At 43.8% G+C, this 60,948-nt stretch overlaps 2 protein-coding genes across 2 annotated transcripts; both read right to left on the bottom strand.

Annotated features, from left to right (window-relative positions):
• Positions 1-290: 290 nt before the first annotated feature.
• Positions 291-7,239, bottom strand: Fga (fibrinogen alpha chain). Its single transcript, XM_028857063.2, has 6 exons — positions 7,109-7,239; positions 5,217-5,346; positions 4,604-4,786; positions 3,539-3,684; positions 1,865-3,014; positions 291-1,126 (listed from the first exon to the last, which is right to left on the bottom strand). The coding sequence occupies exons 1-6, from the start codon at positions 7,160-7,162 to the stop codon at positions 420-422; spliced, it is 2,370 nt and encodes a 789-aa protein (XP_028712896.1). The 5' UTR covers positions 7,163-7,239; the 3' UTR covers positions 291-419.
• An 8,762-nt stretch (positions 7,240-16,001) lies between these two features.
• Positions 16,002-23,372, bottom strand: Fgg (fibrinogen gamma chain). Its single transcript, XM_028857066.2, has 10 exons — positions 23,106-23,372; positions 22,970-23,014; positions 22,608-22,791; positions 22,428-22,521; positions 20,972-21,102; positions 20,584-20,717; positions 19,494-19,678; positions 18,030-18,307; positions 16,750-16,919; positions 16,002-16,221 (listed from the first exon to the last, which is right to left on the bottom strand). The coding sequence occupies exons 1-10, from the start codon at positions 23,178-23,180 to the stop codon at positions 16,207-16,209; spliced, it is 1,311 nt and encodes a 436-aa protein (XP_028712899.1). The 5' UTR covers positions 23,181-23,372; the 3' UTR covers positions 16,002-16,206.
• Between the last annotated feature and the right edge of the window lie 37,576 nt (positions 23,373-60,948).

Genomic DNA, 60,948 nt, shown 5'->3' with positions numbered 1-60,948 from the left:
GGTAGCCCAGGCTGGCCTTGAACTTACAGAGATCTGCCTGGCTCTGCCTCCCGAGTGCTGGGATTAAAAGCGTGCGCTACCACTGCCCGGCATTTTTAAATCAGCACTCTTCGTTGTGGCCAAGAAGAGCTCCAGTCTGACTCCCTCGTCCTGATGTAATGGACATTCCCTTACAAAAGTTTTGAAACTCATAGAGGTATTTAAAGGTGAGAAAAAAAATGTATACTTTTATTTTTCAAAGGAGTAAAACATCTCAGTTGCATTTAGCTACAGTACAAAGAACAATAAAATAGCACCTGAAAATTTGTAAGAAGTTGACAAGATCCTTGACTCCATCTTCCTTATTTTCTTTTTCTTTGTTAAACAAACAAACAAACAAACAAAAAAAACGGAGCCCCCATTCCCTACTTCTTCAACTACTACTCCACCAGCGGTCTGATTTTCATCCGAACAGTTCTGAGGGAATAATCTGCTCCTCTGAAGGGAATCCAGACCACCCCGTTCTCTATCTCATAGGGGCTGTTGTTCCTGGGGTCATAGGTGCCCCCAGGGTAGTAAATGCCGTTGAGGTTGGCAGCCTGACAGCTGTTGTACCACCAGCCGCCCCCGTAGACCTCCGCACAGCTCTCTTCCCATTGGTCCGCATCCCTGTCAAAGGTACTGAACTGCATGTTGTTGTGTGAGGTGTATTCTGCCCCCTCCTCCACAGAACCTTCCATCAGAGCATCTCCAGCCGTGCCATGGTAGGAGGAGACCTGCAGAGCATAGCCCTGAGCCTCAGAGCCTACCCGGAAGTGGTACTCTGCATAAGCCTGTTTCCCAGCCCAGTCCTCTAATTCAATCCTGAGGACAGAGGCCCTCAGAGTGAGTAAGTGGAGGTAGTCATTGCCTAGCCAGAATTCCCCTTCCCCCTTGTCGTTCAGGCTGCCGAAACCTCTCTTGTAGTCTTGCCAGGTCCGGTTAAAATTCAGTGATCCATCCATTCTCTGCTGGATCAAAAGCCATCCTCCCAAACTGGTCTCTTGATCGCAATAAACAGAAAAAATCTTACTGGATCCAGGAAGCTTGATACTGAAAATGCCACTTTGGGCACCTGAAGGATGTGTTTGGAGGACATCATCACAGTCTAAAAAAAAAATTAAGCTGGTTGGAAGAAGTTACTCTCATTTAACTTTGCAAAGAAAAGCATTGCCCAGATTAAAGGAGACAGATACTGCCTGCCTGCCTGCTTAAACTTCTCCTTCCCTCCCTCCCACCCTCCTTCCCTTCCTCCCTCCCTCCCTCCCTTCCATCCCTCCTCCCGTGGGAAAATGAAGCAGCCGCATTGAGATGTAATTTTAAGCAGGTAAAGGAACTTAAGTCTTCAAAGTGCAAACTTTCTGCAAAGGGATTTGAAATCTTACTTGCATATATGAATAGCAAATGGTCATCAAAGGTAGCTAAGCCTCCATCCATCAATACTAAGAGAACAAATGTTTAACCTGATCTAAATGTCAACTGAGACTAAATTTAAGGTTAGTGAGTTGGATGTCACAATAGCACACATTTTGAATGAATTTGATTAAACAGACTCAGAATTGAGTTTCAGAAGAATTTGTCCATTTTTAAAAATATATTTATTGAGAAACGACTGCACTGTTAGGCATTTGGGAATTACAGAGATAGACATATGTCAAAGTCCCTGCCCCCATGGAACATCCAGTCTAGCATGAAAAACTGACCTCCCCACCAAAAAAAAGTATGATTTCAACAAGGCACAATAGAAGGTTAGGAAGGAAGTGCAGCGTGCCTGGGCACGTCGCAGGAATGGTTAACTTAATCTGGGGGGTTCAGGGGGAGCTTCCCAAAAGCTAAGTGTGGATACCTCTGGATGCACGCAATTTGGCACGGCCCCTCTTGGTGGTCCGAGTTTCTCCTTCATGGTGGGTTTCACTTCCTGCCTCATCTGCCATTTTGAAGGTCTTAGAGGTGACTTGTTTTCTGACAGTTGAGGTTTTACCACTGGAAGGAAGGTCGGGTACATGGAAACGTGAGTCTGCTATGTCTGAAGAATCAGGGCCTGTAACGTGGGTCTTACTGACATACTCTCTGTAGTCAGATGAGAGTGAATCCAAGTGATCGTCAAAAAAAGAAGCTTGGTGGGGGAATCTTTGGACAAAGCTATCAAACCTGTCCCCAAAACTCTGGGTCAAGCCTAACTCAACAGCATCACCACAGTCAGAGCCATCATCCGAGGTGACCACTTCCTTGACCACTTCTCGGCGACCATCAGAACCCGTAACCGTCTTGGTAATGGTTTTAGAGCATGAACGATGTACGGTACTTGTGCCAGTAGAGGTGACTTTCTCATTTCCAATCAGGAGCTCTTTATCTCCTTTAGAGGTGGTCACTTTGCCTGTGTGATATTCTTTCCTTATTGCTGGGCTGCTACTTCCTGTGAACTCTGAAAACTCACCCCAGTCAGGGTTGCTAGGCCTGGAGTTCCCAGATCCTGAGGGAGTTGGCCTAAACCCTCCAGGTCTAGAGCTTCCGGGACCCCCATGTCCACCAGACCCCGTGGTCCCGGGGTTCCGATTCCCATCACTTCCAGGCCCAGAGCTCCCAGAATGCCAATACCCAGATCCACCAGATCCAGGGCTCCTGGGGTTTTCTGCCTCTGTCCCTGTTTCATATGTTGCAGAGCCTCCTGGAGAATCCCCGCGCGAATCTCCTCGTGGATTCCCACCCTTCCTGGGCCTCTCCAGCTCCATTCTCATCTGCCGCATTTCTGTTAATGCCTTCCACTCTGGAGGGGCCTCCTGAAGCTGGCTCTTGTAATTTCCGGGAACCAAGTCGGGAACTGGAACCATTTTTATTGCTGGCAAGTACTGCCTGTCTTCTGAAGGAAGCAAGTCTTTAGCGATGACCTGTTCAAGCTGCTTCTGCTGACCTTCATAGTCCCGTAGATCTATCTCATGGGCCACACCCCTGCTGCAGGACCCTTTGCAAGAGCGGATCTTGATATCGATGTCCACCTAAAGAGGGGAAGACAGAGAAACGAATAATGTCTATTGACGTTATTGGTTCCTGGAAACTGGGTTACTCTTTGGACATGGGTTTCACTTCCTTTGGCTATCGGAAAACTCAGTCCCACCCTTTTTCTTTGACTTAACATGGCATTCTCACTGGAAGCTGTGTAGGGCCAGGGAAGTTGGGCAGTGGGAGCTACTTGGATCCATTTCCGAATTTGGATGGAGAAAGAGATATGTGCAAATGCTTGTGAATGGAAGCCCTCCCTAAAGAGCCTCTATGGTGCTGGAGCCAAGATGTCCACACGTGGTGGGCAGGCCGGACAGAGTGTGTTCTTTTGAAACACACTGTTTACCCTTCAAGAATTTCCTTCACATCTCTGGACTTCTGTCTTCATCTCTATGGTGGAGACACTTTTTTGGGTCTCTTTTGGGTCGATAATGGTTTTGGTGGACACTCAGAAGACCAGTGTCTTCCTTTTCCTTCTTAGTCAAACAGGAAGCAGTTGGGGCCAGGGCCTCCCACTTACCTCCAGGCGTTTCATGTCTATCAGCTGAGCCCTGACATTGTTCTGCAGAACTTGAATTTGTTGCGCTTTTTCTACGACTTTGCGCTTCAGGATCTCAATTCTGCGTCTCAGATCTTCTGACACTTGGCCATATGTGTTATCAAAGTCTGAAATAGAGAAAGTTTCAGGCTTAATTAGATTGTTCCACACAAAAGTCATCCAAGGATATTAGTTACTCATGACTAGAAATCTAGACATCCAGAAGAAAATACTTTGGAGTTTTAAAACTGGGGTTTGGTAAATAGTGAGCTTGATAACATCCAATTATTTGATTGTAACTTTACTCAAGGGACTTGAATCTATTATTTCTGCTGAGGAGATTTTCATTCTACTTGGAACTTTGAAATAGTTTCTAAACATTTTGGACAATACCAGGGCCCAGCCACCCACCAACTAGGGCTGCACCATTGACATTAAACTGTTCAGTGTTTCGTAAAGACAGAAGGAGGCAAACAGGCAAAGAAGGCCTCAAGAACTAGAGCTTCCACCGACTTGCTCTCCATGCCCAGAGTGACTACAGTGCTTCCTAGCCCTGGTGAGTCCTAGAGAGAAGACTGAGCATGGTCCTGTATTTCAAATTACACACACGCACACACACACACACACACACACACACACACACACACACACACACGCACATGTATGTATGTATGTATGTATGTATGTATGTATGTATGTATGTATGTAAGTATGTAATTGGCTCAACAGAATCTGGACCTGATACCTGATGTCTAACTTGTGTCTTTGAGAAGTTCTTTGACCTCTGAGACTCCTTGCCTGCAGACCACAAGCAGAATGGCTGCTTGAATGGTCTGCCTCTCCTTATTTTCAGTATATGGACTGTTAAAAAAATCTAAGCTAACTTCTCTAACTTTGTGGAAATGACATTCACCTCCTTAAATTTCAGTGGTTTCCACACCGAGTACTTTGGAATAAAATCACAGCAGCAGCAAGAAAACATTATCATTGGGGATTTTCACTGTTGTCTTTGCTAGAAACTCTGAGCACTAAATATGTCCTACTCACTGTTGGCATTGGCGAAGTCCCCTCTCAAATACTCCATAATATTCCTGGTCAGCGAATTAGAATCCTTGTTGTTCTTTTGAAAATCAAATAGTGAGTTTTTGAGCTTGTTTATTCTGCTGGTAAAATCTTGATTGACCTCGTCAATCAGCCCTTTCATCCTGCAGCCGGATGGGCACTTGTGGTCTGAAAATGAAGGAGTTTGGGTTATATGGAAGTTCTATCTCTTAGCTCCCAGTAAGCTTTGTTAAAACAGTCCCTGCAGCTTCCCTCCCCAGCTCCTCTAAGTATCCACTGACTTAAAAGTACCTCCGAGGACTAGTTCAGAGGCCAGAGGGAAGTTCCAGAATGAAGGTCCACTTAGCCTTTCATAAGGCTCTGGGAATTTTGAAGTCCTACTATTCAGGCATCCCATTGTTTATCCCACCAGCGACCCGTGATAACTAGTCCATGCCTTAGGACTAGTTTTCTTCCCATTTTCTCTCTCTAATTTGGCATATGCGGTGCTAGGTTCCCGTTAGAGTATCTCTGACAGGGAAAGGTTTCCAGGACCCACCCAGTGAGCCTGTAGATCTTTGTGTCTCAAGGAGGGACGTCCTCTTCACATGTCCCCTGCTTACCCAGTCATCATCAGAGCAGAAGGGCCAGTCTGCCTCTTTGCAGTGACTCTGCTGCTTCTCCATAACTCTTGGGCCACGCCCCTGTGCTCCTCCCGCTAAAAATTCGCCGTCGCCGGTGTCTGAGGTCTTCAAGGGTTCATCCAAACATCCAAAAAGGAGCAGAGGCAACACTGTTAGCCATTGTGATGCTGGTTATAAAGACATCATGATGCTCACAAGCCCCAAGGAAGAAAAGGTGGAAGTCAACACCTCCACAGCCAGCCTGTCAGTTTCTGACCGTCAAATGAAAATCCTACTTATTTTATGGAGTCATTATGAGAAGCAAAGGAGATAAAGGGTATAAAGGTTTTTTGTTGTTGTTGTTTGTGTGTGCGTGCGTGTGTGTGTGTGCGTGCGTGCGTGCGTGCGTGCGTGCGTGTGTGTGTGTGTGTGTGTGTGTGTGTGTGTTTTAAACTGTGTTTGATGTTCAATAAGCACTTGCTAAATGTCAGGGGTTTTAAATGAAAAATGATCTGGATTAACAAGATTAGTTAAATTTCATCCTTTTTTCCCCTTTTGTGACCATAGATGAAAAAATAGCTGAAAAATTGTAGTTCTTTCCCCTGTAAGTACTCTTTCTGTATGTGAAGACCTACGCCCTCTTGTGCTTGCTCTTCTTCTTCTTCGGGTTTCTATGGTAACCTTTGGAGATGGTCCATGATTTAGACAAGCATTTATCAAGGACACAAATGTAGGAAGTTAAAACTTGGCAGTGTTTTGTACTACAATCATGCAATTGTAGATTTTCATTCAAAATGAAAATAATAAACAGTTAAAGCAGTAGTCAGCAACTAGCAGTTTTTGAACACCTTATTATTAGAAATATGGAGTTAAAAGTTCTCGGCTCTAAACCAAATGAACTATAAAACATTTTGTCCAAGAAGACTTTATAGTTTAGTGGGTGGAGATGGCTTTTAGGTTTTCATTATTTCCACTCCGTATTACCAACTCACAAGGGTTTTACTGTCACTATTCTAGTTTGGGGAAGTTCATCCTTATAATTAGTTAACGCAGGCTCATTCTCACTTGTGAACATTCAAATAACCCTAATCATCATAATTAAAGAAACAAGTGGGATCCTTTTGTGTAAGAAATATAATGGTAAATTCGATTGCATTTCAGAATAAAACAATGCAACAATAAAGCAGGCAGAAATTGAATATAATAATAGATAAGGAAAATAACAGACCTATGAATTATCCAGAAATATCACCTTTGCTGGTGATTTTAGTTTTATTCCCACAAAAAAATGTTTTCTTCTTTACTCACTGATAATCAAGATTTATGAATGGTGAGCCAAGAAGGCAAGTGAAATAATATGCACCCTGGGTAACTAATTAGGATCCCACTGAGTTCCTTGGACATAGTTGACTTGTTTCATAAATTAGAATGCTTCAGAAGCCTTATTGATGTAGGTTTCTTTCTTTTATATGTCTTTGGAGATTATTACAGTATTTAGACGCAATCTAAAAAGAGCACAAATCATTCCAAAGAACACACTGTCTCACACCTTGAAAGTACATAACAAACAATATAACAAACTTCCAAACACTGCTGGTTTGGAAGACTGAATCTGAAAGATGAATCAGCCTGAATGACAGATGTCAGGATCCCATGAGAATGTGTTCACTATGACCCTATGGCCTTCCTCTTGACATCACATTACCCTGTGTACTTGTCAAGCCCATCTAGGAATTTGCCTCCATGGCCTGGTGTTCATAAAGCTAAGAAAATATTAGAACAAAGACCTGGTACAACAGTCTATCTAATATAATAGACCTGGTAGACTCCAAACTCAAAGCTCCTTGTAGGAGAAACACTAGAGAATGAGGGAAGAGAAACCACATACCCAGACTGTGCTGGCCACACTCAGGATGAGGCAAGCGACCTTCAGGGAAAGCATCTTCTCTTCATCTGAGGATGGCTCAGGAGGAGCACTGCAGCTGAAAGAGAGGAGGACTGACTCTGCTCACAGCTCCCATCCTACTTAAATCTGCAGGATGCTGAGTTAATCATCACCTTTGTCCTACCCAAAGGGCCAAAGCTCACACTGCATCCTTTGCTCTGACCACAATGTTGGTATCCCAGAAATTCTTGCTCAATTCTCCGTAGCTTGTTTGTTTCTGATAAGTTGTTGCAAAGTTGGGGGAAGAGTCCACATTCCAGGAAGTGGGGGACTTTGAGGATACAAAGATGAACCGTTTCCACACCTGAAGAGGGGGGGAGGGAGGGTTGCTAGGGCATCCTGGCTATCACTTCTGTGAAGTAGAGATTTAACCAATGATGTTTGACTTTGGGTAGGATTCAGAGTCCATCCAAGTTTCAAAATGACTTGAAAGCTTACAGAAAGCTTATGTTAAACAGAAGATTTTCTTCCACTCATGTGTCAAAGTAGCAGCCACTGGTGTCCAACACCTACATCCACAATCTTAGCTCCAGTTTCCTGGCTCTATGCTCTTACGAAGTTTACTTTTCATCCTTGTGAATCAGTGTCCTCAGTTAAAGAATGTGGGCAATGACAACCTACCATGGATGTTAATAAAAAGATGGGTGAATTAGTTCAAGGCTTTCAGAGTAGTGGTTGACACCACTGTCTGGTAGTAAGTGGTAGCCATTACTAGAGAACAGAAAGGCTGTGGAAAGTGTTTTCTTCCCTTATTGTGGTGTTGGGCATAGACTCTGTTTGTTCTTCATCTCCAAGTTCAGATCTCCTGGGCTCAGTGAAACTGCTGTATGACCTACCCACCCACTTCTATCCCACCCCCACCCTCCACTCCTCACCAAAGAGCAATAGCTGCATCGTGAACAGAATATTTCTGCATTATTCACAATTCCACACTAGGGAAACAGTAATACCCCTCAATGGATGAAAGGATAAAGAAAAGGGCAAATGCAAGAGATTATTGTTCAGCCTGTGAAAAGAAGAAAATCTTGCCTTTGGGGAAATATCCATTAGCCTGGAGGACATCGTGCTAAGTGAAAGAAACTAAACAGAAAGATACAATTTCACTTCCATGAGAAACCCAAAATGGGGACAGAGACACAGAACACTGTATTGGTTGCTGGGAGATGAAAACTGAGAGAAATAGGAAAAGAAGAAAAGAAAAAGATAATCAAATGAGGTGATCATATGCTAATTAGCTCAAAGAGGGTTATTTCACATCAAACATATACAACTTATACATATTAGTCGTGATTCAATAAAGTTAAAAGACACCTTTGACTTAAATTTGTTATATTTAGTAATTAAAAACTGAGAGTGACTAGTTAAATTTGAATCTCAGACAGACAACCAGTATATCTTAGTGTATTATGTCTTCTGCGATATTTGGAATATACCTATACTAGAATGTTGTTGTACATGTGAAATTCAAACTTAATGGGGTATCCCGTAAGCTGGCAACCAGCTCTACTTTGTCTGATCCTGCTTTCTCTGTGAAGCCACTGCTGGTAACAGCAGTCACTGAGGTTTAGTGAGTGCTTACTGAACACCCACACGTTTGCCATGTTCCACATGTTCCATGGGGTCCTGATTTAATACTCAAATGTGGTCCCTCGTCTGTTTTTTTTTTTTAGAACAGTCTTCACTAGTGGTCTGTATCATTGCAGGGATATTACCTGCCTCTTCTACTAGAGCATAAAATGAAAAATTGTACTATTTTGCTTGTCTTTATAGTCTCTTGAAAAGGTACAGATCCTCATTGAGCAAGCGAGCAAGCATAGATGCTTTCTTCTGTTGCAAACAGAGCAGCTCAGATGTGTGGTGCTTGCTACAGACAGAACAAATCTCTCATCAAGGCAATGTCCATCTACTCAGAGGCGAGTTCCTCAGCTTTGGAAAGTCAGCTTCAGAGCTCAGAGAAAGCCCTAGAGCCCATTGAGACTCCAGACAACAGCGGTAAACATTCATCCACAGACACTGTACCATCAGCCTGCCAGGGATGGATAGGAAACCCCCGACAAATGTGCCCCCCCCCACCTGCAGGAAGTTCTTTTTAGGTAAATGGACAGACCATAATCTTCTTGAAAGCAAACCAAGAGAGACAATGTTATCGAAAGCCACCATTGTGGAGCCCGTGGAAGCATTTCCAAGGATGTCCACCTGAGAACAGTGCCCTTGCTGTTCCATGGTCCTCTAGAATGTCTGTATACCTCACTTCCTAACTCTATCATTCTCCCCTTCTCCCTCACGCCCTCCCCTTTTCCCTCCTCACCCCTCCTTTTCCTCTTCCTTTTCTGAGCACATCACCTGAGGAGCAACCACCCTGAAGTGCTCTTGCACAGCCCAGCTTTGCTTTTCTCCATGGTACTTATCACACTAGAAAAATGGAGAGTGATACCAGACAATTACAACACAATCCTTAGAAATGGCACCTTTAATTGTTCTAAAAGGTCCGAGAGTCTGTCATCCAAAGCTCCCCATTTTCTCTCTAGTGAGAGGTTCTTCCAGTAAGCACTTGTGTGGGCATCCTTGACCTGGTTCTTTATTATTCGGGGTGGTTTTCTACCTCGTGACACTTCCTGTGCCATGCACCTCACGCAGGTTCACAGGGTACAAACAATACAACAGTCATCATTTTCAAAGAGTATGTGACAAGAAGGAGAATTTTCTAACTGCAGAAAAAAAAATCAGTAAAATTTAAAGAAATTTTCTGTGGCATAATTCTAATGGCTTTCCCCTAGGAATTCATAATGTTTTTCTTAGCCCCATGGGGATATTGTTAGATATCTTCTTACAGCTGACATCATTCTACCAGTTACAAATAACAAAAACAAAAATTTACAAGTTTGATGGGAATTCATATGCTGCATCATAAAAATCTATATGAACATGTGCATTTACTTTTCCCTAATAACAATAAGTACTGGCACTTAAGCAGGAGATACTTGATTAAAACAATAATTAAACACACAACTGGGAAGGACAAAACACTTCCTGTTGTCGGACTGACCATAAACAGGAGATTTTGGCTCTTGTGACCAAGTTTACACGACCTCTGCCTGCGTTTTACAACAGTGGTTGGGCTCTAGCAAGGATTTACTTAGGAGACATTGTCAGCCGTGCTTAGCTTTATGCCTTTGTTTGATGTGCCCTTCCTGGATTTCTCAGTTATTACAAAAGTTTGATCTTTGCCTAGCTATTTACCGAGAAAGGCCAATGAGTTACGACGATCCCTGTGGGAGTGATTAATGAGGAATTTGTTTTAGAACCTGTCAATGCTCCCATAGGATCTGAAGCCCTCTTAAGGCCTGGACGGGTACTGCAGGCATAGGGTGCACAGAAAGACATGAAGGGAAAATTCATACACTTGAAATATAAAAAGACCAAAGTAAAGTACAGCCATCCTATGAATATTCAGTTGACACATTAATTCAGACAACATGACTTCATTTTAAACATTCATTCTCAGTCTGTTATAGCAAGCAAACTCTTCTGGTTTTGCTGGGTAAAGATTAACACAGAAAGCCTACCAGTTGTGAACATATTACAGTGAAATGTGAAGAAACAGTATCTACAAGGCTCTTAGCAGTTTCCCAAGAAAGGAATTACATCGCAAAAGGAGGTAATGATAGTTGCCGAGGTCCATCATATTTGTTTGTAATGTGATGCTGGGGACAGCCTAGCGTATTCTAAACACACATCCTACCATGAAGGTGTGGCCTCAATTGGGGACCTAGTTTTAAAGGGTTGTTTGATCTGGTCTCACCAATTTGTAAAAGTGCTCTATCTGGATAAAAATTCAGCAGCAACAACAAAAATACTGAGAAATACCACAGAGAGACCTACATGGAAGACATTTTCCAGCATTCCTGGCCAGGACACAAAACTAGATTCCTCTAAATTGAAAAAAAAATGTAAAACCTGCAGAACAAAAATAAGAAAGGAAATGTGGTACCCTGGGGCATCTGTCACGTATGGTGGCACACACAGGTAATTCCAGCACTCATGAGGTGGAGGTCGGAGGATTAGATTATCCTTGGCATACATAGTAAGTGTGAAGCCAGCCTAGGCTGCATGAGACCCTGCCTCAAAAAATTGTTTTAAATTTGTATTTCCAAACTTAGTATCAGATTCAAAGCCATGTGGTAATGCTAATCTTTTCAGTGAGAAGCAACTCAGTTTCCTCCGTTTATTGGGACAATTTCCTATCTTCTCTCATGTGACCCTAACCCCAGCTTTGCAATGTAAAGAAAACAAATGAGGAGGAAAAACATCTCCAGTCCAAAGTCTACTCAATGTTAGTGTTTTCTTTTCCTTTTGTAACATTTTAACTGTGTGTCCTGGTTAACTCCAGAGTGGAATCTGCCCTACCATGTTTACTTAAGGAGAGTCAGCACTCAGACTTAGGATGAGTTTCCTCCGCTTGCCAGTAAGAGAAAAATCAAGCGATGACCTGGCTGGTAGGAGCCAGTGCCAAAGACCTGGTGTCTAGATTTGAAGGACACAGTTGTGACCCAGCTAGTAGATTCGAGTGAATGCCACAATCCTGAAACTCACCGCACCTTCTGCCTCCAGTGTTTCCCAGGTGGAGCCGAGTTCCGCCCTGTGCCAGCAGCCTTCCCAGAAGGCTGTCCCGATGGTTCAAATGGGTGGACCTGTGACACTTCACAATACTCCAATCATGGCTGTGGTGCCATGGACCAAAGCTCATGCTTGCAAAGCCAGTAAGTGTTCATTTACATTTGGCCTGAGTTTTTTGTTGTTGTTTATTTGTTTCCTTCTTAAAGGAAATAACAATCAACAGGCCTCTGCTACATAACTCATACTAGAGAGTGATTATGAGTTGTGTTCATTTTGTGCGGTGGACTAATTCAGCAACAATCCCCTTCCCCAAAATAATTGGCAAAACTTTGCCTGCCCCCAATCAAGATCATCAAGGCCATGTCCTTGGATCATAGTGTGGCATTTATATAGTATTTTAAAAATATTTGAAAAATTACAAGTTTGGAAATAAATAATATTTACTTTATAACTCCTGGACTCAAAAGGAAGCTGAAGGAAACTATAAAGCTTTCAACTTGGAGAAGGATCTTAAGAGAACAATAAAGTTACTGGGCAAGGGGTGCAGCTGCAGGCTTGAACTCTATTGGGCTATGCAAGACCCTGGGTTGGATTGGATGTTCACAGCACCAAAAAGAAAAAAAAAAAAGAAAAGGAAAGAAAGAGAAGGGGGTGAGGGAGGAAAGGGAAAAGTAGACCAATGAAGATGTTAGAGATTCTCAAACTGCTTGTGATAAAGAAACATTTCTTATAGAAATTCTATTCAATTATAGATGTATTAGTTTACAAAATGCAGTGGAAACAAATTACCAGATAAGTAAAAAAAAAAAAAAAAATTAAAGCTACATAAAACAGCTGGCACACACCTTTTTTTTAAGAGTTTAAAAAATTTATTCTTTGTGTCTTTCACATCATACATCCTGCTACCACCCTTCTCCTGTATCGCCACATCCACCCTCTGCCCCTGCAACCTCCCCCCACAAAATAAAACAAAATAAAGTTTAGATTAAAAAAATGAAAATAAAAGAAAGGAAGAAAGGGAAAATCTTGTCATAGATGCTGCAACGTGACACAGTGAGCCACACAGAAAACCCGTTTATCCGTACATCTTTACATGCAGGCGTTCATGCAGGCGTTCGTCGCAAATAATCATTGGTCTGGTTCCAGGCCCTGGTCTCTTCTACACTATAGACACTGGGCCCTCACTGGGACTTTTCCTGGGCATCCAGTTGCTTTCCCTGCGTCCTGAAGAGGTTGTAGTCCTGGGTCCTCAGACCCCACCCCAGCCTGTGCTCCAGCAGATCACAGATGGGGCCGGTGTTGGGCTGAGCCAACACTTAACCCTGGTTCTAGGCCTGGGCAGGTGCAGGGTTGGTCAGCCCTCCGGCTCTCCCCTGTCTTCACCTCCAGGGGGTGCTCTCCAGCATTGCCCTGGCTAGTTCACCTTTGCATGGATGACCAAGGGGTGAGGGTCAGCTCTCCCACACCTACACCTCCAGGACCAGCTCTACTGAGTTGCCCGGTCCACACTCTCCTGAGTGTGGCAGCTAATAAGCACATGGACAGCTCTCCTACTCTGCCCTTATAACCTCAGGGTCAGCTCTCCCACCTGAGGGGGGGAGTCGGGGTGGAGCGATATCCCCCCCCAATACCACCATATGACAGATGGGTAATGGGGACAGTTCTCCATCTGCCGCAGGTCTTGATGGGTGCGTGGGTGGGGATACCTCTTCCTTGCCCATGCCGTGGCACACATCTTTAATCCCCAGCACTTGAGAGGCAGAGGCAGGCAGATCTCTGACTACGAGGCCAGCCTGGTCTACAGAGTGAGTTCCAGGAAAGCCAGGCTCCACAGAGAAACCCTGTCTCAAAAAAAACAACAGCAACAAAAAACCAAACCAAAACAAAAGAACAGCAAAAAAAAAAAAAAAAAAAAAAAAAAAAAAAGCTACATAACCCCCCCCCTTTTTTTTTTTGCTGGATCCAAAAGGTGAAAACACTTCAATAAATACAAGCTAAGCAAACAAAGTATGGACAAAATTTTCTTCTACATGAAAATCCTAGATTTTTGTATTTAATGCAGACTAGTGACAGATAAGTTGAGGCTCAGTCTCAATAACACTGATTTATAGAAAAACATCATTTAACTTAAGACAGTATACACATACATTCTATGATAAGCAAAAAAGCAAGTAGGTAAAGTCGCATTTGTTAGACTCACTACACTGACTGCTCAGTAAGGGGAAGATGGGAAGGAAAGGAAATCTGAATAAATAATAATTAATACATATGGAGACTGATTCAGCATAGACCAGAAGGAATGGTGTGCTAGGAATACGAGTCTCTCAGATCCTGCCTCCCATGGTGAGCACATTGCAAAGAGGCACACGGAGTATAGTCCCTTGGCACTCAGTATTCTTCATTCACTTTAACTATCTTACTATCTTTGACATTTAATTTTAATATTTGCACCTCACTCTATTTCTTAACACTGCCCCCCATGTGTGTATATGGTCATATGAGTGAGGGTAGTGTACATATGATGGGGTGTATGTGTGGAGGTCAGAGGATGACAGCCTTTGGTGACGGTCTTAACCTCCTACATTACATGAGACAGGCTCTCATACTCTAGGCTGGCTGGCCCAGGAGCAGCCTGAACTGCACTTCTGCCTCTTACCTCCCCACAGCCCCAATTACAGCTAGGTACCTGTGAGTCTGCCTTCATATTTGTTCTGGAGACGCAGACAGTGAGTGAATGCTTTACCCACCAAGCCATCAATCAACCTCCCTCATTCTTCCCAAGCTTCATCAAACAGACAAGGAATTATTAGCTAGACATCCTTCCTAGAGCTTAATATGCCCTTAAGTTTTTCACATCTACATCTGAATAAACCAAAGAATCATACTGCAGAAATACCTTGGGTAATTCACACTGCACACGAAGCAGCGCTGCAGGAAAAGGACTGGGGACCATGGTGTTTGGCCAATGAGTAATTATTCTTGCCTGTAAACAGAAGACCTCTTCCTTACAGTTGTATGGATTGAAGCCATGGAAACAAGACTTTCTTTTTTCAGGAGGAGGGGGCAGATTCTGGGGATGGAACCCAGGATGTCACACATGCTAGCAAAAACTCAACCACTGTCCTGGGCCGCTAGTCCATCTGGAGATAAGGGGTGGGACCTTGGAACCTGGCATGTAGCCTCCCCGTTTTGAGGCTTCCTGGTGCTCAGAGGAGTAAAGGAGAGAGATGAGCAATAGTTATCAGTGATTCTGAGCTGCAGAGCGAGGCTCCATATCTGTACAAGGCTCCAAACTCTTAGTTGCACCTAAGTTTCAATGTTGTTGATTTATCAAGACAATTGCTTAACTCTTCCATTACTCGCAGCGACATGGTCTAATTGAGTCTAGAAATATTTCTCATGTCTTGTTTCTAAAACTGTAACCCTCAGGATTCACCAGTAGATATTAATAACCAAATAAGCATAAAATTGAAATCAATCCATTTTCTGTGACTCATTGGATTTCAAAATGAACCGTAAAATTAGGATGAGCTTATTCTAGCAAGTCAAGCAATGTAGTGATACCATTACCAAATATTTTTCAATGGGGAGTCACAAGAATCAGGAAATGAACAAATTTGGAAACTGTGGAAAGTAAGACTATCCAAAGCTAAGACTGAGGATTTCAGCACAAGCTAATCTTTTCATGATACGACAAGTTAAGCACTCAGCATAGTAACTTGTTGCAAGTTTCCCAGCCTTGACTGATCCCTAAAAGCTCCCAGGATCTCAATATCCCTCACTCATAACATGTAAATGGCGCTCTTTCTGTTCATCTTCTTGCACACCTGTGAGACGGGCAGTTTGCCCCCTCAACTTTCTGCTGTGGATGGCAGTTCTGAGATATTGGCTACATGTGCTTGGAACAAAGGTTCTTCTGGAAGAATCCCCCAATAGCTTGCTCTAGTAGTGTGTATTTGGCCTACGATGTACCTTTGCTCTATGCCTGGGACTCTGTGACTTCTGCTTATGTTCCCCTATCACGTTGCTGCATCTGTCACCCTGAACTGCTGTATGCTGGGCAGCTCACACCCCTTGGAGGGCAGGAGCCTTGGCTTTTGTTTCCCCTCCTTTCCCCTTGGCTCGGATCCTCTGTGTAGCATTACCATGTAAACTCAGCAACCAACACAGATGGAGGGAAAGGGATGCTTTCCAAGGTCAATAAAAGGCACCAAGTATCTCAGCTTAGGAAACAAAATGTTTATTGAAATGCATGTAGAAAAATTATCGCCAGCATAAAACTGCTAATGGAGTTTTCAACATGGATTCCGTTAACTCTTAAAATGAAGTGAGGCTTTGAAAGTCCATTGTCCCATAAGAAAAATATTATATTTCTCTGCCTGGATAAAGTCCTTTAAAAAGGCAAATCAGCTTTGAAATGTTCTTTAAACGTCTCCAGCCTATGAATATATAATAAAACAAAAGATATATTAAAAAACATAACTTTCTGTTTAATAAAGAATTAAATATGATGTAGAGGCAAGAGGAAAATCATACATGTGAAGTTCTAAAATGTTCTCTTATTTCATTAGTATAAACTAAAATACTTAAGAAATAATAAAAATAACAAAAACAGTAATTACAGTTGATCATAAAATAAAACAGTAGTTTTACTTTTAATATTTAGAGCAAAGATCATACAAAATGTTGTCTCCTCAAATAAATAATTTTTTAATAACTCTGATTCCAGTAAGTTAGAAATACAGTCCAAAGTGGATTTTCATTTCCATTTAGGGCTATTAGTGTCGTTTTAAGAAAAACTAAATGTAATAAACAGAATAAGAGTATGTGGAAGAAAACTTGAGGAAATCATTGGAACTTTGTACAGACCAATAGAAGCTAATAGTTAACACTTCATATATATGTTTTAAGCCTTCTAGGCAGATGACTTATTGGTATTCAATGTCAACTTCGTGCTCCACGCTGACCTGTTTGGACGCCCCCATGTGCTGCTGCTGTCCTTCTCCAATGGCAAGTCTGTTGAAGGGGATTATCTTCATGGTGGTTTCCTTCATGGAATACCAGCGGGTTTTCCATGTGGCCCAAATAATGCCATTGTCATAGCCATTAGGAGTAGATGACTTTGAGTAAGTACCACCTGCAATGAGTCAGAGTTGCATGTATCTTTATCCTTACATCTCCTTACATCAGAGTCCATTAGAATCATTATGACCATTTTCACATTTCCTCCCAACCAAAAACATCCCTAGAGATCTGAAAAGCAATAAGCTGTTTTTGTGATCGCATACATACTTCAAGTTTATCCATTATCATCAGGGCTGGAACTCCTCTATCTGTTTCTCTCTCTCTCTCTCTCTCTCTCTCTCTCTCTCTCTCTCTCTCTCTCTCTCTCTCTCTCTCTCTCTCTCCCAGCTATTGGAGACAATCCTTCTGCATTCAGGTTACTATGGTAGGAGCCACAAATTCCTGATCAGGTGGTCTGACATTGTATGAGAGCATAATCTTTTGGTTAATAGAAGATGCTATCAGAAGGGCTTTAGAAAGTATCCCTAGAAAGTTGTTCTATATCACCGTGCAGTTTCTGGTCAGTAGATGGGTCTGTGTTCTAATTTTGTAAAAGATCTTTTAATCTCCCTGGTGTTTCTTCATTCAAAACTGCTAGGTGGTCAGTGAAATCAGTGCTCTAAACCCTTCCAGCCTTACAGAAACCATTGCCTCCCCATGTTCAAACAGATGTCTACAATCCCCAAGCAAGACCCTTCTACTCAAGCTTTTATGAACCTTTGCTCTTACTAGTACTTTGCCTTTTATTTGATTTCTCCTAACATATATCCATTGCCCATTGCTTGTATCTGACACACAGTTCATGAACAGCTGAGTCAGGTTAATGTGTTCACAAGAATAGATATGGTAATGCTAGTTCATCTATGTAATATACATGGTAGGTCTAAAGGAGACACCACTACCCTAAATCCCAACTCAGACAATGAGATTTCAGCAAATAACAAAACACTGATATCTCCTAGGAGTGGGAAGGACTATAAAGGTGACCACTGTAGGCAAAAGCTTAATATTATTTAAGATAATGCTAGTTGGATAATTACTGCTATCCCATTCTGATTTCAAATAAAGAGCTATGAAATAAAAACCACATTGTGTTTATTATAATTCTTCATCTCTCTGCTTCCGTTTATCACCTTCCATTAAATGTCTATTACACACTGCTCATAACTGAAGAAAAAAATACCTTGGTAATAAATTCCATTGAGGTGGCCAGCATGACACTTGTTCATCCACCAACCAGATCCATCCTGTTCAGCACAGTTGCCTTCAAATTTATCGTTATCATTGTCCCAGGTACTGAACTGCATGCCATTGTGGGATGTGAAAAACTTGTCACTGGGATCATCACCAAAATCATAGCCATCAAAAGCATCCCCAGCATCTCCACCAATGAAGTAGGCATAGGTCAGGCGGTATTTGTCTTCTTCAGGCGCCACCCTGAACATGGCATAGTCTGCAGTGCTGAGGAGGGAATGGAGATGATACACCTTGAGTCACGAGGCCAAAACAGACAAATGGAGTGAAGTTTCCTGCAAATCTAGGCAATCCCTGTGTGCACCAGTCCCAAGCACGTCCTCATCACCCAGGATGGATCGAAAAGCCTTCCGTGAATCCCAGAAAAACTAAAAGCTATGTACTTGCTTTTAAATTACAGAATCTTACTGTCAAATGAAAACATCTGGTAAATCTAACTATTTCTCCTCTCATTTAACTTTTGTTATCATTACACACACATTATCGTAGGTCACAATAATGAGCTATGATGAGTGACTCCCCAATTTGAAGGATCCGCGGTCCATTATCGATCAGTACTGCTTGAAGTGTGAGGGCGCCGAAGGCTCTCCTTTCACAAAGCAATGACGTGCTGGCAAAAAGAGACTTTCTAGAACATCACAGAAGCCATGAACCCTGTGTGATATATGAAATGAGTGTCACCAGAGTCAGAGAGACCTGCTCTGGGAAAATTCGTGAAGGAAGCTATAGTTCTGCAGAGCAGAGAGAATAACTGCCCTTTGTAAATAAATAGAGATTTCCAGAAATTATCTAGTCTCTTCCTCGGTATCTCATACTTGGGAAAAGGAAGATGCTCACATAGAAAAATGCCTGCTACTGACCACGACAGTTAGGGGGTTAAAATAAAAAATTTAAAAATGTGTTTGGAACTGGAACATGTTTAATTATTTCATATAAAATAAGAAGGTTGTATAATTTTTTTCTCTTAAATTAGGTGTTCATAATCCAAACTCCAGATATCTCTCAGCCTAGGAAGGCTGGAGATCAGCACAGGAATCAGTTGATTTTAAGGTGGTCCATAGTTTGGCAGACTGGATAATCATGGTGTGAGTGGAGAATCTGAATGCTTCAATTTCATGCTCAGTTTCTGGTTCACATTTAACACCCCATAGAAATCACTCTGAATGTTCCCAAGTACGAGAATTGTATTGGGGCATTCGGATCCATACTGGTGAGACCTAGAGCCTAGCTGGCTCTTCAGGCTGTCCAAGGACCAAATGCCCTCCTAGGGAAGAGCCTGGATCCAAATGTTACACTTGCCTGGATGTTTTGCCACTGGTCCATTGCCAGTTGCAAAGGGTCCATTTGCAGCCAAAAGGTCCAACCAAGGGTTAAAGTCCCTTCCACACTCTACCTGGTTCTGCCACTCCAGTCTTTGAGCTCTATTCTCAGCGTGTATGGGATTGTGGACTGCATGCTTATCAAATGAATCTTCTCGTTTCCCAACCAAAACTCTGTGGTGCCGGTAGGAGACAGGTGTCCGAATCCTTCTTTGTACTGGATCCAGTTCTTCTTGAAGTCCACACTGCCATCAAGCCTCTAGTTGTACAACAGCGCGGGCAAGAGGAGAGGACCGGTGATGGGTGCATATAAAGAAACAATGTTCACAATATGGAGGCTATGCTTCTGCCACCGGCCAGCTAACTGACCCCGTGGAAGCTGCCCCCATTTCATCATCTACCAAACAGAATGGTGGTGCTCTGAGGACTATAAACATTACACACACACACACACACACACACACACACACACACACACACACACACACACAGGAGCAAGCTTGCACATTAGTGAAAGGGATATTTTTTCCTGTTATTTTTAGTTTTGTTTTTGTTTTAATTGTACGTTTTTGGGAGACCCACAGAAGTCTTCAGAACTCACACTTGGTACTACAGCGCACTGCTCAATCACACCCCAAACAGCCCTGCAGGGGATGCTGTAAGGATGGCAGGAACTATACCAGGTAAAAAACAAAAACAAACAAACAAATAACAAAACCCCCCAAAGAACAGTTTTGCAGTGCACACCAGGCAGGCAGATGCGCAAAAAGGGCTTTGTTGTAAGCCACCCAATTTTATCCCGTGAGAGGCTTTGGGTTCTTGTTAATGGCCACCCTTAGCTCTTGATCTGAGGAAAGAGGCCTCTTTCATTCCTTGTCACTAAAGGACTTTGCTTACGTGACCATCTAACGCGTAACAGCAGAGTCAGAACAGTATTGCATCAGAGCATAGCAAAGCTAGGATGCGGACATCGAACCCTGCCCGTTACTCATTACTTAGGTGGTCTCAGGCCTCAGCATCTCTTCTACAAGTTAAGGTGAGAATAGTGTTCGCCCCAAAGAGGCTATGGTGAGACTTATGTGGGCTAATGTTCACAGGTTGCTTAGACGAGTGTCTGGAGCAACGTGGACCCTTTATTTAATATGTAAGGCAGAGGCGCCTTACCTTCTGCAACACAGTCCATCCATTTCCAGATCCATCGATTTCGCAGTATACTAAGAACTGCTGATTGGATTTCAAAGGCCGAATGAAGTAAAGTCCACTTTCTTTGGCACCCTTGTTGGCAATTTCCTGACAATCTGATGAAGAAAAAGCAAATAAAACTGCTTGAAGTCCAGGTCGGGAGTTAACAGGTTCAGCCGCCTCCCTAGCCTTTCCTAACACCCTTCCTTCCGAATTAGTGATTAGTGGCCAAGAATACTGTGGGCAGCTGGAACCCTTAGATTTAAGGTCTGGTACTTTCCAAACTTGCTACACATTGCAAGATGCACAACTGCTTTCATTTTGGCTGCTTGCTTTGCCGACCCCGGCCCCACGGCAAGTTTTCCCGTACCTTTGCCAGTTATGTCATGGATTTGCACGGTGTCCTTGCAAGGCTCCTGGCACTGAGCCTCCAGCTGGGCCACCTTCTGTTTCAGGTTCGTGATCTTCTGGGCGTTTGAATTATAGATATCCTGCAAATACCTAGAAACAGGGCAATGCAGTCAGCGGGGGTAAGCACTCCTTCCAGAACACATGTTTACTCTTCTCCGTTTTTAGAAAATGTTGCTTTCTTTCCTCGAGCACTCTTTTTTGATAAATTGCTTCATTCTTGGAAAAATTGCAAAATTTCCAACTCTAAAATTAAATTGAAGCTTCGGGGAAAAGAAAAATAAAATCCCAATCCATTTCAACAGGAGGGTAATTGGGACTTGGATGAGGCAGGCGGTCTCAACTTTGAACACAAATAACAAAGTCCCTGTCAATAAACAAAGGTCACTGTAGGTGGCTTTTCTGACTTTTTCCTTTTCTCTAAGGGGACTCAGGTAATAACGTGTGGAGAGCAGGCCTGGTTAAGCAAGAGCTCACATGGGCCATCCAGGGCTTTCCGTCTGTTCTCTAACTTAAATGGGAAAGGTACCTGGGACACTTTACACGCAGCAGTAGGTACTTTCCCTTTCTCGTTCCATATCTCTAGAAAACACCTTGGGAAAGGGAGAGTTTTGCTTGGGTCATTCCTCACATGGCTGCTTATAAATATTCAGACATGACGGACAACAATGCATAAACCACTGTGTCTGCCTTTGAAGTCAAGAGGAGGGACAATTGGTTGGACCACTTTGTTCCTCTGTTCTAGAAAATTTCTCGCGATGCTTTCCTTCTACTAGAACGACGAACAGAAGTCACGGAAATTATAATGATAAAGACAGCAGAAAGAGGAGAATTAGGTCTGAGGCCACTTCTCCCCAGCTACCATGCAGTGCAGTTTCCAACGGTGCTGTGAGTTCAGTTTGGGGGGGGGGACCAGGGAAAGGAGTTAACACTGCACCCGAGAGTCCATCCCCAAGTCCCGGGGAGCTAGGAGGATGGGGACAAGGTTTAGTGGCAGCCCCACAGACTGTGGGCAAGTGGCTCCAGGACATTCCCTTTCTACTCCAACTGTGACATGATTTGCTACAGTAGCCTAGACCCTTCTTCCGTCTCTGTTTGCTGATTTCTTAATGTTGATTTGGTGACATACTTGTGAAGAAGGATTGTATTTCCACAGGTTTTACATCGTAAGGGGATGGGGGTCATTCAGACAAACAGGGCCAGGATGGCATTTGAAGACATCTATAATAACCCTTCTCCACCGTCGTTATTTATTTTTTTTTAATTATGAGCTGGTACAACTGATTTTGTACTTAAAGCTCCTAGATCCACGGGGTTCATGCCAATTTGATATTTTAAATGAAAAAATGCATTCCGATATCACTTTCTGTGAAATGTGGAATAATTCAGTAAAAATCTCAGTCTGCCTTGACACTTACCGAATACTTGTCTCATGGGTCAGTATTAACGCTTCATATTTCATGATTTCTTCTGTCATCTTCTTAGACTTCTGAGTGGCACCCTCAACCACATCTGCAATATAGGGGTCAGAGAAAAGTCACTTAAGCAAATAGCACAACGCAAAGCATAAAAGGCAATTCCTCAGTGGGCTTCCTCACTTGGCCTTGGGGGTTGGTCAGGGTTGTAGTAAACTTGTATCGCTTTGATCAGTTCTTTGGCCTCCGTGGTTCTGTTCTCAGCCCCGTTTAAGATGTCCTCCAGAGCCTTGAGGTCATTGTCCACGTTCGTTTGGTAAGAGGACAGGAAGTCTGCGATGCCACAGGTGGTTGGGCAGTAACTTCCCTGCAAGTCAATAAGGAGGCGACTGAACACCCTGAAAGGAGAAGCCTTGAATCTTAGCTATCCATCAATGTTAAGTCGTTTTCCAAAAGCTTAAGATGTCAACCGGAATATGAAAGAACTGCCTTATTTCCCATCCTTCCCTAGTTCCAAGAAAGGGGATGACATAGAAACTACTTACGAATCTCTCGTCTAAGATGCAACAGTTATCTCTGGTAGCAGTGTACTGTGGGAGAAAAACACGGACATTTTGCTAGTGGTTCAGATCATTTCTCATTTTTGCATTTAAGACAATATGGCTCCTGAGGGGTGCTTACCGCCAGTGCCGTTGGAGAGAGCAGCAAAAGCGTGCAGCAGAGAATGAAACTCCGGGGCTGCAAGGACCAACTCATGATGTCTGGGTGACCTGGCGTTCCCAGCCCCTCACGGCCAGTACTGTGACCTCTTGGGCTCTCCTTGGTTCTTTATGTGAGTTCCCAGTCTGGGCGGGACTAAGAGTGGCTGGAACTGGTCACGAGGCCTCCTTACCAGAAGCGTGGGCCCTTCCTGTTCGTTCTGGCTCCCAGCTGTGCTCTGTCAGGTTTCCAGATTTTGCGCACAGGTTTAAGCTCCTCCTTTTGGGCTCAGCCCAACCTGGATCCCCAGACCCACAGGCATCTGCACAAGCCAGCAAAGCATTGGCTGCTGCTCTGAGGAGGGACGGAGGCTGCGTGATGCAACTGCTTCCAGTATACCACCACCAGAACAAACACAGTGTTCTGACCTGCCCATAACAAACCCAGCCTACTCCGAGGTCTGGCCTGCTACAGCCACAGCCATTATTGAAAGATCTGTCTTAGCCCAGGGACGAGGTGACACTATTATTTTTAACCTGTGGCTATCACAGGAGGTGACTTTTCCTCTCTCCATGCCTCATTTCTGTATTCTCAAGAGTAAATCATGGTGGAAATGGGTTCTTGTCCATCTGTGCTGCCCTTTTCTTCTCAGGTCAATTCTCATTGAGTTTTGACCTCAATTTGTCTCATGACTGGAATTGAGACTGACTCCCATCGGCTGCAAAAAAACGGAAGAGGCTAGGGGTCCCCTGGTTTGTCCCAAAGCCCCATCCAGCTCATGGAGTGGAAACCTGCACTCAGAGAAACCCACCTCCCACATACCTCTTTAGAAGCCTTGCTGAAGGATAAGGGACAGAGAGAGACTCTGGGGAGATTCCTTGTCAGCCTCTCTGTGATAATGGCAGGCAGCTGGGGGGCCGTCACCGAATGTGTGCTGAGGCTCTCCTCCTCCGGTGACAGCAAGCTTGCTGCAAACTCTGATGAACTATGTGATGGGGAGAGATGCATCTCATTTGAAAGATGCACTCATGTTTTCATCCTTGATTGGAAGCTTTTACAAAGCAGTGTCTGCTTTGACACCAAAGCTAAGAACTGTTTGTGCTCTGTAATTAGTCAGAAATCATTCTAACAAAGTGGACTCATCTAACCCAAAACTGCGTCCATTCCCCTTCCTGACTGGATTTCCCGGCACTTCCGGCACTTCCTGCTTGCAAGCCCTTTGCCACTCTTCTTAACAGAGTGGCTCCTACTGAGGTTAAAGACCCTTAGCACCCCCCCCCCATCTCCAGTCACAGTGAACGCAGATCGCACGCTTGTCCTCCTAGACTAGCTTTTTCTTCTCCTCACCCTCCAGACTTACCTAAATGAGCCTCCTGGCATCCTCTTCTGTGCAGCATGAGGTTGAAAAAAATCCTAAATAAGCCAGAAGTCCTTTTTCCTGGAGTTTGGTCCTCTCTAACACAGCTTCACCCCGAAGCACTGGATTCAGCTCTAGATGTTTGTAGGGTGTTAAGTGTTTTCATAGCTTACAATGTACAGATGTTTTATGCAACTCGTAGAAATATAGAAGCGGGGATTTCTTTATTTTTATAGAGTTTCAATAGGGATTCTTCCTTTTTTTTCTTTTCTTTTTTGGTTTTTTGAGACATGGTTTCTCTGTGTAACAGTCCTGGCTGTTGTGGAACTCACTTTGTAGACCAGGCTGGCCTCTAACTCACAGAGATCCGCCTGCCTCTGCCCCTCAAGTGCTGGGATTAAAGGCGTGTGCCACCACCACCTGGTTCAATAGGGATTCTTACTAGTATGCTGCATTCATGAGAAATGAGCTTTGTTGCAGCTACAGAACGTTTTCTTCTATAAATGATCTGTTGTGATTAACTGCCAGCTAGAAGGCTCCAAAGACTAGAGAGCTCTGGGTTACTTAATTGGGGGATTGTTCCTCCTAAATAATATATATATACCCTCACAGATTGAGTGATGAGAAATATATTGATGCCTCACAAGGTGTGTGACAGTGTCAGAGCCACCTTAGATAGACAAAATATGTCTCTCTCGTGGGCCTTTGCACCAAAGAGTGGAAAATACTGACTTGAAATTCAGGCCACAGTCGTTGGTGCAGGTTGGGTGTTAGGCTCTCAACCTCATACAATTCTGTTAGCTGTATCAATGAGTATAACACAAGTAAAACTGATCAGCTGAAGGTGTTAAAATGCATGTTATCCAATAATTGAAAAAAAAAGATTTACCGATGTTTATTCTATGTGTGTGAGTGTTGGTCTGCACAATTGCATAGTACCCTGTGTGTGCCAGATAGAGAATCCCCTGGAACTAGTTTTGCACAGCTGTGATCCACCATGTGGCTACAAACAGAACCCAGATCCTCTGTAAGAGCAGCAAGTGTATTTACTCACTGAGCCATCCTTCCAGCCCCTAAATCAAAGTACTTTTTTAAAAATAGATTAGTTTGGAATCAGAAATATGTTATTAAATTTTTAGAAAAAAAATCGACAATTTGCTAGTTTCAAGGCCCAGATCTAGTGACCTACATTGGTCTTGCATTGCTTGATAACACTTTGGTTAATTATATTTTAACTAACTGCTCCCCTCTGTGTTTGGGCCATCCTTTTCCCGGATAAATGATAAATGATTAATGAATTTTCAGGGGAAAGAATATTTCTTAAGTCAAATTTCCTCTACTTCTAGGTTTGTTTGTAGAGCAAACAGTAGATGTGTCATGTAAGCCAAAATAATAACTTACTATGACTCGGGAGGCTCAGGTTTGTTTGTGAGAGCAGTAATCCTCCAAGTTCCCTACCACCCAGCTATGTTCTGACTTGACTTGACATGTGCTATGAACCGTCTACCCCTGTTCTGGTGACTCCTCCCGAGTCTTGTTTACTCTACTCAGCCTCACTCCAAAAAGTGTCTGCTGAACTGGACTCACAGAACCAGTTTATCAATGATGACACCCTGTCCTGGTGACCTGGCCTAAAAGCATGGTAAGAGCCACCAACTTGGAGCATCTTCTTCATGCTAAGATGCCACCCTGCAGCTGGTTCTTTCTACTGGTGTGTCCTGTCATTTAGGATGAGCCTGCAAGGTACATCTGAACTTAAGCATGAGAAGTGTCACAAGAGGGCTATTTGACCTAGCCACACACACACACACCCCACTGTGCCAGAACAGGGATTTAACCTGGGGGTACAAATCTGTTACCCGCTGTCTGTGCATTTCACCATGGTTCTGCACTTGGTCACAAAACATTCCTTTTTTCTTTTTCTGTTTTTAGTGGAAATTTTTTTTCTTTTTTCTAATTTTTTTTTTTTTTTTTTTTTTTTTTGGTTTTTCAAGACAGGGTTTCTCTGTGTAGCTTTGCGCCTTTCCTGGAACTCACTTGGTAGTCCAGGCTGGCCTCGAACTCACAGAGATCGGCCTGCCTCTGCCTCCCGAGTGCTGGGATTAAAGGTGTGCGCCACCACCACCCAGCCTTTTTCTTTTATTGAAAATAGATGTTTTTCTGCTCACACAGTAATATCTTGATTATGCTTTCCCCTTCCTCTACTCCTCCCAGTTCCTCCCCATCTCTCATCCCATATCCACATTCACTCCCTTTCTGTCTCTCATTAGAAATCAAACTGGCTTCTAGAGGATAATAGTGAAAACAAAATATAATAAGATAAAAACAAAAAAAAAAAATCAATGGGCTGGAGAGATGGCTCAGCAGTTGAGAGCACTGGCTGCTCTTCCAGAGGACCCGAATTCGAGTCTCAGCACCCATATGGCAGCTCATGCCTGTCTGTAACTCCAGTTACAGGGTTTCTGACACCATCACACAGATGTACATGCAGATAAAATACCAGTGAACATAAAATAAAAATAAATGTTTTTTTAAAAAATCAACAAATGGACAAAACAAACAAACAGAAGGAAAAGAGCTCAAGAGAAGGCACAAGAATCAGAGACCCCTGCAATGGCACACTCAGGACTCCCATAAAAACACTAAACTGGAAGCCATAGTATACACGGAGAACCTGGTGTGTGTGTATGTCTCTCTGTGTGTATATGTATGTGTATGTACACACACATGTATATCCATGTGTGTGAGTGTGTGTGCTTCTGCCCATGAGCAAACATCAGAAGAGCACATCAGATGTCTTTCTTTATCATTCTCCAAATGTTCCTTTGAGAGTCTCTCCCAGAACCTCAGGCTCCTGTTTTCTAGGCTAGGCTGGAAACCAGCATGACTCAGGGGGTCTTCCTGTCTCCACCCTGCTCAGAGCTGGGGTTACAGGTGTGTATGGGATGCTTGGTGTGTTACATGGGTGCTGTGCTGGGATTTGAACTCTGGTGCTCCTTTTCACACAACAAACCCTGATAACCACTGAGTCTTCTCTCCAGCCCCAAAAAGCACTTCTTAATCTAAAATGAGACAAAGAGGCAAAAGTTATTTGTTGATTGAATAGGGTTTTTGTAATGTTTGTAGGTTTAAAAAATATGTATATGTACATAAATAAGATTGCAGGAATGTACACTTAATCTATCATTCTAAAACCTATATTTTTATGTATATATATATGTATCTATCTATCTATGTATCTATCTATCTATCTAATCTTCTTCTACCTATCTTCTTTCTTTCTATATATCTCCTCCATATCTTATTTTCTGATTAAATCTGGCTACATAATTTTCAATTGTCTTCTTTCTCAAACTTAAGTTTAAATTACTTTATAGTTATTTTTTGTTCATTACAACTTTAGATGGAAGTCGTTCTCAATGCTGACTTCACCGTCTGAGTTCAATAGGTCTTGAGAATTTGAACCCTCTCAGTGGGCTGATGGAAGATGCATGCATTGGGTCTAGGAAATTTGAATCACTTCTGACAACAGAGCGCCTCTCTTTCTAACACATGACCCACTTACTGATCATAGCCACATTCATAGCCTAACTCACCAGAATTGGATTTCCTCAAGTTAAGGAGAAAGAAAATGCCCCGTTGGCATATAGAAAACAAATCTAACACCACAGTTAAGAAAAAATCCAGGCATAGCAACAAAGTTGTCAGAATATCTGCTTTGTGAATGAAAATAATCAGAAAGAGTCAATGGAAAGTGAAAGTGAACAATGTGCTTTCAGTCTCAATAGTTAACTCAAAGGCAGAGCACTGTGTGTGTGTGTGTGTGTGTGTGTGTGTGTGTCCATCCTGGGATGATGGCTCAGAGGTTGGGAGTACTTCCCTCTCCTACAGAGGACCCAGGTTTGGTTTCCACCATCTTTGCAGCTGCTCACAACCACTGGAGATCCAGTCCCAGGGGATGGCCACCCTCTTCTGATGTGACATGGAGCACATAAAAACATGCTGGTAAACCACTCATGCACACTAAGTAAATAATTTTAAAATGATGCTGAATCAAAGACAGAAAAACTGCATGGGGCACAAGGAAAACGGCTCCCTTGCTCGGGGCAGGAACATAGATGCAGGTTAGGCCACACAAACAAACAAACAAACAAAATGAGGAACAGAACCATCACGTTCTACTCACAAGAATATGTGCTAGAAAGCAGTCTTCTAAACCTGTAAGGAGAGAGGTAGGGAAAATGGCAGCCCTCTGTTTGGGGAAATTCTTCCCATTTTGACACGTCAACTGTATTTTTTTTCAAGGTGGAGTATATTGCCCAGGAAGAACAGAAGGTGAGAAGAACAGAAAATAGTATCACATTCACAAAACAACCAATCATGCCAGGTAATGCCCACACTTGTTTTAACCTGCAATCTTGAGTGAGAACAAACAAAACAGGTAGAAGACTGGATTTTTGTGTTCTCACTGCTAGGGAGGTTTACCACCCTCCTGTGACTGCACATTTGTCCTTCAAGGTGATATCTATGTAGGGAGGCTAGCTTTGTGTTGACATCTTGAAGTCCCTGGCTTCCTGGGATCACAATACTCCAGCCACCTTCCAAGGTGGATTGCTGGGTCGACTCTCTCTACCTTGTGTGTGGGAGCTCTGACCTCCACTTCATCAACGGATCAGATTTGCAAAACCAGATAGGTCAGAAGCCCAAATGTTTACTGAATGTTTTGCAAGAAAGACAGGAGTGCAAGCCAATTTGTCCTAAAACACTGCAGCTAGAGTGTACTGATCGTGGCCTGTCTGCAACATTCACGGACTAGGACAAGCTCATTCGTGGGGAATCAAACTTAGAGCAGTGTGTTTCACCCGTTAAAACAGTGCACAGGAAACTCTGTTACCAAGATCCGGGAAACCCATTGCTTAATCAGGCACCCCCATGACTGGGTCAGAAAGCTCCTGAATATTCCCATTGTGAATAGTTGTGGATCCCACAGACTGATGGGTAATTTAGCCATTAGTGGTTCACTGATGTTTAACATCACACCATCTCTTTAGGAGTGTGGAAAGACATCTCTCTTCTTATCTTCATGCTGCCTCTAACTCTGACAAGAAGTGATATAAAATTATCCTTAAACTATGCCTTTAAAATGCTCCTGTGCCCTTCAGTTTGGTCACAGTTATTCACCCCAAGTGGCCATTCATCTTCACGTATACCCTGAGCACCATTTCCCAGGCCTAGTTCAACAGGAACAATATGGAGACCCTGTTGTCAGGATTACATTTGAGGGGAAAGAATGGGGCAATAAAGCGCTGACGAATGGCTGGTTGGGCGAAGGCACCTGCTGCCCAGCCTGAAGAGCTGAGTTCGATTCTCGGAAGCCACAGGATAGAAGGAGAGAGCTAATGTCCAAATAAGTTGTCCTCAGACCTCTCCATGTGTCTCATGGCACTCACAGAAATACTTAAGGTGTGTGTGTGTGTGTGTGTGTGTGTGTGTGTGCTTTTTTAGAAAAAAACTAGAAAGAGGCAATAAACTGAATATCATAGAACATCGACTCCTGAGAAATGCTGTGGACAAAAGTTAGAGGAACAAGAGGCTCCGGTGGTGCTGTTTTAGGCAAACTGATGAGGAAAGCCTGCTGATGAGGTGGCCGTGGCAGGGTTTGTGTTGGTTAGTGGAGAAGCGTGTGGCTGCTTGCTGTTGCCACCTGCAGGCCATTTGTATCTATACGCTTGGATCTCGATTTCTAGCTCCTATTTTTCTGGCTGTATTTGGAGGGGCTGTCAGAAACCTGACGAACCTAGAGACAGAGTAAGAATAAAGCCCACTAAATGGGGACCATGTGGAAATAATCAAGAAATACCAGTGAGCCCATCCATATGTCGCTGTCGTGGACTTGGAGTGATGTGTTATTGTCTCCAGAGAACTTCCAGGGGAGCTGGCGGGGGAGGGAAGGTAGCTTAGTGGGAGAGCCTGTGCTGAACACGTGTGCGGACTTGGGCTCCATCTCCAGCACAGAGGCAAACAGGACAGACACGCAGACCCTCCAAGAACCAGGAAATAGAAACTGCCAGCCTTTAAGCTAAGATCCTTTCAAAGACGAACACATGGGACTCAGAAGACAGCGCAGTGAACGAAGGCTCCTGTCGGCAAGCTTGTTGACTTGAGTTCCAGCTCCAGGACCCACAGGGCAGAGGAGAGACTCTACCTTTGCAAGTTGGTCTCTGACCTCCACATCTATGCACACACACACTAGATATATTTTAAAATTAAAGTGTGTGTGTGTGTGTGTGTGTGTGTGTGTGTGTCCAGTGTAACTTGTTCACCATATCTCTTAAACTAGATTGAAATATCACAATTTCATTAAATTTCCAGTGTTATAACTGTGAAACAACCCATCAATTAGAACACACATTTCCTGTAAGCTACCTGAGGGGAAAGAGTTCTTAGCTCTTGTCTGAAACACTGAAAACACTATACTCAGAAAACACCTGTTGAGTGAGTAAGACAGGTTTCTCTAAACCGGCATTTCTCAACCTGTGGGTCGTGACCCCTTCGGGGTTGGAATGGCCTTATCGCAGGGGTTGCCTAAGACCATTGGAAAACACAGATGTTTACACTGTGATTCACAATGGTAGCAAAATTACAGTTAGGAAGTAGCAGCAAAGTAATTTTATGGTTGGTGTGGGGTCACCACAACATGAGGAACTGTATTAAAGGGTCGCAGCATGAGCAAGGTTGAGAACCACGGAACCATTGCTATTAGATAGTACTATGACATAAAAAGAAAAAAACAGTGCAGTTTGGGGCACAGAACATGGACATTAAGTGGTTTCTAAGATGAGTTGAAGAAAGGAAAGGCAACTTCTATCAGCTTGGAAAATAACTGTCCCTGGAAAATCTGTCCACAGTTGCCCAGAACGTGGAAGGCTGCCGTACCACCGGCATCCTGAGGACATCACCAGAGGCAGGCGACACAATCTGACATTGCTAGCAGTGCAGCCTGGGGAGCCCGGGCATCTGGGTCTGACATAGAAAAGCATTTCTGGAAGAATCGGAGTGAACTGACTTCAGTGAGGTTGTCCGTGAAGTACCGAGAAAGCGGCACGTGAAGAGAGGCAGGCAGGCAGTGAGCGCTCGGCAGGGGCCATGTGTGTGACGTGGGGCTTTGAAATGGCTTACTCTACAACCAGGTGGAGACATTACGGGGAGTATGTGCTGGCGTGTTTGTCTTCCTATGCACAGAATTCTACTCTTGAGAGATGAGTTTTGTTTTGTGACTTATCGTGCAGGGTTGCAGCCAGAGAGGGAAACACTCACAGTCGCTCTGAAAACATTGATCAGAGAAAGCCTGACTTGTAAGTAGGTCACAGGGAGGGTGGACTAGAGGCACGGTCTTTTGACAACCACGCTTGTAATGTTTCTCGGAAAGGTGGGTACAGGGAGGTCTGGTCAGTTATGATGAAACTCCTATTATCATCCAGGAAGACGTGAAGAGCCAGGGTGGGGGTGGGGGTGGGGTGAATCCGTTCTCGTGTCTCTTCTAGTCCCTAGCTAGCTATCCTGCCTCAGAACGGACAGGAGCACTCACTGAAACTTTTTGACTAAAAAGGGTTTTATGTGCTTAATTTGTAGAAAGGCAAAGGAAAACAGTAACGTTTTACAACAAGCCCCATATTGACCATTCAAATAAACAAACAAATAAGCAAGGAAATAGTCAAGAGCTGCTGTTGCCGCTTCCTTTGATTTGCTGTACTAAAAGAGAAGAGGAGAAGGCTGCACACTGGCTTCTGGGCTGCGTCTGCTTGCCTGGAATGAATGACCATTAATAATGTGAGCATAATTAAGCTAAATGAACATTCTAGAAGCAGCAAGTGAGGGAACTTATAACATGGTGCTTTGGAGTTCTGCCAAGTGCTAGCACCAGCCTAGGCGGTTGGTTTGAATGGGTGGTTAGAGTTAGCCTGGACAGGAAAGAAAGCCAGATGGCGTTCACCTGTTCTCACTCCTAATGGAGTCTGTTTCGTCCCCTGATGCAGCCCTGCTTACTCCATCAAGCCTACTTAGAGCACAGGCCATGACCTTCCAAGAAGTCAGATCACCTATCGCCTAATGACCTTGGGCCATAGATTTCTCTCCTCCTCTCTTTTGCCCTGCAGGGAGGAGACCAGTAACACCAGGCAGCCTACTGGTACTGGTCCACCCTGTGGGAGAGACTGAAGTGGAGGTGATTAGGATGGGCTGGACCACACCTTGACTAGGATGGCTTATCTATGCATATCACTTGTATTCTTTTTTTTTAATTAAGAAAATTTTTTATTCATTTTACATACCAAAGATCCCCTTCTTCCTCCCTCCCCTCCAGACTCCCATCCCAACCCACCCCCCATTCTCTCCTACAATAAGGTAAGGCTTCCCATGGGGAGGCACATCCAGTAGAGGCAGGTCCAAGGCCTTCTCCCTGCCTCAAGGCTGTGTGAGGTGTCCCATCGTAGAAGTGAGCTCCAAAAAGCCTGCTCACGCAACAAGGAAGGATTCTGCTCCTACTGCCATGGGGGCCCTTAAGCAGATCAAGCTACACAACTGTCTCGCTATACAGAGGGCCTAGTCCAGTCCACAACTGTTGATCCAACTTTCATGAGTTCCCACTAGTTTGGTGTGGTCGTCTCTGCAGGTTTCCCCATCATGATCTTGATGCCCTTGTTCACATCATCCCTCTTCTCTCTCTCCACTCCCTTGTCTTCTCTTTAAACCTAAACCTTGGATCCCCAAAGATAGAGTTGGGGGTGGAAGTCACTGGACCTCTTTATTCCTTACGCTTCCCAATGTGGCCACATGGAATAAATCTTTCTCTGTTTCTCCTCTATTACCTGGCTCTTTCATTGGTTGTGTTGAAGTTGGCTGGCAAAGTGTAGTCCGTTGGGACTGTGAAGGTCAGGCTCTGACCCTATGAACTCTAGTAACAAGGGGGCTTTGGGGATGAGAACCCCATGAGTCAATGGGCATAATAGGTCCAGCTTCTGAGATGGTATGAGAACATAAAAGAACACAAGAGCAGAAGTCAGATCTGAAATAGGAGCTAAATAGGGGCTGGAAGTGTAGCTCAGTGATGGAGCGTGTATGAATCAGGAATCCTCCCCAGGCCTCCGGGTCAGTCTCCAGCACACAAAACAAACAAAATAAACAAAAGCCCACGAAACAGAAAAAGAAACAATGGCTGGCTCCTGCCTCACACCCTGCTGATGTAAAGACTTGCAGTTCTACCAAAGAATAATAATATTTCATAACACAGAACCAATTAGTCTTTTTCAGTTATTCATATTCCTAGTCATTTTCAATATTTCATATTCCATGGAGTCAGAGGTGGGGAGGCTGCCAAGGTTTTGTTAATTAATATGCTCTGTGAAGTGAATCTCCTAATTGGAATTTCTGAGCTGCATGGAAGAATCTATTGTGCAAAATTGCAGATGGATTTTCCTAGCACATGTCATTCCAGATGCCTAGGGTTGCAGAGGCTTATTAGAGTTAGTGATCAGAATACCAAGAACTTTTAAGGCCTGTGGCAGACAAATTGGCTCTGATATTTAATGTCATACTGCCACCTTCTGGTGGAGTGACTTGGACCATTAGACAAAAAAGGCACATTGCTCTACTGAAACGGCTTCGGAGATTGTTATAGATTAAATGGCCACCTACGCATTCTTTCATATGTGTTGGAGTTCTCGCACAAAGGCCATATTTCTTGGTTTTCACCTGGGAGATGGTATGGAGAGGTATCATGTCATGTCCATAATCTATGTTTAAATGGGTCCTCAAATCAGAACTTTAAACTCAGAATTTTGGCAGGCATAGGTTTGGGAGAGACTTGGATGTCAGGCTGGGTCTGATGGAGTCACAGATTCACTGTGCACTTGGAGGTCTGTTCTGCTAATGGTTAGCATGTGTGTGAAAGCCCAAATGCACCGCTTTTACCTTGGCTTCCGTGTTAGTGATTTCCTCCCAACAAGTTGGCACCCTTGCTCCAGAAGCCTGCTGACAGCAAAGTCATATTTTTACAAACCCGTGCCAAATGAGCATATCTTAAACCACGTCAAACCTGCCTGCTTCACATACAGAGAAAATACACCCAGTGTTTGCTGACCAAGGATAAACTCAGCAGCAGCAAAGAGCTGGCTCAGATGCTGCTCTTCCATGTTCACTGATACAGAGGCAACTGGTGGGTTGCTAAAGGCCATCATCTAAATATGAACGTTCCCTTAGATTTCTCTTCTCCCAGAGTTCTTTGCCTTCCTCCCCTTATTGGTAGTGTTTTGTGCCTAGGTGGCCAAGGTTCTGGAGGGTCCCATGCTGTGCTGGATTGACCCCTGCTATCGGAACTTGTTAGGATCAGAGTCTGGGCCCTGGTAGCCCAAACAGCTTAATCTCGGCCTTCAGTCCTCAATAGGACTATTGAGAAGGCAAAGCGTATAACTCAGAGAAAGGTGACTTGGTGACTGTAATGGAAAGAGGAATGAATGAAGGGGTCCAGTGACATCCATGGGGTCGTGGCATGAGGTTTATGTTTAAAGAAAGGCAAGAAGTGTACATAACTAAGCAGCTTTGGTCAAGGTGGGTCCAGCCCACCATCATTGTTTCAGCTCCATTCTCCACTGCAAGATGTTCTGACAAGTTGTGAGAACCACGTGAGATCTCTTTCCAGGAGATAAGATCCTCCCTGTTTCGGGCACCTAGGCTGCAGTCTCTTCCTCTTCCAAGAATGAGATCTTTGGAGGAAATTTCAATTCCTGGAGATCCTTTTTTTGTTCTTTTTGTAAAATTTTATTTATTTTACATGTATGGGTATTTTGTCTGCATGTATGTCTGTGCACCGTATATATGCCTGATGCCCAGGGAGGGTAGAGGAGGGTGTCAGATTCTGTGGGGCTGGAGTTACAAATGGTTGTAAGCAGCCATGACATGACCTTCATAGGAACTGAACCCAGGTCATCCAGCAGAGCACTCAGCTCCCTTCTCTACTGAGCCAGCTCTCCGATCCCTAAGATTTCTCTTTTGAAGACAGCTCTTTCTAAGAATCAGCTACAGGTCCAATAAGAACACTCTTTGTCTTCCTAAAGCTGCATCCCAAGACCCTAAGAATGGAGACCCATTCTTTCAACAGTCTGACAGACAAAGAGAAGGGCGCAGTGTCTCTCTTTACAACACCATTGCTCCTGCCAGGATGCTCACCCCTCCCTACAATCCTGTCAGAATGCTGACCATTGCTAACTATATCTTTTAAATCAGGACACCCCAGTCTCAAAAACGTCTAGAAACTTGCACCATCAGATGAGAAAGGCCTCACCTCAGCGGGGAGAAAGAAGAGGCAGTCACAAAGCAAGATGACCTGAGAGATTTGTGTGGCCATGACCCTGCTCATGCTTCCCTCCACAGAGCAGCACTGTTTCCCAAATAGGTACATAGAGGATCTGATGCCACCTGCGTTCCAGGTTACCTCTTCCCAAAGTGTCCTGGAGGCCACAAACAAGATGACTCTTAGAAGGAACTGTACTTTGGGGAGTCATCCTAGCTATAAGCCAAACGGGTGAGCTTGAGTTTAGCTCTAAGTTCGGTCACTGGCCCCTTGTGCCTCAGCACGTCTAGGGGGTGCAGTTGGGGGGGAGGGCTATTCAAAGGGACAATGAGAGCCAAGGAGGGGCAATGTGGGACTGACCTTGAAGCTCAGTGCCTGAAGGTAAGAAAGGGCTGGCCCTCAGGCCTGTGATTCCAGCTACTTGGGAGACTGAAGGAGAAGAAGGACCGACCGTAAGTTGAAGGGCTGCCTGAGTTTAAAGCCAGCCCAAGCAACTTATTGAGATCTGGTCTCAAAGTAAAAGACACAAAAGGACTAGGCTATAAAGCCCTGGCTGCACACTTGCTTAGAGTGCATGGGGTGCAAGTCTCAGCATCGTAAAATTAGCACTGTGGAAGCTTCACGCTTTCCCCAGGCTCTTCCCCTTTCCCACTGTGGAGTGAACGGTTACCTAAGGTCAGGCTTTACTCTTTTTTTCTTTTTCATCACAATGAAGAGAGTGGCACCCACTCTCTAGGTTTGTTGAGACGCTTAAGCCAAATCACAGCTAATGAGAGCAGTTTAGCGTGCTGGCCAAGAGCGCGAACACCCAGAGGCTGCTTGGCTCTCAACGCCAGCTTTGCGGGTTAACTCCTGTCTGTGTGCCCTTGAGACACACACCTCTCCCTCAGGTCTCTCAATTGTAAGTTCAGGTAATAATACCCATTTACTAGGATTGCTTTAAGGAATCTTGTTGCTGGAGAATTTCTCTCCAGCTCCTGCCGCCAAGTCCCATCAGTCCCAGAGCCCACTTATAAAATAAACACACAGACTCTTACATTATTTAAACTGCTTGGCCATTAGCTCAGGCCTATCATTGTCTAGCTCTTACTCTTATATTTAGCCCATTTCTATTAATCTTTACTTTGCCACGTCGCTCGTGGCTTACCGGTACTTTACATCTTCCTTGTCCTGGCGGCTCCAGGTGGTCTCCCTTTCCTCTCTCCTCCCTCAATTCTCCTCTCTCCTTGTCCCGCCTATACTTCCTGCCTGGTCACTGGCCAATCAGCGCTTTATTTATATAGAGCGATATCCACAGCAGAATCTGAAAGTCTAAAATGCTTGATACATCACATAAGAACCTATTTAACGATAAAAATGCATTTCATTTCTGGTGAGGAGTGGAAACTCAGCTGTGCCTGACAATTATTTTATTTGTTACGGTGCTGGCAGATAGTTCGTAAGCATCAGAAGTCACCCATGAAGACACAAAGCCTGACCTGTTCCCGTCTTTTATTATAGAGTTGTATCACTTCTAATTTAAACTTTTTCCTCCCTAAGGTCAGTACAGAAAGAGTCACAAACAGGGGCCTACAAAGGACCAAAACCAAAACAAATCGCTTTCGAGGAAACCACATTACTCTTACATTACTCACATCATAAATGAAAAAGAAACAAACAAAAAAAAAAAAAAAACAAGACGAAAATTAGGCAGAGTGGGATTTTCTGAGGGAAAGTGTGGTTGTGTGTGTGTGTGTGTGTGTGTGTGTGTGTGTGTGTGTGTGTGTGTGTGTCGCATATGCATGAGGAGAGGACAATTCGTTGAGTTGGTTCTCTTTCTTCCGTCTTTATTGGGATCGGGGATCTTTACCTGGGATCTGGAATTATCCACTGTGTTGTGCTATTTTGCAGCCTCTGCAGGAATTGTCCTTTGTGCTCCTCTCAGTTCCTAGGAAAGAGTAGGGGGGCGGGGTTCCGGGATTCCTTTTTATCCTCCATACTCCCGTGCTATTAGTAACTACAAGAAAACAGGGCGCTTCCTAGTCCTGGCTGGCCTAGACAGAACTCCCTGGTTCCTTGGGTGAGAATTTGGGCTCCATCATTTCTGCCTTGGTGGATTTTCCTTCTCAAACGCTGAACTTGGGAATCGTTAGTAGCCTTAAATTGCCTGGCGTTAACTCCAGAGACCCAGAAAAGCCTCTGGTTGCTCACGTTTCCTGGTGAGAGATGCCACTAGAAGCCTTGAGCACCAGGGACCAGTGCTGGGGACCTCTCTCCGCCCCGGTGCGCTGCGCTGCTGACCAGCAGGGGGCGCACGGAATCAGGAATCCAGTCCGACGTGGGTTTCCTCTTGGCCGTGGGGTGATGGCCAGGTGGATGACTCCAGGGCAGCAGTGCCTCTGTGTCCTGGGGACACTAGCTGACTGTATTGGGAAAGGCACGGCCACCTGCATCCCGCGCCCACCAGCATCAACCGCGGGACCCTCCCCAAGGAAGTTAGATGCATTTTGGACACACCCAAATCCAAAAGATGACACCTTAAGTACTTCAGTACCATACTTCTGGCTCTGCATGCACTTCTCACACTGTAAAGTGAGTGTGCAGGACGGACGCGGCTCCCAAAGCTTCCTTCCCTCCCTCCCTTTCTCTGTCCTGTGACAGTCGGCTCCTCCCTCCTGCCCTCATCCTGCTCTGGATTCCATTCCTGTTAGTTGTCAGCCCTCTCTACTGATGGAACCTGTACCTAATCTGAAAAACGCAGGGCGGAGGGAGGCTTGCCTCTGAGGGCCCACAGGGACCTCACAACAGCTTCTGTGGCAGCAATTGAAGATTTGGAGGGAGCAAGGGACTCTTTAGACTGACTTTTGAAAAAGACATTGAATATCTTAGGGCTTTCTTATCATTTTTGCTTACTAAACATGTGTCTGGTTTATTAAACAAAAACAAACAAGTCTGGCCTAAGGCGGGTGAGATGGCCCAGCTGGTAAAAGCGCTTGGGAAGCAAGCCTGAGGGCCTGGGAGGTCTGTTAAAACCCAGGTTCAAAGAGCGATCTTGAGGAGAGCTCCAGACAGTGGGGGCTTCCTCCCGGATCCTAGATTAGGCACAGATCACACCCAAACACCTGTTTTCACAGAGAGATCCTTTATGAAATGGGAAAGAAAAGTTAGAGTGGCTGCTTTCTGACTCAGGCAGAAAACTGCACAGATGACCGTGCAGGTGTGATTTTTAAGAAGGGTAAAAGGCAGGGTGGGGGTGGGGGATGTCTGTGTTCCAATGGACTAGGAGGTGGTGGTCAAGGAGATAGGAAGGAGATGGGGAGAAGGGGAAGGGGGCAAGAGAGAGGGGGCAGGGGTGTTTGTCCTGGAGGAACAAAGGACTGCCTCTGGATAGAGAGGGGACGCATGCGCAAATGGCAGTTTATAAAGATGAGGTGCTTAATTTTAAGTGGGCGAGGTAATTGGGTGAATCAAAGGGGTTTTTTCTTTTGATTGCTGGACTTTGGTTGTCAGCCTCAGGAGGAGGAAGCGGCCAAATAAGGAAATTGACCTTGGTGGCTAACTTTAGGAATGTAATCTACTGGTTTTTTAGCAAGGCAGAGGGAATGGGGAGATGGGCAAGGCCTGCCAGAGCCACATGCTCCAGTGGGATAGTGTCCCTTCAGATGTGACGGCAAAGTCTTCCTCTGACCTCCACTCATGCCCACCCCATCCTCCCTCTCTCTCTCTCTCTCTCTCTCTCTCTCTCTCTCTCTCTCTCTCTCTCTCTCACACACACACACACACACACACACACACACACACACACACACACAGCAGTAATAAATTACATAATGCACATTTTTAAAGAAGTCTGTCCTCATGCTCCCTCTTTGTGACAACGGTAAACAAATCAGGAGAAAGAAAAAGGTTTGCCAAGCAGATCCGTCTTCCAGCCCCGACAGCACGTACTCGCACCGCTTAGGCAGTCAGGCCCTCGGTGTTCTTCATTTGTTGGAAATCATCTAGTAAACAGAGCCAACCGAGTGTTGGAGACTTCTCTCTACTGAGCCTTGTCTGGGCTCCCGGGCCTGTCAGAGATGCGGCAGTTGTACCATTTGATTTGAAGGGCTCTTAGCTCGGTTTTGAAAACCAGACCATTCTCCTGTCACTGAGCTCGAAACAATACTATTGACGTACATTCCTTTTTGTTTCAAGTTGCTGTTCTTCCAAAGTCCTCCAATCAATCAGTTACCATGGGAAGGATGACGTCACAGACTACTGACTAGAAGTCCCAGTCTGGGGTGGATTCTGGGCCAAGTCCTACTGCTAATGGACTGTTTGAGCTTGCTTTGTCATTGCATTTACTTGCTCAGACACTTGGTTTCTCATTCCAGGGACCAGGGACCTCTGTGGACTGTGCAAGAACTGCCACATTCTGGGGTCAGCTCAGGACACTCATCTTCCTTGTGGTGCTTAAGCAAATGATGCTGGTCTGGAAACTCTGACTTTTGAGTCTCATGAGGTTTTGCTGCCTCCTCTAGGTACACTTTACAGTGTTCCCTGGTCTCTCCACTTTTCCAAGTGCTGACCCAAGGAGGCCAGGTCTTTCGGCTGTTCTCTATGCTCCCAGCTGTCTGGGTACCATCACTATAGACTCCCAGGTTTCACCTCCCACATGAACTTGTCTTCCACGACACACCCCTGCCCAAGCACCCCACTGGTTTTGACATCCTATGTTAAAAAGGTGCTCATGAGACTGTCCTCATGAGTGGGCTGATGTCATTACCACCAAGAGTGGGTTTGTTGTCAAGAGTGGACTTGTTATAAAGTGACACTGGCCTCATCTTGTACTCTTACTGTTTGCCAGAGGTCAATGAAGCAGGAAGGTTCTTCTCAGGCACAAGCCCCTTGATCTTGGACTTCCCATCTTTAGAACTGTATCTGTTCTTCACAAATTACTCAGGCTGTGGTATTTTGCTACAGCAACGGAAAATAGAACAATGTTCTCTCTTCCCATTATCAGGCTATGCCACTGAAGTCAATGTGACATCTACTATCACCTTAGTCTGAACCACTTCTTTAATTGAACTAAGCAATTAGCCTCCTGCCTAGTCCTCTGGCTCTCCTCTGGCCCTCAGGTAGTGTGTTTTCACATCGCTTCAAGAGTACTCAGGCAAGTTATTCGTGCTCTAAAGTGTCTGGAAACTATTCACTGACTTACCTCATGCAGAGACTTAGAAAACACCGTGAGTCAGTCTGCACCCCCTTTCTGCCCTCGGCTTTTCTGTGTCTCTGTCCCTAACACTGTGGGTGTACAGGCCTCCTTGCTACTACTCTGATATGCCAATCACACCCAGCCTCAGGGGCTTTGCACACATCAGTCTGTCCATCTGAAGTCTCCCTCTGGGCAGTAGCTGGTTGACTCCTCACTCCCCTCACCCTCTCTTCACTCCAATCTTCTCATGGCAAGTGCCCACCCTAGACCATGCTGGCTCAAGGGCCGTGATTTGACACAAGTGCCATCGTGCCAATTCCTAACCCTTACCTTGCTTTGTTTATCTCCACAGCCCTTGCAAAATAACAAATCTCCCTATTCTCAGCCCAGAGGTGACAGGGATGGTGTCAGCTTTGATTGCTGCTGTGTTTCTCTGCTCGGGGATAGTGCAGGGCATTGAGGTTATCAACATGAATTTTTAGCTTTAAAAGACTAATGCTATTTATTACATACGTTACGTTTATCTGTGAATATGTATGTGAGTATGCATATGCATGTGTGCCCATGAGTGTTTGTGCTTCTTTGTGTGTGTGAATCTGCATGTGTGTGTGAGTGTGCATGTGTGGGTGTGAATCTGCTTGTGTGTGTGTGTGTGTGTGTGTGTGTGAATGTATGTGTGAGTGTATGCATATGTGTGTGATTGGGTGTGGGTGTGCCACAGTGGGCACATAAATGTCAGAGGAAACTTTGAAGAGTCGGTTCTCTCCTACCATGTGAGTCCCTGACTCAAGTTGTTAGGTTCAGTGGCAAGTGTCTTATTGGGTAAAGATATTGCTAGCAGTCCATGGAGTCTGCTTAATGGGCAAAGGAATGTATCAGAGAAGGGAAACTCATGATACGGAACAGAGGAATTATTGCAGGGCCCTAGAAGGCTGAGGCACAGTTCCACACTGTTCTTTTGCCTAGTCTGTCTCCAGCATCCAAAACCACCAGCTAGTGAAGAGAGCTGAATACATACATCCCAGGTCTTAAGGGTCCCAAGCGGCCATGCCCCAGGGTCATGTACTTCAAGGTCATAGGCAGGTAGAGCAGTTAGTAACCTGCTACCTCACTAGGGGTGGTGCTTCAAGGTCATAGCTCAAATAGCTACCCACTACAGTGTCTTAACTGCTGAGCTATCTCACCAGCCATCTACATGTCTTCATTGAATGAATCTATAAAGTGATAATCATTAGCATTTACATCTAACAGAGTTAAAGCAAAGATCACACTGGGACTGATCTCAATATTGGAAAGAACCTAGTGTCTATGGTCTAATCTGGTTTTCAGTTCTGGTGGCACACTCACTAGCAGTATAGACTTTTCACGTCTGTTTTCCTGTTTGTTGGATGGATATAATACACCTTGGTGGTTTACTGTGAGCACAAGATGAAACAAAAGACATATATTTAGTTATGAGAAGGCTATGCAATAACCAGCTATGAGAAACAAGTCTTTTCTGTGACTGGTGGATAGCTCATCGAAGGCCAGTACTTCATGGCCTTCACCCATCTTCGAACTCTTAAGTGCATGTCTGTTTGTCTGGCCTCTAGACATTATGAATTCGCCAATAATGTCAGAGTGTGAGCTGAGCTCCCAATGCTGGGGTGAGACACAGTCAACACCCGTGGTAGAATAAATATTAAGGAGACTTCCTGCCGTGGTGTATGCTTGCTAGATTGGTTTGGGCCACAGAGCACCCTTTATAAAAAAGGAATTTCCTTGCAGGATTACTTGGATTCTTTTTAAGTGTGTTTCTCTGTGTGGCACCGGGCCTCTCCTCCAGCACTGCCTTGAGGATTTATGCGGCCGCGCACATCCCAAGCTGCAAAGCCCAGTATCTACATAGAGAACAGGTTTGACTGACAGCTAGCTGCTGGTTATAACGTGTTTGTTTTACGACCTTCGGGATAAATGGTAGTTACAGTGCTCACGGCTTGATAAAAATTGGAAAATGAGTATTTGGGGGTCTCTGTACCACTTACCCCTAGGTTCTAATGGAGCTGAGTGACTTCCCATTTTTTTTTATTATTTTTTTTTATTTTTTTTTTTTGCAAAATTTCCCTTTATCGACTATGTCCGTACTATCCTAAGGAGACAAGGATCATGCAGCAATTTCTTCTGAATTGAAACATCCCCTGGATGAGAGAAGGATGGCTAAGAGACTCTGGAGGTAAATAAGCTTCACAAGTGAGGAAAGCTGAAATTTACAAGATTCATAGATCTTTGCCGGTGGACAGACAAACAGTAAACATTTCCTGGGGGCAGGGCCCTCTGTATACCTGTCTAGAGGCTCCAGTTCCTGCGTGGAGTTCAGGAATGTAGTTTCCAGAGTCTTTGCCCCAGTAACCAACCTCAACAACCCACAGCCAGACCCAAGACTCTGGTGGTATCTGTCCCTTGGTCTGTAGTGGGTGCCCTATCCAAAGTGAATAGAAGTTGTTCATGTCTCCACAGAAAAAGTCACCCAGCATGGGTTCTGGAGATTTCTAGCACAGATCTTCCAATTTTCAGAAAACTCACATTATCTACTATGGCCTGGCCTCTAGGCCTAGATAATGCAGGTTATTTGGGGCTAGAGGAGGCCAGCTAGTCACAAAGGTCTACCTACATTCCATCTTAAAAGCTGCAGTTGGAAGACAGTAAGGAAGCAGAGCAATGGCATCCTCAGGATTTCCCCCGGAGCCTTTATGCCTCACTCCTGGGCTGACCACCCTTGCAGTCCTGTGCTGGTTCGGAAGACTGCTGCCTGTGTGGCAGTGAAGGGGGGGTCACACCAAACCCATCCCCCCCACTTCAGGGAACAGGGATCTGTGAGCAGCCCAACACCTGAGGAGAAGGTTCACCGACACGGAAGCAACAGAAATCAAGCTGAAGGACTCTTTCCTGGAGGAACTCAATTGCCACCAACTATTTTCAGGGTAGAGTGTGCCCAGAGCTCATAGAGTCACAGAGGAGCAGGAGGCGCTAGCTCCCTCTCCTCCCTAGCTGATGGCTGGTCTGTTTTGAATCTTCTGCTCTGTCTGTGACTCACTCAAATGCCTCTCTTGAAGAAAGCAGATTTCACAGGCTGTTCCATTTGCCCCTGGACTATGGAGACTCTAGCAGGCGCCACCGAAGAATGTGAGCACAGGAACCTTTACAAATGCAGGACACCAATTCACAGTGCAGCTCAAGTCTCCATCTTGGACCTATGGTGGCCATCTACATTACCCACCATCCACAAGGCAGGCCACGTCTGATGTCCACAGCATCTGTTTGCCTTTGTCATCCTTTTCTGTCTCCTGACCATACTCCCAATGACTGACATCACAAACTGTCCTGCCCTGTGTGAATTTTGCACTTGAATTCCTTTCACCAACATCTTGATGTGCAATCTCGGGGTGAGGTTTTGTTTCCTCCTCTAAAGTCTCTGGGGCAAAGGTTCTGCTTTGTGTGCAGGTCTGTAGAGCTGCCTACAGTTGGAGGCTGGCGGACAAAGTTGCACTGTGTTCAATCACTTCTCATTCCAAAGACTTGCTGTCACGCTTTCTAGGCATAAGTGCCCTGGAGAAATAATACAACGGATGACGGGACCATTCAATTTTCAAGGTTTCTTCGACTTCTATATTTTTCATTACTTCTTTTACATCATTTCCTCCTTCCCTTCCTTTCTCTAAATCCTTCTGCACATTCCCCCACCCCAGCTCTTTCAAATTCATGACCTCTTTTTTTTTTCACCAATTGTTACACACATATACGTATATAATGATGTTTTCCTACATATGTGTTGTGGTATGTCTGAATTTCCTGTTTCATGATTGTAAAAGCTGTCCAACATTCTTATAGGGTGTATTTTGTAGTTGAGTTACACAGAAAAAAATGTAGTGTCTTACCTTAGTAGAGAAACTCACCCAACATGGCATTTATTTGACATTTATTTTGTGTATTTATGTAAGACCCCTTCTCACGGGCTTTACCAAGTAGAAAACATTTACACTTTGGAAAATCTTTCCCTAAGTTTCTTTGTTGTTGGTTTTAGGTATTTCAACATTTCAAGACAACGAAGTCTCCGTCACTTAATAAGAAACTGAAGACTTGAGTCGTCTTTGGGAATTGCATGGTATCTTATGCAAAGTGAGCAATATGAGGAAAGAATTGGCCTACAATAGAGTGATGCTTGCAAATTGAAGGCCATATTTAATCATTCGTCCAACTTTTGCCAAGGTCCCCTGTAGTGGATACCAAGTCCAGACACAGCTCCCTCCTTCAGACACAAATGCTCAGGGGGAAGCAGCATCTCAGGGTTGCTCCTTAAATTCTCATGCTTATTATTCTGTACTTTTAAAACAGCTCCCTGCCCCTTGCCTGGCCTTTTTAAGGTAAGAGAATGACATTAAAATCTATTTCAGATGAAGGGAGGAAAGACAGGGGCTTGCCAAGAGCAAGCTGTCCTTCCCAGGACACCACTGACCTCTTGCGTTTCTATCTTAGCAAAAGCTGCAAACAGTGGGGTTAGCTTTTTTTTTTTTTTTTCAGATGCATATATTAGCTTGGGATAAGAACGAGTATTTCACTCAAGATATTTACCATTTGAAGGAAATAATTTTCTGCTGTCGAGTGCTTTATAGTTTCTTGAGATAAAGGGAGCAAGGCAATCTGCCACCACTGTCTTGTGTCACCTCATGTCCTCATTCACATTGCACTGCTCAGTAGTTAGTGATGACCCCGGAATGGCCACCCAGAAGTGGTTGGTATATACTTCAGGAGACTGAAAGGTCCACGATGGAGGAGAAGAGTCTGGCCAGGCCTTCTTGTTGCTGGGTCACATGGCAGAAAGCAGAGTAAGGCAGTTCAGAGGGAGGGGAGCTGAATTATCTCCCCATGCTGAACACTCCTTAGGAAAGGCACTAATGCATTAAAAAGTGTCGCCCTCACTGAGCCACCACCCAGTGGTGGGGAGGCGGTTTCCACTGCTCTGTCTTTAGGAATACAGTCAAGCCAGTACTGCCTATAATAATATGCTTTTCCTTTCGTCAGTAGACTATGTATGTGGATTCTCACCCAGGGTGGTGATGCTTGAATGTAAAACACAGTGACAAAAACATCTCATTGGTACAGTAAGGCCCGAGGCATGCCCTCTCCTATGCATAAGTAGTTACTCACCTTTTCTATATTGGGATAATGTAAGAGAATAACTATTTATAGATGAAATGTTTTTGTTAAGTCATTATTCAGTTTTAAAAATTAAAATGTGCAAGTGCAAGGCCCTGGGTTTGATCCTCAGCTCAAAAAAAAAAAAAAAAGAAAAGAAAGAAAAAAAGAAAAAAGTTAAAATGTGTGCTTTTCTTCTAGTTTCAATTACTATCTTTACAAAAGATGTATTTGTGTGTGTGTGTGTGTGTGTGTGTGTGTGTGTGTGTGTGTGTGTGTGTACATGTGCATAAGTGGAGGCCAGAGGTTGAAATAAGGTGTCTTCTATAATCATTATCCATGTTATTTTGAGACAGGGATGCCTTTCTGAACTTGGAGTTCATGGATTTGACTAGACTGGATGGATAGCAAGTGAATTCCAGGGATCCCCTTGCCTCCACTTTCCCAGCCCTGGGATTATGGGCGAGTGCTGCTCTGCTGGGCTTTTACCTGGGCGCTGGGGATGAGACTCAGGTCTGCAGGCTCACACAGTAAGCACTTTGCCCACTGAGCCGTCTCCACAGCTCCCTAAATTGTTTCTTTTGGGATGCTATCTCAATGGTAGCATCTGTGTCTGCTAACCACTGCAGAAGTCAAGTCGGCTCTAGACAGTTTAATAACCTTAAAAAAGAAGGTTTGTTTAATTTTCTTTTAGCATAATTATGAAACAAGATAATATCTACATAAATACCTTTTCAAAAAACTTTTGAAGTCCCAGGTCATATTGTTGTTAGGAAAGAGATGTAGGTTATTTGGTCATTTATAGTCCCTAGATTAAATTTATCTTAAGGAACAATAATACAACTAGTTTATAGTTATAAAAGGCTTTGTTCATGAAGACTGCATGGCTATTGTAGCCTTGTTTACCTAACACATTCAATGAAGGGAAGAAGTAAATACCCAGCAACAAAGAAACGGTTAAATAAATGGGGAAAGGTCCAAGAGATACAGTCTTAGGTGGTAGTCATATGTGGTGGCAGTTGACTCATGTGCAGTCATCATGAGTGTGATTCGGTTCATGTGTGATCACAGTGTGTGTCAACTGGTTCATGCGTGGTCACTGTGAGTGTCAGTCAGTTCATGTGTGGTCACAGTGACTGTCAGTTGGTTCTTGTGGAGAGATCGTCTGATTTTAATATTTATGGCCTAGGAGTTGGGCTGAGGCATGGAATATCACGAAGTTCCAGTTAGAGCAGAATCCCATGCCAGTTGTGTACCTCACTAGAGAATATGTGTAAGTCTTAACACAGCTTTGTCATCAGTTTTGGGACGCCGAGTCTATTTAAGAAGCTGCCTTTCCTGGGAGAAATTAGTAAGACAATGTTCATGGTAAAATAACTAGAATAATTTCTCATGTAGCTTTAACAGTGGTCTGGCCACAAACCAGGTCCTTTTAAGTAACGGTGTCATTTTAATTACCTGTATTCATTGTATAATCATTCCACTGAAATTTAAGTCACCGATACCTCGTGTTTAACAAATGGTCCAGGAATGGATAATGTTAACTTCTATGTTTTAATAAAATGAAGTTAAAATGCTAGCAAATCGCAGAAGAGAAGTTATTCTAGTTAGTTCTTTAAATAAATTCTTACCTTACTGCCATAATAAGAAAGTTTAGTTTATTTTGAATATGTCAGATTTTTTCCATTGATTTGAGTATATTTTGAGATTCACCTGGGATAGTGTGTGTAAAGAACATGACTATTATATTTGCTTAATGTTTGATATAGTTTTGCACATAATGAACAGTTGATTAGCTTATATTACTGCTTTGGAGCTACCCAAACAAAAGTTTTAAAGTAGCATAGCTTAGCATTCCATTGTTTTTTCAAGATTTATTTTATTTATGTGTATGTGTGTGTAAGTGTCTGTGTGTGTACGCCATGTGTGTGCAGGTGCTCATGGAGGCCAGACGGGGGTGTTGGATCCCCTGGAACAAGAGTTACAGGCACTTGAGAGCTGGTTCAATCTGAGTGCTAAGAACTGAACTCATGACCTCTGGAAGAACAAGTGCACTTAGCCGCTGAGTCATTTCTCCAATTTCCCAAACACAGTTTTAAAAATTTGTATTTATTGTGCTTGTGTGTGTGCTTGGATGTGTGCATGTGCATGTGTGTGTGTGTGTGCGTGTGTGCGTGCGTGCGTGCGTGTGTGTGTGCATGCCATAGTGAGCATGTGGGAGTGAAAGGACCACTTGTGGAGTAGGCTCGCTCCTTCCAACACACGGGAACATCAACTTAGATCATCAGGCATATCAGCAGGTGCATTTCTTTTCATGCTCTGGAGCTTGGTGTGCTCCTGGTTTTGTTGAGACTGCACTGACTCTCTGTGACAAGATATTTATCAAGAAGATGATTTAAAAAGTGTGCCATGTAGGTCATCGTAATTTCCTCTAATCGGTGGAATATCAGATTTCAATAACTAAGTGACACCCACATCTTAAACTGGCTGACACGGCCATCCTCTCAGTAGGTCAGTGCCTGTGTAGCTCTGTGGGAAGAAGGTGGTTCCAGTCATCTGGGAGAACAATGTAAACTACGGTTCAGCCACTGGAACTTCGAGATCATTTCCAGTTACCCGCAGTACAGCGTTTCCCTCTCTGGCAACCTGGGTCATCTGAGGTTCAGGGCATGTCTTCATAAGATAGCTCCCTAGAGTCAGAGTGAAACGTGTGGCTGTTTTAGAAACAGAGGCTTCTGACAAGACTATTTTGGACGACCTGTCAGATGAGCAGAGAAGGCCCTCTGCTCTGTGCGCCCTGGTAACGCCAGGGGCCTTGGCTGAGGACTCCTTTTCCAGGCACTGAACATGTGTCTGCTGGGGAATGGTCTCTCCTTTAGAATGGGTTATATGATCAACAACAGAAGAGGGAAGGAGAGAGGGAAGGAAGAAAAGAGAGAGGGCGAAGAGGAAGGGGAGGTAGGAGGAATAAAGAGAGAGAAAGAAAGATTGATAGGATATGTTTTGAGCCATCAATAGTCTTGATAGAATACATTCCATTTACTTTTACTATGGACAATTTCAGAATACTACAGAACTGGGAGGGACTGTAGTACTCTCATTATCCACTAGGGGGAGGGTATGGCCATCTCGAAAATGAGTGATAGCTAATTGTTTCCAGTATATTGAAAAACAACAACAACAACAAAAAAGACCAAAGATTGGTCAGGGGAAGAAAGTAGTGTTCTCAAATCTACAGAAATGTCTCATAAATTACAGGAAATGGTAGAATGTTTGATATTTTTAAGGTGATTTTCATTTTGGTACTTGTCATTTTGGAGAGTTAAAGATGAGAGGATGTGGATTGTTGGAGGGGGGGGGAGCTACTCTCATTGAAGTAACCACTGGAGATACTTTGAGGAAGGATTTCTGCAGACTGGGTGAGGATGGCTAGAAAGGTATATATGAGCTAGCTTTAAGGGAGCCCTGGGAAGGGGAGGGATGGTAGTAGTGCATGGCTGGGTATGAATGGGCAGGGGGAACCACTGAAGACGAGAAGACCTAAGAAGGAGGGAATTTAAAGGAAATGTCTATGGAGTGCCTGGTGTGTTGATGGTGCAGAGGCAGGGTGATCTGGGTTTTGGAGGCCAGCCTGCTTCAGGGAGGGAGGGAGAGAGGGAGGGGAGGAGAGGGAGAGGGAGAGGGAGAGAGGGAGAGGGAGAGGGAGAGGGGGGGAGAGGGAGAGGGAGAGGGGAGAGGGAGAGGGAGAGAGGGAGAGGGAGGGAGGGAGAGAGAGGGGGAGAGAGAGAGAGAGAGAGAGAGAGAGAGAGGAGAGAGAGAGAGAGAGAGAGAGTGAGTTACCAGGGAAAGTCTAGGAGGATGGGGCAGAGTAGAAGCACAGAGCAAAAGACTTCACCCTTGGTTAGAAAGAGCACTGTGGTATTTGCCATTCCTCATGCTTGCAACAGCTCTTCGGCCAGTTCACAGGAACAGTCGGGCACAGCATTGAATGACGTCTGCAGATGCCATCTGATGTCCTTGTCATTAGCCACACAGACAAGTCCGCACGGTCTAACACGGCAGTGGAAGGTCACAGTAAGTGAGAGAGCACGGGTTTCATCGGTCCCTGTCACTAGCACGCTGTGTGACTGTGGATGGGTCACTTACTCGCTGCCCTCCTGGATCCCATGGCCTCTCAACTAGGTATTGGATTAGGTCAACCCTGTTCAGTTGGTGTCTGGGGATAGGCTGCAGGGAACCCGAGGCACTCCAGAAGTTACCAAAACATTTTTTTCCCACCCAGGGAAAAGATCCAAAATTTTGGTCACATCCCCAGAAAGAGTAACTTACCTTAATGCGCTAGGAACTCCTGGGTTATCGTTACAAGCATACCACTTCTAGAATTCCAGAATGTTCTAGCTTTAGCCATCCTAGAATATTTTATAGTCTCCCTCAGCAAGCCACCAGCAAAGACTGAATTGCAGATGAGAGCTTCTGGTGGGAACTGACCTGGAGGCTGGCCAAATGTCTCAGCAGGTAAACACTTCCTGATGAGCCTGATATTCTGAGTTTGAGCCCCAGGACCCAAAGGGTGGAAAGAGAGCTGACTCCTACAAGTTTTGCTCTGACTTCCATGTGCTTGCTGTGGCATGTGTGTGAACTGCCCTAATGAATAAAGTTTTAATTAAAAATGGTAATTAATTGATTATTTTAAGAAACCCAGGGTATTGTTAAAATTAAAATTAGTCATTTCATCAGTAACCCACAGATACCTTCTAGGATATATACACTTACATCTTTGTCTAGTTCATTACTAGTGTCTTAGGGCTTTTTTTGCTGTGAAGAAACACCATGATCACAGCAACTCTTATAAAGGAAAGCATTTAAATAGGTCTGGCTCACAGTTCAGAGTTAGTCCATTATCATCATGGTAGGAAGCAAGCTGGCGTGCAAGCAGACATGGTGCTGGAGAGGTGGCTGAGAGTTCTACATCTGGATCAGCAGGCAGCAGGAAGAGAAAGCAACACTAGGCCTGGCTTGAGCATCTGAAACCTCAAAGCCCACCCCCAGTGACACACTTCCTCCAACATGGCCACACCTCCTAATAGTGCCACTCCCGGTGAGCCTATGGGGGCCATTTTCATCCACACCACCACAACTAGCCATGCATCTGATGGTAATAGCCACTAAAAAGTTCTGCAGCCACGCTGATATGACTGGAAGCTGCTGTTGCCTCCCGTGTGTTTCTCTCTGAGGTAGGGTGTGGATCATGGTAGAAAGAGAAAGAAGTCATAGAACATGAATGAAAGTTAAACTCAGAGTGATTTGTGGGGATATTATGTTCCCCCAAATATTGTGCACCCTAGTAAACTTATCTGGCTGGGGTCAGAGAACAGAACAGCCACTAGATATAGAGGCCAGAAAATGGTGGCACACATGCCTCTAATCCTAGATTTCTAGAGGTAGAGATCCATCTGGGTCTCTGTGAGTTCAAGGCAACACTGGAAACAGCCAGGCGTGGTAACAAGAGCCTTTAATCCCAGGAATTGATGACAGGAAGCAGAAAGGTATTTAAGGTGTGAGGACGAGGACCTAGAGCTGGTTAAGCTTTTAGGCTTTGAGCAGCATAGTTCAGCAGAGATCCATTCTGGATGAGGACTCAGAGGATTCCAGTTTGAGGAAACAGGATCAGCTGAGGAATTGGCAAGGCAAGGTGGCTGTGGCCTGTTCTGCTTCTCTGATCTCCCAGCATTCACCCCAATACCTGGCTCTGGCTTTGATTTTATTAGTAAGACCTTTTAAGATTGGTGCTACAGTGATTACTACAAGGCTCTAACATGACAGGCACGTGGTGTGGCAGCCACGATGCTCTTCATAAATCCTCCAGTTAGGCTGTGAGCAACTTGGAAATGGCAGTTGTCATTGGAGATGGTATGATGAGACAGGTGATTGACGTACACATGATAGGTTCCTAAGCCACGAGTCTTATGTCACTTGATAAGCAGCTGTGGCCATTTGATGTTATGCGATTATTGGCTAACTCTCGGGTCTGACCTCTAGAAGTCGCTTTCTAGCCTGTTGTTACTTGACAAGATTAGGTATCAGCTGCCCAGCTGGGCAGCTATTTGGACCGCTTTCTGTAATTGTTGTGCCTCTCCCACTACATCTGCAAATTATCCACACTCCTGGAAAAAGAATTTTCTCCTTTTCTGTCTTTATTTATTTTCCAAGATATTATCAGAAAAAAAATGTTTTAAATTTTGATAAGATTCGATTTATACATTTTACTTTTACAGATGCTTATGGCATTGTACCAAAAACAAACAAACAAACAAATAAATAAAAAAAATCATCACCTAACTCAAAATCATGAAGATTTGCCCTTATACTATCTTTTTGAAGAGATTTAAATTTGACATTTTGGCATATGATCCATTTTGATTTTTATAGATGTATAAGACACAAATCATCACAGTTAATTTTCTGTAGCTAAAATGAATACAATAGTCTGAATACTTAATGGGGGGAAAGACTCTTTTTTTTTAAAGTTTTGTGACTTGCACCTATTATTCCCAGAACTCAGGAGGCTGAGGCAGGTGGATTGCCAGGAGTTCCAGGGCAGCTTTGATTATATAGTGTGTTCTAGGATACTCTAGGCTACAGAGTGAGATCCTGCCCCACACAAAACAAAACATTTATTTTTTCTCACAGTTCTGAAGCTGGTGACCCCAGGAACATGCTGGCCTTGCTGGGCCTCTGATGAGAGGCTCCAACAGGAAATGAGTTACTTATCACGAGCATCTATTTGTGTGTTGCTGTGTGGTGGTTGTTCCACATATACTCAAAGGGTGTTTTATCAGAAAGAGGGAATTCTCTGTGGATACACTGAGTGTTGTTGGGAGTCTGAGACCCTGACAAGGGGACAAAGGGAACATCAGTTCTGTGTCCTGTCCAGGCCTGGCCTGGGGGTGGGGCTTGTCCTTCCAAGGAGTTAAGGTTTCAGTTCCTGGGACCTGGCTTTCTCCCCTGGAGGGCTGTAATTACGAGTCCTAAAGCAGCTGTGTCTGAGGCACCCCGTGTTTTCCTTGCCAACGTTGTCTGATTTAGCTTTCTGCTGACCTTGTTCCATTCTCCACCTAGTATACACGATGCTGTACTTCTTAGTAAGCTGGCTTGGCACAAATCATCAGCTTATACAGGATTCCTGGTCCCATCCATTGCTTTTGTCTCCGTTATTTCCCATCGCCCATCCTCCCGCTGGACACCTTGCCATTCTGGACCTTTATTCCTGTGGGTTCAGGTCACAGCAGGGGATGATTGGTTTGACAGAATTAATATCTTTATTACAATATCTTCTAGCTTTGGCAATGGTTTGCTTTCTTGTGCTTTTTCCCCATTTTCATCTTGTTTTTCTGTCTTCAGAGACATTTTACAATTATTGAACTAAGGCCAGCAATATAGCTCAATAGGTAAAGATGCCTGCTGCTTAACCTGACAACCCGAGCTCAATCCCAGGACCCAAATGATGGAAGGAGAACCAGCTTCTACAAGTTGTCCTCTGACTTCCACATGCTGCCACGGACATACACCTGTATACACACATACACACACACACACACACACACACACACACGCACGCACGCACGCACGCACATGCACACACATTCATGCACACACATAAATGCAATAACTTTTAAAGAAATTGAATGAAAATGCATAAACTGTCATTATCTTTGTCTATGACTTTGTCATTTGTCTTTTATAGTTGTAGTGGTTTGCTACAATGCAATCCTCTCTTCTAGTCAGAGAGGAACTTTTCCTTATTCATCATGGCTATGGCTAAGCACTATGGTTAACCATTGTTACCCTGTATTCGTTAGCGGAGAAGAGCTTAATTTCCTGTTAAAGATGCTGAAAGCCACAGCCCCCTTTCTGCCAGCTTGGCTTTATAGCAGTCTTCCTGTTACTGCAAGCAGTAGGAGGAGGATGGGAAATGTGGCCAAGCCACCGGCACATGGAATCAGTCAGGGTCACCAGAGACCAGAGGGATCTGACCAGGCAGGGATCTGATGATGTGTCATCCTCATTAGCCACCGAGGCTTCCCTGGTCTTGTTCCAGACTGCTTATCCTTGAACTCTGTGCCACGCAGCTGGGATGCTCATCATTCATGTCCAGAGGAGCCAGAGACCTCTTCCAAACCTTTGAAAACTGGAGTCTAAATTTCCATACTAAACATATGTCCTGCTTAGTTCTTTCTCTTCCGGTCCTGGACGTGATCTGTGAGCACTTCCCACACATTGACCTGTTGTCTTGTGGTTTTCAGAGGTATAATATTAGATGTGTAAATAGCAAATATGAAAAGACAGAGCCTTGGATAATTGTTATTCAACAAATGAATTGCTTGGGGTGTGGTTTGAATGAGTCTCTCATAGGCTTAGAAATTTGAATACCTGGTCTGCTATTGGTGGTGCTGTTGTGAGGTTACAGACCCCTTAGATGTAGCCTTCATGGGGGCGGTATCTTACTGGGGGTGGGCTTTGAGGGTTTATAACCACCTTCCAGTTACTTTCTCTGTTTCCTATGTGTGGAGAGAAATGTGGCCTCTCAGCTTCCTGTTTCTGCTGCCATGCATCCTGACCAGGATAGACTTTTATCCTCCGGCTGAAATAAATGCTGTCATTAAGATGCTTTTGCTCATGGTATTTTATCATGGTAATACCAAGAAACTAATACACCTGGGGTTTCCTCCAGGCTACTCTAAACAGTTTACCTTCTTCTTCTTCTTCTTCTTCTTCTTCTTCTTCTTCTTCTTCTTCTTCTTCTTCTTCTTCTTCTTCTTCTTCTTTTTTTTTTTTTACTCAGCACAATCCGGGCTTTTCCATCTGGAAATGTTTCCTTCAAGGATAGTTTGTCGTCCTCAAACCACTGGGTAGAGGCTGTTCCACTTTGGTATTCTCAGCATTTTCTCTGAGAATTTGCCTTGTATTTTTTCTCATGTTCTCTCACTGAAGTCATTTTACATTAATCTCTCAACGGGCACTAAATCATTTCAACCTTGTGTTATTTGTTCTTGTATAATACTTATTTCATATTTACTGCACTGGTCACAGGCCTTGTTCAAGATAGCAATGTAACCTGATTACATTTTGTGTCCTTTGTAATCCTTAGCATAGACTCTCACAAATAAGACATACTGAGCATTTATTGAGGGGACATCTCAGTATAAGTGCTCTATCTATTAAAAATGCATTGGTAAGACATCATGTTCCAGAGGAACAAATGTACTCTTTAAGGATCTTAGAGTTGTCTTGTGGAGCCAAGAATCTGCATTTGGCAATAGAATTTGAGAGACTGTAAAATGCACTTTAGCGAACCTTTCTACTGTGTGCCTGTACTCTATAGAGAGAGTACATCTGAAGTCAGGCACTCCTTCAAGTTGAGATGTAAGTTGCTGCGGTTTGGATACGGGTTGTATGCCAGGGCTTCTTGTGCTGGAAGCTTGGTCCCCAGTGTGGCTGTGTTAAGATGAGGGGGATTCGATGATGTGGGGCAAAGTGGAAGGTAATTAGGTCAAGGTGGGCACCACCCTTCTAAATGGTTAATGCTGTCTTGTGGGAAAGGCCAGGTTTAGGGGCTGCACTCCATCAGCTCCTAGAGAATGGGCTGTGAATGTGGTTTGGCTTGCCATGCATGCTCCTTCAGTAAGAAGTGGTAGCATATTCTTTTACTGTCATGTACTGATGCAGGCAAGGAGGCCTCTCCAGGATACAGAGGCTGTGCTATTTAGAACCTCCAGCCCCCAGAATTGTAAATCACTGTCATCCTTCAATATTTTCCTGCATCAGATACTTCATTACAGCAATATCAAACAGACTAAGATATATCTCAGTATTGTTTTCCTGAAAATCATTAACCTATTTTTTTTGAGACAAAGTCTTTCTACGTAGCCCTGGCTAACTTATAACTCTATGTAGACCAGGCTGGCTTCAGAGTTAGAGATCTGTCTGCCTCTGCCTCCCAAGTGCTGGGATTTAAGGCATGTGCCACCATGCCCAGCAGTCTATTTTTTTTCTACTACAAACATTTTACTCAAAAGAAAAATTATAACTTTTGTTTCTGATTCAAATAATATTGACTAGTGCTATCAAATTTAAATTTCTCCAAAGATTCAGTAATTTCATTGCAAATGAATTGTATTACCTTTTATTTTCATTTTGTATTTAAGCCACCCACAAGTGTCTCACTTCAAGCAGGATTCTTAGAAGTAGCACATTAAGCTGGGTATATAGGGCAAGCTGGAAGCAGAGGCAGGTGGATCTCTGTGAGTTTGAGGCCAGCCTAGTTTACAGAGTGAGTCTCAGGCAGTTGGGATTATATAGTAAGACCCTGTCTAAAATGAACAGGGCACAGGAGGGTAGAAAAGAAAAAGAAGCAGAAAAGAAATTGCAAATTAAAAAAAAATCATAATTAGTTAATGGTAAGTTGCATAGCAACTATTTCTGATGCCTCTGTTTATCCAATGCCTCTATATTATTGTTTTTGAACATGTAGTATATTTCTTTGGCTTGGGTGTTCTGCCTGCATGCATATATGTGTACCACATATATGCCTGGTGCCCAAAGAGGCCAAAAGAGTATATCAGAGCCTCTGGAACTGGATTAATGGATGGTTGCATGCTGCCATGTGGGAGCTGAGACCCAAACCAACACCCTCTATAAGAGCAGCCAGTGCTCATAACTACTGAGCCATCATCATAGCTCTCAAAGATGTTGTTTAAAGAAAAGGTTTGATACAACAGAAAATGTGACAAATGTTTTCTTTTAATATTTTACATACTATAAACTGATACTTACTGTGGCTTCTGTAAGGACAGTGTCTTGGGCATCTCCTCCCAAATCACTGTTGCTGCCATTACATAATGCACAAGGCCTTTGAAAATTTATAACTTTTATTAATGGTGTTGAAAACCATCATGGTCATAATATAAAAGAGCTCCAACTAGTATATTTGTTCTTTTTCCACTTCAGTCTCAAAAAAGGAAAATAATAAACTCTACATGAACCTTTACCCTGTGTATGACCTGCTCCAACATGTTTGAACTCAGGATGAACTTTCACATGAACTTGCCGTTCTCAGTTGAGAAAGTTACCAGATGGGAAAGAAGCAGATTGCTCAAATATTTTTGGATGCACTACTTGACATTTCAACAGAGACGAGAGGGCCAGCTATTTATCTCCAGGGTTTACTTGGAGGACTTTATTGTAGGCTGTTTTCTTACGTTAGATGCCTGATCTGAGAGGCTGGGCTGTATATTCTGCCTGACTTGCATTTTAAGCCAGTGCTTGTTAAATGCATTTAAGGACATGACTGAGCCACAAAATGGATCAAATTTTAAGGGAGTTTATTGAATTCATTGAGATAATATTGCTTAAAGTCACTTAAATACTACGAATGTTCAAGGATTCATTTCACATCTTGTACGGGGAAAGAGCTCCAGCATCATTTACTTTGAATAGCTGGTAACACCAAGGTGCTGCACGTGGTGTCTTCGCCTGGGAAAGAGAAGGTGAAGAGTGCACCTGCTACTGTGATGCTCAACATCACCCCCGGCAAAGCAGGTTCTTGGGATTCTAACCTGGGCTTCTCCCCAAGGCAGTCAGCAAATCTCTGTGTAGAGAAGGCGACAGCCACTGGACTGCTTGCCCAAGGAGTCAGGGCTGGTCTCTCTAATTCACACCTCCTGCCCTTTCCACAGTTCATGCTCCAACAAACTGACAAGCAAACAAAGAAACAAACTTCATTTTGGGGGCCGGAGGGACAGCTCGGGGGAAGGGTGCTAGCTGCTCTTGGAGAGGACTGGAGTTGAGTTCCTAGCACCCAAGTCAGGAGGCTCAGAACTACCTGTGGGGGACTGGTTGCTTGTGGTCTCCAAGGGCACCTGCACTCACACATGCACAGACCCATACATGAACACACACACACACACACACACACACACACACACACACACACACACACCTATAAATAACTGTTAAAAGACAAAATCCATTTTGTAGGGATCAAATAGCTGTTAAGATCAAACTTTGATGAAACTATAGTATTTCTATGATCCTTGCCTTAAGAACTTGAAGAGTTTATTTCTGGAACTAGGTTGTAGATCAGTGGCAGAACATATTTAGTATATATGACACTGTATTCGATGCCCCATACCTCTTCACACCCTCACAAAATTATTTGTGTTCATTACCTAGTATGATTAAATGGAGTAGACTGAAATACTAGTTCAGAAAATTCTCAGAATATGAAGAAAGTAACTAATGTTTCTGTTTCTTTTGAAATCGTCATGTTGTTTACAGGAAAGTACACACCCAGTACATTTACCAAACAACAGCCATGCTGCTGTGTAGCTGCTGATAGGCATCTCCATCCATAGAATCAATTCCCAACACCCACTTTATTCTCAGACTGTAATTTATTCGCCATGGGTAGTGTTTGGGATGTTATTTAGTTGAAGAAGAGATTATATTTAATGGCCAGAGATGTGTGGAACGGCACACAACTGCTCGTGGAAGATCAGAATATGAGCTGCATTAAGCTGTAATTAATCCAGTTTTTCTGACGTCTGGTGTAGTAATGACAATATCATTGGTACGGCAGATAGAGATCTCTCTATTACACAAGGATGTGCTCACAGGCTTAAAGGGCCTTTCAGTGAGGTCATTGACACGGATAGCAAGGTCAAGTCATTTGTGTTCAACATTTTAAGGGATTCTGTATGTTTCTCTTCTTTAGTGTTTAAGTTTACCTGTGTGTGTGTGTGTGTGTGTGTGTGTGTGTGTGTGTGTGTGTGTAATATAGGACTACTTAAATGCTAAGCTCTACCATTGAGCCAGACATCCCAGTGCACTAAAAAATAAACAGCAATAGTTTTTTTTTATTATTTAGAATAATGAACAGTTTTTGTGTTAAAATAAGTGATATGTTTCAAGAGTCAGAAGTTGAGAATTGAACAGCTTCAGTCACAGAGTTTCTTCCTTCTTCCTTGTATTTCATTGATTTGTGTCCCTTCAGACTGGAGTTACAGTTATGAGCACCACGTGGGTGCTGGGAATAGGGCCCACATCCTCTGGAAGAGCAGCCAGTGCTCTTAACCACTGAGCCATCTCTTCAGCCCTCCCTTCTTTTTATAAGGTCTTTATAAGGGAAAGGGAGTGCAGATATTTCCCTTTGCATAGTAAACAGGCAAGCATATTCACTTCACATAAAAAGTAAACAGAAACTATCTTGGGCAATAAGCCTATGACAGACCATTTTTGAGTTCTTGACACTGGTTTAGATTAATTGGCATAAATAAATTCTAAAACTTACAGTTTTACCTACATGATGGAAATTTATTAAATATGAGCACATCATTCTTTTTTATCATAGGCAACCAATGTGTTATCTTGGCACCACAAATATAAAGCATCACACAGAGAGTTTTTAGAACATATTGTAAAATAACACATTGAACATGTATTTGTATGGTATTAAAAATAATGAACTGCTAAAACCATGATATAGAAATATAGAAGACATAAAATTTTGGCATATATATACTGAACACTGTAATGCAAATTTTCCTTGGGTTATTACTTTAACAAGGGTGTTCTGGAGGCTAATAGTTGCTGTTTGTAGTAAGACCTTAGCTTAGAAAACAAAATTAACACAAATTTAACACAAATTTGAAAAATTAAGTTTTCATTAATAATGTTCACATAGTAACAAGCCTCAGGAATAGACAAGGGACAGCCATGTACAACAAAACTTCATGTTGGGATTAGATGCCATATTACTTTTGCATCTTTAAACTTTTTTTAAACATCTGGAGCATTTCCTAACCATTACATGTCTGTTAACATTAAAACGCACTTCCAGCCACAATCTGCACGTCACAGTGTAGCTAACTCCTCTACCTTTTTGGACAGGTAGATTGTTTCCAATAGAGCATTTCCATTTTGTCTGACTCAAAGAAAAAGCTTCACCCGCAGCTTAAACAGTGATGGAACTAAAGCCACGAAGTATTTCTCTAAACTGAGAAACAAAATCAAATCCAGGCATGATGGCACATGCCTGCAATCCCAGAGCTTGGCAAGCTGAGGTGGGACGCACTAGTCCAAGGTCTAGGCCGGGCTCTATAGTGAGATCTTATCTCCAAAAATGAAATGGATGCGGGGGAGGAGAAGGGAGAGGAAGCAGAAAGAGAACAAGTGTAGATGGAATCATTCAGTGGGTGAATTTTTAAAATAATTTTTATTTTCTTTATATGAGTGTTTTGCCTGCATGTATGGCTGTTGCTCCACATGTGCCTGGTGTCCTTCGAGGCCAGAAGAGGGTATCAGATCCTCTGGAACTGGGTTACAGCTGGTTGTGAACTGCCCTGCTATGATGGGAATGGTCCTCTGGATGAGCAGCCAGTGCTCTTAACTGCTCAGCCATCTCTCCAGCTCCAAATGACAAACTTTAATTGTTAAAAAAAAACTAAGTATTGATTCAGAAATAGTTTTTAAAGAGTAAATTTATTTGAGCAAACTTTTCATCTCTGATTATTTTTGAGACGTTGGTCTCTTGTTTTCCTTTGGATTCTTTCCATTTCGGATCAGGTGGTGCTCTTGGAAGTCTTTGCATCTGATTTTCATCACCACCCAAAAGAACAGTCCTAAGGCACGAAGCTACACTCTGCATTGTGTTCCCGATGCACATGTATAGCGCATAGTGTGATTTGGCACATATGTAAAACGTGCAATAATCAAGTCA

The sequence above is a fragment of the Peromyscus leucopus genome, chromosome 6 (genome assembly GCF_004664715.2).
Source record: "Peromyscus leucopus breed LL Stock chromosome 6, UCI_PerLeu_2.1, whole genome shotgun sequence".
NCBI lineage: Eukaryota > Metazoa > Chordata > Mammalia > Rodentia > Cricetidae > Peromyscus > Peromyscus leucopus.
This window is presented reverse-complemented; position numbering and strand designations above follow the sequence as displayed.

Coding starts and splice junctions, on each gene's coding strand:
- Fgg (XM_028857066.2), bottom strand. CDS start 23,180: ATGAGTTGGTCCTTGCAGCCCCGGAGTTTCATTCTCTGCTGCACGCTT. Junction 23,015..23,105: donor TCTCTCCAACGGCACTGGCG/GTAAGCACCCCT, acceptor TTTCTCCCACAG/TACACTGCTACCAGAGATAA. Junction 22,522..22,607: donor TGACCAACCCCCAAGGCCAA/GTGAGGAAGCCC, acceptor CCTATATTGCAG/ATGTGGTTGAGGGTGCCACT.
- Fga (XM_028857063.2), bottom strand. CDS start 7,162: ATGCTTTCCCTGAAGGTCGCTTGCCTCATCCTGAGTGTGGCCAGCACA. Junction 3,685..4,603: donor GGACTTCGCCAATGCCAACA/GTGAGTAGGACA, acceptor TCTCTATTTCAG/ACTTTGATAACACATATGGC. Junction 1,127..1,864: donor CAAATTGCGTGCATCCAGAG/GTATCCACACTT, acceptor TTTTTTTTTTAG/ACTGTGATGATGTCCTCCAA.